Source organism: Phragmites australis, chromosome 1, assembly GCF_958298935.1.
Source record: "Phragmites australis chromosome 1, lpPhrAust1.1, whole genome shotgun sequence".
NCBI classification, from domain to species: Eukaryota; Viridiplantae; Streptophyta; class Magnoliopsida; order Poales; family Poaceae; genus Phragmites; species Phragmites australis.
This window is the reverse complement of record NC_084921.1, coordinates 39150745-39220715: the sequence shown is the minus strand read 5'-3', so window position 1 is coordinate 39220715 and position 69971 is coordinate 39150745. Positions and strand designations below refer to the sequence as shown.

At 45.1% G+C, this 69971-nt stretch overlaps 6 protein-coding genes and 2 pseudogenes across 10 annotated transcripts; 3 read left to right on the top strand and 5 right to left on the bottom strand.

Moving 5' to 3' along the window:
- The first annotated feature begins 14547 nt into the window (after nt 1-14547).
- Nucleotides 14548-15427, top strand: LOC133889309 (serine/arginine-rich splicing factor RSZ22A-like). The gene has a single exon (XM_062329830.1). It carries the CDS (start codon nt 14588-14590, stop codon nt 15137-15139), a length of 552 nt encoding a protein of 183 aa, XP_062185814.1. The 5' UTR covers nt 14548-14587; the 3' UTR covers nt 15140-15427.
- Nucleotides 15428-18307: 2880 nt separating this feature from the next.
- LOC133918446 (phytochrome-associated serine/threonine-protein phosphatase) lies at nt 18308-23313 on the bottom strand. The gene is made up of 10 exons (XM_062362333.1): nt 22993-23313; nt 22600-22746; nt 22430-22497; nt 21555-21612; nt 20924-21034; nt 20790-20840; nt 19709-19852; nt 19531-19626; nt 19331-19402; nt 18308-18674 (listed from the first exon to the last, which is right to left on the bottom strand). The coding sequence occupies exons 1-10, from the start codon at nt 23071-23073 to the stop codon at nt 18591-18593; spliced, it is 912 nt and encodes a 303-aa protein (XP_062218317.1). The 5' UTR covers nt 23074-23313; the 3' UTR covers nt 18308-18590.
- Nucleotides 23314-23826: 513 nt separating this feature from the next.
- Nucleotides 23827-31427, bottom strand: LOC133918435 (general transcription and DNA repair factor IIH helicase subunit XPB1-like). 2 transcript variants are annotated; one of them, XR_009909763.1, is made up of 20 exons: nt 31311-31427; nt 31099-31215; nt 30815-30983; nt 29627-29849; nt 29482-29538; nt 28949-29092; nt 28794-28874; nt 27872-27959; nt 27031-27368; nt 26849-26924; nt 26570-26763; nt 26159-26322; nt 26004-26076; nt 25800-25913; nt 25104-25184; nt 24912-24971; nt 24712-24795; nt 24458-24600; nt 24175-24358; nt 23827-24082 (listed from the first exon to the last, which is right to left on the bottom strand). XR_009909763.1 is itself a non-coding variant. In XM_062362321.1 (19 exons), the coding sequence occupies exons 1-19, from the start codon at nt 31324-31326 to the stop codon at nt 24277-24279; spliced, it is 2304 nt and encodes a 767-aa protein (XP_062218305.1). In that variant the 5' UTR covers nt 31327-31427; the 3' UTR covers nt 23827-24276. The 2 variants fall into 2 exon arrangements, 1 of the variants encoding a protein (XP_062218305.1); XM_062362321.1 differs by having other exon boundaries at nt 23827-24358.
- A 1898-nt stretch (nt 31428-33325) lies between these two features.
- LOC133918405 (uncharacterized) lies at nt 33326-39954 on the top strand. Of its 4 annotated transcripts, none has more exons than XR_009909757.1 (14): nt 33326-33503; nt 33593-33691; nt 33852-33936; nt 34033-34102; nt 34479-34539; nt 34797-34850; nt 35050-35203; nt 35355-35451; nt 35805-35914; nt 36374-36480; nt 38776-38886; nt 38970-39078; nt 39511-39668; nt 39798-39954. XR_009909757.1 is itself a non-coding variant. In XM_062362276.1 (13 exons), the coding sequence occupies exons 1-13, from the start codon at nt 33417-33419 to the stop codon at nt 39525-39527; spliced, it is 1161 nt and encodes a 386-aa protein (XP_062218260.1). In that variant the 5' UTR covers nt 33326-33416; the 3' UTR covers nt 39528-39954. The 4 variants fall into 4 exon arrangements, 1 of the variants encoding a protein (XP_062218260.1); XR_009909756.1 differs by having other exon boundaries at nt 39767-39954; XM_062362276.1 differs by having other exon boundaries at nt 39511-39954.
- Nucleotides 39697-41043, bottom strand: LOC133918426 (reticulon-like protein B9). Its single transcript, XM_062362308.1, has 5 exons — nt 40910-41043; nt 40623-40803; nt 40368-40509; nt 40023-40092; nt 39697-39863 (listed from the first exon to the last, which is right to left on the bottom strand). The coding sequence occupies exons 1-5, from the start codon at nt 41004-41006 to the stop codon at nt 39697-39699; spliced, it is 657 nt and encodes a 218-aa protein (XP_062218292.1). The 5' UTR covers nt 41007-41043.
- A 101-nt stretch (nt 41044-41144) lies between these two features.
- On the top strand, nt 41145-42120 carry LOC133918420 (non-specific lipid-transfer protein 2-like). Its single transcript, XM_062362296.1, has one exon. It carries the CDS (start codon nt 41621-41623, stop codon nt 41930-41932), a length of 312 nt encoding a protein of 103 aa, XP_062218280.1. The 5' UTR covers nt 41145-41620; the 3' UTR covers nt 41933-42120.
- A 1139-nt stretch (nt 42121-43259) lies between these two features.
- On the bottom strand, nt 43260-45290 carry LOC133884726 (PR5-like receptor kinase; annotated as a pseudogene).
- LOC133884721 (acidic endochitinase-like) lies at nt 45288-46501 on the bottom strand (annotated as a pseudogene).
- Between the last annotated feature and the right edge of the window lie 23470 nt (nt 46502-69971).

The window sequence follows — 69971 nt, the reverse complement described above, 5'->3', positions numbered from 1 at the left end:
TCCCCCTATCTTGGCCCTTCGCGGTCTAGGGGCGGGACATCTTGGGTCCATTCCCCCGAGCAATCGGAGGCTATGAGTAACTCTACATCGCCATCGACAAATTCACCAAGTGGCTGGAGGCGGTCCCAGTTGTTAAGGTTACCAAGAACACGGCAATTCAATTCATCCGCGGTATCACAAGCCGCTTCGGCGTCCCAAATAGGATCATCACCGACAACGGCACTCAGTTCACAAGTGCCATGTTCGGGGAATACTGCGAGGACCTCGGGATCAAGCTTTGCTTCGCCTCTGTCGCTCACCCTCGGAGCAATGGGCAAGCCAAGCGTGCAAATGCCAAGATACTGAAGGGCTCAAAACCCGGACCTACGATGTGCTGGCAAAGCATGGGAAAGGGTGGATCGACGAGCTACCTACTGTGTTATGGGCCAACCGAACCACGCCAAGCTGGGCCATAGGGGAGACGCCGTTCTTCCTCGTCTACAGCGCCGAGGCAGTCCTCCCCTCTAAACTCATGCTCGGCTCCCCTCAGGTGAATGCTTACTCAGAAGGCGAACAGGAACATCGAAGACGCGACGACGTCGATCACTTGGAGGAGCGTCGACGACGAGCCGCCGTCCGAGCCGCCAGATATCAGCAGAGCCTGCGGCACTACCATCAGCGTCATGTCCGTGCCCGGTCACTCTAGGTTGGGGATCTAGTTCTCTGACATGCCTAGACGCACGAAGGAAAGAATAAACTTTCCCCCATGTGGGAAGACCCCTTCATCGTGACCGGTGCCCCACGGTAAGGCTCGTTTCGGCTGGCCACAGAGGATGGGCAGCCTCTCCCAAACGCGTGGAACATCGAGTATCTGCACAAGTTTTATCCATAGGTGGGCGTGATTGTGCTCGGGCCAACCAGGACAGGAGCCTTCCCCTGCCCAATTTGGCCGGGGGTTGCCACGAACCATGTAAGTTAGCACTTCTGTATAAATCATCAATATACTTTCTGAGTTTTTCCTCTGGAATCCATATGTTTAATCTGCTTGGTGAGATGCTTGATTTGTGCGAGAAAAACACGCTCTCTCATTTTTCCCGCTAATAAAAAGGGATCCCGGTCGGTATGCGCACAGGCAGTGACTGCTGACATAAGTCTGTCGTGGTAGGCTGTGGTGCCCGGCTGCATGGCAGTACCTCGAGCACTACCGAGCCTCTGGGGTTCTCGGGTAATCCTACCGCTTGAACATGAGTGGTCGGGACCGCCTAGACCCCAGGGGCGGGCTATCGGTGCTCGGCCTGGTCAGTCCTACCCCGGGCACCACCGAACCATTGGACCTCTTGATCATGCCTCTGTCTGTACACTTCGCCGATCCGAGTATTCGAGAGGTCTCAGGTCAAAAACGAGAGCAGACTATAATGAGTACCGCACTAACAGAGCGCACCAAGCAAAGAACCTTTGCCTATTTTCCAATCTTACAGATAAAATGCTCGAGACCCAAGCAGCCCGACCACAAGGGCCTCAGTGCCCAGGGCGCTGCTCGAGCCTTTGGGGTCCTCGGGTAATCCTACCGCTCGGACATGAGTGGTCGGGACCGCCTAGCCCCTGGTTCCGTCACCGGGTTTCCAGTGCTCGGGTGCTAAAAGAATGTCCTGGGAGCTTAGGCGCTCTGCACGAGGGAACCCACGTTCCCGGGTGTCCCGAGCTCAAGACACCTACTCCTTCCTGGCTTGGCCGGCTGGAAGGATGACACGTGCTCGGTGAGTTACTAAAGTCATGTGAATTTCCTTTCATACATATGCAATAAACTGTTGTTCCCGAGTTACCCTCGGGACCTTCGCATGCTAATCTGTTCGGCGAGATACTCTTCTCGCGCGCAAAACCTTGCCCTCGTGCTCACTTTTCTGGAACGACAAAAACAAATAGTAGTCGGTGTACCGTATAGGCGGCGATGGCTGATCTAGGTCATTTATGGTGGCTGTGGTGCCCGGTCGACTTGGCAGTACCCCGAGCACTACCGAGCCTCTGGGGTTCTTGGGTAATCCTACCGCTCGAACATGAGTGGTCGGGACCGCCTAGACCCCAGGGGTGTGCTGTCAGTGCTCGGCCTGGTCAGTTCTACCCTGAACACCACCAAACCGTGGGGACTCTTGGTTGCATTTCCGCCCGCACGCGTCTCCGGTCTATTTGTTTGAGAGGTCGCAGGGAGAAAAGTGTTCACTAGTCGTGGCGTGTACCGTGCCAGATGGATTTGTCTCCCAAGCAAAGAAGTTTGTGTCTATGTCTCTTTGACTCAGCATCCGCGCACTCGCAAGGGCTTGGGGGCTGGACGCTCGGGTGATCCCGCTGCTCGAACATGAGTGGCCGGGGCAACCTAACTTCTCGGGGGAAGACTGCCGGGCTCGGCCCGGCCAGTGCCTCTCGGGACATCAAGGAAAAACAAACAACATAAAGAACAAGCACAGATCGGAGTTCTATTCCAAGGGTGGCTTCTATTACATTAAAAAGAACCATTCAGGAGGGAATCACTCCCATATTTACAACATTCAAACAACAAAAACTCTAACTTTTTACAGGCTAAGGAGGAGGGCACGCTTCGCTACTGCTGTCACTGGTCGGGCCTGACTCCCGCACAAAAAATTCCGCCACCTCGGTGGCGACGTCGCGGACGGCTGCCCGGGCGGTGGCTTCCTCTGCCTTAACCACACCCTGCCGAGCTAGCTCCAGCGGGAAGGTGGGGTCTCGGCTACGGTAGCAGGCGAGAACGTGCTCGGCCATACCTTAGGCCAGCGCATGCCCCTCCCAAGTCGCCATCTCCTAGACAGCTGTAGGAAGGGCCTCGAGGCGCCGGGCGATCTCTGCGAACCCGAGGGCGATGTGGCCTATCGTCTTCGTTTCCAGCGACTAGCATCCCACAAACACACACCCAAGCACGGCTGCCTCCACGGTGTCCCACGCCTACCAAAGGATATCCTGCATCATCAGCTTCACATTCGTCCGCTTTGAGAGGACGACATCAAGCTCCTCCTCAGCGTTCTTCAACCGAGCCTCGAGACTGCTGCCGTTGGCGACGCTGGTAGGGATGTCCCTCACGGTCGGTATCTCCCGGCGTTGGGCGGCCCCCTCGATCCGGGACTGCTCCAGTTGCTCGGCCCGGGCCTTGATGGCTTGCTCTCGGGCGGCTAGGTCGGCCTCCTGGCTGGTGACACGCTCCTCCCGGGCGGCGAGTGCTGACGACGCTGAATCGGCACTCGCCTCGCGCCGTGCGACCTGCTCCTCCTAAGCGGCCAGCACTGGTGACGCCAAGTTGGCATCCGTCTCACGCAGCATGACCTGCTCCTCCCGGCGCAGGACGTCGGCGCAGCCGCGCTCAAGATCGTCGTTCTGGCGGCAGAGGTCCGCCTGTGCAAACCGCACGGTTTCCTCCCTCTTGCTGGCCGCCTCCTCCCGTGAAGCAACCTGCCGCTCATGCCAGGCAAGTTGATCCTCACGAGTGAGCAGCTCTGCGGCGCACCTCCTCGACGCTTGGTCGCGCTCCGCCGCGAGCCACTCTAAGTGGTTGGCTTTCTCCTGTGCGGCGACGGCCTCATCGTGGGCCTCCTCCAGTGCCTCCTGCTCCACGGCCACCTCACGCATGGACTTCTCATAGACCGAGCGAGCCGAGGCCATGCGGGTCTCTAGCAACTTGCGGACCTCTTCCAGCCAGCCCCTTTCGTCGACTAGGGCGGCGCGCTCTTTCTCGAGATCGGCCCGCTCTACCTCAACAGCCGCCTCGAGCCGCCCGATGACCTCGGGTTCCGGGGCCTTGTCATAGCCAGCAGTACCTGCTCACGAACCACTCTCCTCGTGCGTGCTTGACTTCACCTTGATGTCCCTGCTTCCACACTCTCGATGGGGAAAGTAGTCGTAGGAAGTCCCCCTCAAGGTACTCCTATGGTGCTCATAGACACAAGTCAGTGCCTGCCTCACTGCATCTTGGATCCCTGCTTTGAATCTTGCCCGGGCTGTCATTGCATTGTGGATTCCTTGGATCTCATAGCCGTTGTTGCCTTCTGGAGAACCGTAGATGCACACCTCAACAGTCCACTCCTCACGTCCTAGACGAGGCTAACAAAGACCATGGTAGACCGGTGCCTTGGTGTACCCCAGACGTTGTAGCATCTCCACCAGCATCATTGGTGCCTTTCCTGCATCCAATCCCTCAGAGTAGTACAGCTTGTTCTCATCATGCTGGTGAATAGTGACCACACGACTGGGTCCAGCAAAAGCGATAGGCGTGAAGGTGGCCGTGGCACGGTGAGGAACGTAACCGCTGGTGACCTTGCAAGCAGTCTGCCTAGTGCGAGCCATCTACAAGTTGAAAATAGGAGAGTATCAGTAAAATAATTTTTTTATCAAAATAAAGCACAACGGTAAACAAAATTTTTTGCAAACGTAATTTTAATAAAGTAAATCCTTAATATGTGACTATTTCTATCTAGCCTTGCGTCCTACGGTCGATATGGCTTTGACACCACTTCTGTCACACCCGATTTTAAGACCAATCCGAATATAAACTATATGTATGCCAGGATCAAGTTACATACACAAAATAACCTCATAAGTGAGTAGCAGACACAATATCTGTTATTATAATGTTATTGTATTACATCAATGAACCAAGGGTCCCAAAGAAGATTACAAAGCAGTGGAAAATAAACTTAGCACGGAGTCCAACTCCACAGGCAAACGACTGAAGAGTCATCTGCCTAGAAAAATGCTCCATCTTCTGGGAAGCCCTTGAAGTCTTTGCCTTCTGAGAATCAACAAGATTATGGGGGAGAGAGCAAGCATGGGTATATAGAATACTCAGCAAATGTGGAAAAAATATGACATGTGGGACAAAAGTCAAGATATGATTAACTCAAGGGTTTGTTTGCATAAATACCATTTTAGTAATAAAAACAGTGATAAAAACAATCTATTTCTATGTAAATGATTCTTTAAGACATGAGCCAAGGTCCCGACCACCTTGCTCCATAACCAAGGTTTTAACCACCTATAGACAAAGCTAACTTGAATCACAATTCCCACCACTGTGATCCACCAATCCAACTCAAAACCGACCCAACTAATCGTGTGAGGAGTTCATACAGCTCATAACTGTGAGCACGACTGATATATCAGTTTTTACTCTGCATAGGTCGTACACTTTACACACAAGATGTGTCCTCCTTCTTGCCTGTATCGATCAAACACTTACACACTTTCAAGGTGTGCAGCCAAGATTTCACTACAAAGGCTTTCCAATGCCTCTCTTAGCACGTTACGACCCGTTGAGGTTTCACCGCCGTACACAAGTGGAGTACACCCTCCAACCCAGAAACACCCTCTGGTGTCTTACTGTTCTAGGAGGTACACCCTTCCATTCCCATACCACCAAATGACCTCCACAATGCTAAGAGGGTAGCAAATTACTCGGCTAGGCCCGTCCCATACTAAGCTTTTGGTTGTATGTTTTTCATGGGTGGTCGCTCCACAAACCGATCCTTAACACGGTCTGGGCAAGACCGCCAACATCCCACACACGGAGATAACCAATATTCGATAAAGCCAACATTCTTACCTGGAACACATCCACAGGCCAACCAACATGCCATCTTGCCCAGACCATACTTTCCAAGTCTAAGCATTTTACCAAAGTTCAACATTATTAACCAAAACCCATTTTTCTTATTCTATCTATGAGTAAGCACAACTAAGCATTTTCTACGTAGAACATGACAACCAAACTACGGCTACAAGGAAGGTTATAGAAAACTAGTAAACCCTAACAATGGGATATCATGTTTGATGAGCATGCAATTTGTAAAACAAAACTTTATAAAAATAGGCGCAAAATGTTCAAGGACACTTGCCTTCTTCATTGAGTTGCTCGAAATCCTCATAGTCTTGATCCTGGATGTTCTCGAATGACTGGAACTCGATGACGAGCGGTGGAGCATAGCCAGGTGATGATGACAAACTCGTTTGAGGGTTTGGATGGAGTCGGGGAAGACCAGGACGGCTTGGTAGCGTTGTGCTTCAACAGCAAAGGTTTGCGGCCTCAGGAACTCAATGCGGAGGCAAAAACTCAATGACAGGTGGTCAGAGATGATGAGGTGTGGATAGGGAACGATGTCTTAAGCTCGGACGGTGTCTGGGAGGCTTGGAGCGTCACGGCGATGACGGCAGGGTACAACATAGCTTCAGTGATGCCACAAGAGCTCTCTGGTGAGGGGAACTTGATGAGGTTTGAGGGCTTGGGCGCGGTGGTGTGCAAAGAAGCTCGGTCGAGGGGTGAATCGAGGTTTTATAGAGGGAGGAGGGTGAATCGGGGCTGGACAGTGGGAATTGACGGCAGTGGCTGAAGTTTGGGTTCGGTTTCCATACTCTTCGCAATTGATCTAGTCTTGATGGCGGTCTTCAACACGGGCTTCAGTTACCAAACAAATGTAGCATCCTTCCTTAACTCGAGCGTGAATTCAACGGATTTCAAACAGGCGGGGTTGTGAAGATGGAGAGAGAGGATTCGGGAGGAGAGGGAAGGAGCTGATAGGCGGGAGCCACATGGCAAAGAGAGAACAGAGAGAGAGATTAGAGGGAGGGAGAAAATGGGCGTGACAGGTACTTACAGGTCAGTGGGAGCTTTGTAATAGCCTTATAGTGATCTCTCGGCGCACACTTCAGAAGTGTGTAAAGTAACGATGGGTACCAACAAAAAAGTTGATCACGACTCGTGGGTAAAGTGTGCAAACTCTACAGAGTATAAAACTGATCGATCAACCATACTCACGGTCAAGAGTGGCTTGGACTTTTTCTTGATTAGTAGGGATCAGGGTTCTAGGATGGATGGTCGGGTAGCCAGGTAATGGGATTACTTGGTGAGTCTTAGTAATCAGATGGAATCCGATGAGTTGTTCTTCTTGTTTAAGTAGTGTCTTCACACTTAGTAAATGGGATGTCTTTTGTTGGAGTTATAGGTTAAAGTTGTTTAGTGCAGTAAACCAGTGTCTAACCTTTCTTGTCTTAAGCCACATGTCATGCTTTCCTAAATTTGCAGAGTACATTATGTACTCACACCTGTTGTTTCCTCTCTTGCTTTCTACTGCTGACCAGAGGCCAACAATGAAGCTGCACCCTTTGATGTAGATGACTTCAACCCGGAGTTCCTATTCTATGCTGGTGTTTCCATAGTTGACATCTGTGGAAGATAGAAGACCCTCTAGCGCTAGAATTTACTTTTTGTTGTGCTTTTATTTAAGACCTATAGGTCCTTTTGTAATAAATATGACGATAATGTAATTGTAGCACCAGAAAGAGCAGTGTGAGTATGAAGGTACTCACAAGACTTAATCCATAGTGGGCATATCTAAATAACCCGACTCCAAGGATCATGCACTTGGATGTTAGCAAGGAAACTGCCACACAGTTAAGTAAATTTATGCAAAATGCCACTTTGACTTAAGTGTGTAAGCACCTACACCTAACCAACTACACCTCTCTATCTAGAGAGTAATACCATAAACATAATTATGACGAACTCACATAAACATATATGTGAATAGAACCATCTCAACCATAACCCAACATAACATACCATATCATGTCATATTCATGAACCTACGACTGCTGCAAATAGACAGAAGCATGCTCATGGCCGAGAGCGTGGTAATTTAAATTGTTTTTACACCCTACAGGGGTACTCCTTTACCCACGAGACTCGAGGATCATACGGCTTGCGTGACCACACAGGTCTACACAATAGGGTACTCATATCAACCTTTCACAAGTAAGCTCCGACTGATTGGGCATGCACCTCTAGGTGCGGGGATCATCTAGAATTACTCTTAGAGCAAACTAGATACCCCTTACAAACCTACTATGCTGATAACACCCGAGACATTTAAGCCAAAGGATCATAGCTACACAAAATATTTAGCTTATCGTTCCCATATGCGACATGTGGTGAGCACAGAAAGTGCTAAAGCCCATTGCAACAACAGTCGGTGCTTCACCGATTCAAGCAGGCCTATGGAATCCAAGACTCCATTCTCGATCCATCCCTAATAACCACCCAAACCTCGTCTCAACCTCGCAACTCATAAACCCCAACATCAATATCATTTCCTTTGTGAACAAGTAAGTAGGCCCTAAGCTCGCGAATGGGGGTTGAACCACCACTCGACTTCTATCGATGAACTATGCATTGCTAAGCATTCTGGTTAACCTTTGAAGTTAGACGTCAACAATATCATACCGAGGTTATAAGGATAAGGATCAACAACAGTATCAAGGTAGAGGTAATGCAATCAACATAGGTTATGCCCATATAAACCGATATTGAACCCTCTAATCATGCAAACATACATAAAGCATAATTTATCAAATTTGACTCCATATGATACAAAGTAGTAGGTTGAGTATGCTTAGATACTTGCCTTGCTCTTCTGGTGCTTGCCCGATACTGCCTACGCAGCACTTGCAGAACTCCGGGAGTTCGGTGCCGCCTTCGGTCACACCTGCATCACGCTTTGACCCTCCAGTCTCTAAGGAAGGACGCATGCAATGCGATGAACATGAGTGAGGTGCAAGATGCATAACTAACGAGGATGCATCATAATAACAAGCTAAAAGTGCAAGACATGCGAAAAAACAATGAAGTCCACGATCTAAACAACTACAGAAAGTTGATAGAATCCGGAAGTTTCGGGTTGAACTCGGTTCCTCCGAGTTCTGGAACTTCCAGGTATGGGTTTGGGTAGGGGCTCTCAGTTAGCGATTTTCATTTAACTCGGAAGATTCGGGTTGAGTCCAGGACTTCCAGGTTGGGCTGGAAGGTCCGGGTTTTCTTCCGGGTGGGGGTGCTCGACTAATATTAACTCGAGTCAACTCAGAACTTCCAGGCTATACCTGAAACTTATGGGTTGATCGTATTTTTTGGGTGAGGCTCTCAGTGAGGGTGCTCGGTTAGAGCTAAACCAAAATACCCGAAACATCTGGGTCTTAACCTGGAACCTCCGAGTTCTGGCTGATTTGAGTCTCGTGACGTTCCGATGGCTGATTCAACTCGCATGTTAAATCTCTCCCACATAAACCTTTATATGCTCTAGCCCAAGGGTTGTAGACTCAATTTATACTCTAAATCAGCAAGGTGTCCGAGTACAACCCAATTCAGGTAACCTGTAACTTCCGAGTTAAGCCCAGAACTTCTGGGTTGTTCCAGATAAGGTTTTTCGTGGGAAAAACTTGGTTGATTTGATTTATGAGCTTCATCAATCCAAAGAGAAGCATGTTTGAACTAGATCAAGGGTTCTAGACCTCACTCACCAACCTAGCAACTCAATTTTCGAGCTCAAACTCATCCAAATTCCTCTTTTGCTCCAAAACATCAAGAACTCGAGGCACTTTGCAATGAAGCTCCAAAACTCATATTTTGACCAACTAAAATGGGCATTCGAGCTATGGGATCCAAGGGCATTTACCACAGGTGCTTTCCCAAGACCGATGACTGTCAGTTGAAGGAGGAAACGACGAAAAAGCTTGGGGAAGAGGAAAATGCTGATGCTCTTTGTTATTCAACCAAAAACACCAAAAGACGTCAAAATTGGCCCGAATCCTTCGAGAATGCGCAAACAAATTGAATGGATGGGAAGCTTAGGAGCTAAGGATCACACTGTTACCACATACGTACCTCAATTTTGCTTCTAGAGGGAGGACTCCGAGAAGAAAGAGAGAGAGCTAGAGAGGGAAGGAGAGCTCCTTGCTCTTGGCCGGTTAGGAGGAGAGGGAGCACATGAGAGAGTGAGGGAGAGGGAGGGAGTGGGTGGGGCTGCTGCCTCATTGAGAGATGGCGTAGATGGCCCACCCATGTGGGCCCCATTTGCTAGAGAGACAAAATATTTTCAATGCATGTTTTGATTCTTTCACTCCATAATTCCTTTCTCTCATCCTATTGACTCAAAACGAAGTGTTCTAGTGCTCCATAACAAAATGGCTCAAAATTAAGCATGACACCTATGAAACATAATTATGCTTAAATACGTGATTACGGATTTTGGGACGTGACAAACCACCCCCCTTAAAAGAATCTTGTCTCGAGATTCGGTACGAGTTAGGGAGAGTACGGCGAATCTAGGAACCACGCTGTGAGACATGACCCAGAAAAGCGACTTCCTTGAGCCAGAACTCATATTTGTTAAACTTGGCATAGAGTTTGTGGTATCGAAGGCTGTGAAGAAGAACTTGGAGATGCTTTGCATGTTCTTCTTCAGTCTTGAAGTATATAAGAATGTTGTCTCTAAAATCTATGACAAACTTGTCGAGTTCCTCCATGAAGACCGTGTTCATCAGATACATGAAGAATATCGGGGCATTGGTTAGACCGAATGACATAACAATAAACTCATAAAGCCCGTAACGGGTAGAGAAAGCCGTCTTTAGAATATTCTCCGATCGGATCTTTATTTGGTGATAGTCCAATCTCAAGTCAATCTTGAAAAAAACCTGGGCACTGGTCAATTTATCGAATAAAATATCAATCCAATAGAATGGATACTTGTTCTTGATAGTGACCTCATTCAACAGATGGTAATCAACACACATACGTAATGTTTGGTCCTTCTTCTTCACAAAGAGTGCCGGGCATCCCTAGGGCGAGGAGCTTGAACGAATAAAACCCTTTGAGAGTAACTCATGAATCTGTTTATTTAACTCTGCTAATTCATTCGGCGACATCTGATAAGACCTTTTTGAAATCAGGGTCGCACCGGGTAAATGATTAATAGAGAATTTCACTTCTCAGTAAGGTGGAATTTCTGGTAATTCTTCTGGGAAGATATCAAGAGACTCACACACGACGGGAATATTCAAGAGATTCGTAGTTGTGACAATCTTCAGGGCATAAAGACAAGAATCAACTTCTTTAAATTTTAGGTGAATTTGAGTGTCAAACATGTCATCAAGAGTGGTGGTCCTTCGAGCACAATCAATAACGGCCATATTCTTGGCAAGTCAATTCATTCCCATAATGACATCTATCCCTTTGGATTCGATTACCCACAAGTTTGCGAAAAAAGATATCCCATTGATGAGAACCGATGCCTTAGACATAACTTGATCGGTAAGGATGTCAGCTCCAGATGCTTCTATAAGATATGGTGAAGGGGTAGTGCTAACCCTTAACTTGTGATGTTGAGTATAACCTTTCGTGATGAATGAATGAGAAGCTCTGGAGAACAGAGGTAGGATGCGAATTCACAAGTAATGTACCCATCAATATGTTTGCACCCTCGTGAGCTTCTTTAGCAATGGTGTAGTTAACACGACCACACTTAGGAACTTGCGCCGTCTTGAAAGCTTGGGGAGGGGGTTGAACTAACAGTGGAGGCCTTGGAGCGGTCGCCACAGCTCCCGACTTCAGGAAATGACATTCCCGCACATAATGCCTGACATGCCCACAATTATAGCATGGGCCGTCGAGGCCACCTATCACATTTCCTTGCGATCCCGCGAGTCTTTGAGGTTGTCCTTGCGAAGAGGAGAAAGACAGATGTCGCACCATCCACAATGGTCGTGGAGCAGACGAAGTCATCATGTGAGATGGAGTAGGTTGACTCTCCGTACGTGGACGTTGAGAGCTCCTGCCCACAGAAGGTGACAGAGCCCTCTTGCACTTCTTCTCCTCTTGGTGATTCTTCAGCTTGAATTCGACCATGAGGGAGGTGCTCACCAACTTATTAAAGTCGGCGAACTCATGAGCTGATAGCCGGTCTTACATCTTGGAGGAGAGGCCATTCATAAACCGATATTGCTTCTTCTCATCGATGTTGACCTTATCCAACGCATATTGTGTAAGGTCCAGAAACTCCCGTCTTTTGATTTCCATTAACCCCTTGGGGATGTGATAGTCGCGAAAGGCTTGACGGAACTCTGTCCAACACACCCGGTGGTTGGCAGTATGCATGGTGAGGTAGTTGGTTCACCACATGCCAATGGCACCCTAAAGTTGATGGGCGACGAAGAGATCCTTCTCGTGGTTCTCGCATCAGAGAAGCCCAAGCTTCTGCTCAATCGTACGGAGCCAGTGGTCCGCATTGAGTGGGTCCTCCGCACGCGTGAAGGTGGGCGGCTGAGTTCAAAGGAAATCCGCGGAGTCGTCGTGGCGTTCAGCCCTACCTCCTCCATGAGAGGCCATGTTGCGCACGAGATCTTCGAGGAGTGTCGTCTGAGCTTGACGTTTCTACTCAATCTACATGAGCACATCCGTCATGCTCAGTGGTGGAGACGGTACAGGGTTATTCTCATTGGAACTCTCAGGAAGATCACCCAAACTATCACGGCTCCTCATCCTATTGTGACGGTAAGATGAAAGAGAGGTGAATGTCAAATTCCGACATAGCAAAAATAGCGTTAGTCGGATATCACTTGCTTGGATCCATAATATCATATATTGGGGAAAATGAATGCAATATGAGCAATGGAGAAATGAAGGCATGCTCGATCTCTATCTACACGTTTCTTTCTCGAGTACATCACTCCCCACAATCATCACTCTCCGCGCTACTTTTTATTTCTCGCATGAATGGTGCTTGTGCAACTTGCCACATAAACAACAATTCATACGTCGTTGTCAACATATTCACTTCTCGTACCATCCTCTTACGGGACACCCCATGTAATCGCTACATGGGTAGACGACCATAACTACCATCGTATAGTAGATGTTCATATGTTATTGCTAATGTATTCATTTTCCATACCATCGTAGTACGGAACCAGGCCCCTGCCTCGCATTGGTTGAGCCCTCGATATTTACCGCTATCGGGATGCATTGATGCAATATGATTCATAAATGATATCATAAAAAGAACAACATGATACAAAACAAACAATTTAAATGCAGCAACCAACAATATGTTACACTTAGAGGCATAGTATAGCAAGTTCATACATATTAGTAAGAGGAGGTAGGAAAAGAAGCTTTAGTGGGTTATTTGAGTGAAGTTGACACATTTCATTAACCCAAGTCCTAAGCATTTTTAGACTACTTCATTAAACAGAGCTTTGATACCACTCTATGAGGAACCGTCCAAATAGTATTCTAATTATTCATTAAGTCAATCATTTTCTTAATCACGACTATAATGATTAATCAAAATACCATCTCGATAGTCCTGACATGTGTTCTATGCCCAAGGTCAGAACACACGTATTTCTAACATATATCATCACAACAAAGCTTAATAAAGAGCAAGTAATTAACATTATATTACAAGTTTCTTAAGCATTTACTTTCTGACAATTTACAACAAAAGAGAACTAGGAGGACAATAAATAGATCAACTCCTAGACAACAAAAGAAACTATGCAGCGGGAGACAAAATCTATGAACAACGTGGAGTCATATGCCCTTAGACTCCACCCCAAAATAATGTCATCCGAGTAGTTGCCTATTCATGCCCGCCACCAACGTCGGTGGGCGTGAAGTAGCCAAACACTAGCCCCTCCTCGTCGATAGCACCTGAAAGAGCAGCGTGAGTACGAAGGTACTTGCAAGATTTAATCCATAATGGATACATATGAATAACCCGACTCCAAGGATCATGTATTTAGATGTTAGCAAGAAAACAGTCACACGGTTAAGTAAATTTATGCAAAATGCAACTTTAACTCAAGTGTGTAAGCACCTACACCTAACCATCTACACTTTTTTTTTCAGAGAGCAATATCATAAACATAATTGTGATGGAACCCACATAAACAGATATGTGAATAGAATTATCTCAACCACAATCTAACATACCATACCATATCATCCCACATTCGTGATTCTACGACTGCTACAAATGGACAGAAGTATGCTCATGACCGAGAGTGCGGCAATTTGAATTGTTTTTACATTTGCTGGGTGGTACTCCTTTACCCACGAGACTTGAGGACCATACGGTTTGCGTGACCACACAGGTTCACATAAGGGGTACGTATGTCAACCTTTTCCAAATAAGCTCTGATCGATTGGGACATACACCACTAGTTGCGGAGATCGTCTAGAACTACTCTCAGAGCAAACTAGATACTCCTTATAAGCCTATTATACTGATAACACATGAGACGTTAAGCCAAAGGATCACAACTGCACGAGACATTCGGCTTATCATTCCCATATACGATATGTGATGAGCACGAAAAGTAATAAAGTCAACTGTAACAACGGTTGGTGCGTGTTGTGGGATGGAAGGAGAGAGGGGGTGGAGGAGAGGGTCGGCTGATGAGGGTAGATTGGTGGAGGAGATGGTCGAGGGGGAGAGAATTTGAGAAAGAGAGCAGACGCTGAGGAGGATGCAAGCGGGCGATGGATGAGCAGATGGCAGAGGAATCAGGATAATATGACTTATATCTTTTTTAAGTAGGAGAGAAAAACTAACGAAACTTAGAAAAAGAAAAACTAATCAAACTTAGAAAAAGAAGCCACACGAGCGATGTTCCTAATTTAAATGTGAAGCAAGATACAACACAACAGAGTCTCCCTCCCCCTCCCTCCCTCCCACACCCCCACGCCTTCTGCTCGAATCACCCGCATCGAAAGCGAAGCATGCCAAGGGAAGGGAAAGCAAGCAGCAAAGGGCAAGGGCTGGGCATGGACGACACGGCGGCGGCGGCGGCGCGCAGGAAGAAGGCGGCGTCCGCCGACGCCGCGAAGAAGCGGCCGGGAGGGGGAGGGGGAGGGGGAGGGGACCCACGCGGGCGCGGGCCCGGCGTGTCCCCGGCAGCGCCCCCCGCGGACGCCGGCCGGTGCGGGGCAGCGGCGGTGGCGGAGTGCGCGGCCTCGTGCTGCGTGCTCTGCGCGTGCCTGCCCGTGTCCGTGCTCTGCTGCGTGGTGCGCGCGCCGCTCCGGGCCGCGAGGCGGTGCTGCTGCCGGTGGAGGCGGCGGCCGCGGCGGAGGCTCGCGCCGGGGGGATCGTCGTCCTTCTCTGACGCGGAGGTCGGGGAGTTCCTGCAGGGCGGCCGCAGGCGGGCAATGGGGCAGGAGGAGAGCCAGCCTCCGGCGCGGTCGCGGTCGCCGCCGCCACGTGGTGGCCGGACAACCTCACCGCCGGTACCGGCGCCGGCGCGTCAACCGCCGCCTCGGGGTCGGAGGAGATAGCGCCAAGTTACTCAGTTACTGACATTTCCCCTTTTTTTTTCTCTCCAATTTTGTTGTAAGCACAACTGGAGGATCTGCCAAGTTGGATCTGCTGTTTCGATCTGTTCGACCTCTCTCGTTCTCGGCTCTGTATAGCTCATCCGATGATTAGAAAGTGATTTTCGGCGAACCAGCCTCAATCCAATGGTTGTATCACGCCAATCTTACAAGGTCAAGTGCTCGAGTGCATGTTACTTTGTCCTCATTTTTTTCTTCTGTGTACATGGCTCTCGATCGTACGAAGAGCTGCATTATCACCTGCGCTGCGCCTCCCATCATTCCGCCAAAAAAAAAAAAGCAGATTTTTTCTCTCCGTTCGACAGGCTGCATATGAGCTGCTACTGTTGAGAAGTGTTGTAATGAACTACGAATCCGTTACCGGTCAACCATACGTGCATCGTAGGAGTTACAAATACGGCGAGCTTTGAATCCGTTTCTAAACGAAAGGCCACTGCGGATGTTAAATGAGGGGTTGTGAGACTCAGCCAGGACGAAAGGTAAATTAATTTCCTATCGCCGCCCCCAGTTGAATGATCATGAGAATTGGGAAAAGGGTCAAGAGCAGCAGCAGCCTGCCGAAAGATGCCCCTGACTCCACTGATTACTTAGTGTTACGATGACAAATGTGGGGTTCTCCCGGCAATCTTTCCTTATTCTTCCTCATTAAATAAAAAATCTTTAAAATTTAAATATTTTACCTATTTTTCTATTCATCCTCTCATTTCGTAGCCCAATTTTCTTATCGGCTATAGTTATGAGATATGTTTTACTAATAAAAATAAATAAAAATTAAAAAGAAAAATAATAAATAATCTCTTCTTATTTTTTCGAATCACATCTGAAATCAAACTACGATATCGCTCTCATGATGTATCCATATTTTCATATATTTAGTTTGTGATTAATGTTCCTATATTTAATGTTTATGTTTTCATTACAATGCACGAGCACATAAAGCCACATCGGATACGGACTCTGTGCGGCCCGCAAAAGAGCTCCAACAGAGTCTGTTTCAACTGCTACATTATTACGGAGAGAGAAAAAAGTACTCCGTATTTGAGGATTCTCTTCTGTCTGTATCACTGTTTATAGAAGATGATTATAGATTAAAAAAATATAAAAACTAATAGAAGATAAAGATATATGAAAAATATTAAAAGGTACTATAACATTATTATAGTAGAGGGCCTAGTATATTGCTAATTTAGGAGTGCAGTCACTTTGCTGTTTGATTTGACGTGAGGACAACCTGACAGACAGCTGAGACATGCACGTCGAAGAATTTTTTTAAGCGAGTGGAGTTCACTCTGCTGCTCCGCCAGGTGAGCGGGCAGCAGCGAATCACGGATATGCCTAATCGCGAAAGAAAGGGTGGACGGTGATGCAAACCGCGATCGCTGCCGGCTGGACATACATGTAACTGCAAATTTATTAACAGGTACTGGTATATTGTAGTTACTGTTGAGGATCTCTGTGGCTGCTGACTCGGTTAGGTGCGGGTCAGTGGTTCATGTATAGTGCGGCGGTGCCGGTGACGTCTTGGTGAGTGGGCGGGGAACGAGACCGGCCGCGGAGGGTATGTTTTTCTAGAACTAAATTTTAAAAGATTTTATCAAAAAGATTTTCGTGAGATCTCATTTATACTATTTATTTTGTGATTCAATAACTGGATTAAAGAGTAGAAAAAATATGAATATAAGAAAGTGTCTTTTGTAAAACCGGGTTCTATAAAATTTACTTCTATATCTTTCCCCGTTGTCGGAAAAGTGACGGTACGAGGGCGACGTTGTGAGCTCATAACCCCCCATGCGCGCAGCCATCGTCTCCTTGCTGCGACAGTGCAGCAAAACATGTGCGCTTGGCCTGGCCTGGCGAGCAGGCACAACGCTAGCATGCTAACGTACTGATTCAACAGTAGCTTTCATGCGAAACCTGATAGAATCGATTCGTTTAGATCATGATAAATGCTTGCGAATAATAGTGGTCCATCGTACAAATTACAGAACATATACCTGAAACCATTCTTTAGGGGGAATAAAGAACATATACTTGGAACTGCGTACACGAGATGTTTACAAGAAAATATCTTAATATGACGCCCTTTGCAGCTTTAATTGTTGCTCCTCTCCGGTGCCCTATGGGATTGCAGTTGTCAGTTCTCCCCTTCTCGCGGTGCCTACTTTTGGGTCTTCCTTCGTTGCTTGTGCTCCTTCACTTGTTGGATCTATCGACTTTCCCCAAATTCGTCCTGCGGGGAACCCGGTTGCGGGGTGATGGCTCAGGGACGGTGCCTACAGGTGGGAAAGGTGGTTGTTTTCTCGGTGGATGGGTTAGGGAGCTTTGGACGAAAGCCCTACTTGGCTTTATGCCGACGTCGATGACGTCTTTGAGCGTCACTACCCTGCTGGAGGCGTAGTCAAGAACCCCTACCCTCACACGCACACACAAGGGTTTGGCTCCCCGGGTGAAAACCTAACTCCGAGCATCGAGATAGGTGATGGTGGCATCCTTAGATATCGTATCCTCTTTGGAGGCTTTGTTGTGGAGATCCTTTCTTTAGTTTTGAGCAGCAATCGGCTTTGACACGGTCCATGACATTCTCGGCGGTGGACACCTTTTGAGGCTTGGAGTTTTTTCTTCGATGAGTTGTCTCAAATTAAGATGCTCTCTACCTCTCTCGACGCTTAGTAGGTGCACGTTGGGCTAGCTGTGCATTGGTGAAGTCGAAGCTACTGTATCATCGAGGTTCGACGAAGCTCGACAATGATAACACGGTGTCCCTGTGATAGTATCAGTGACAACCTTTAGAATGCAGGTGTGGCAAGTTTAAAATAGTTATGATATTTCATCATAAGAAGTCAAAGTTGTCTTATACTTGGCAACAGCGAACCCAATCAATTTATGGAGTCCAAATAGCTGATGATGTGTCCTTTTTAGTTGTTTTGAAAAGGATGTCTGTTGAGCAAGATTTTTTTGCCAGATTTCCATCCAACTATCCATACAGTTATAAGTTTTTTTTTTTTACCGATTTCCCTTATAAACTGAATTATTTCTCTTCTTTAAAAAAAATCAACAATACTCTTATCGTCCTTTAAAACAATAAAACTGAGACAGATCTCACGTCACAAATAAAAGACAAACCCAACCTTTTTTTTTGTTTGCTGCACAATGCATCTATGGTTCACGATAACAAATAACACGTGAAATAAATCAGAAACAAAACTTGACAGTGTCATAAGGAATACAGGAGTATATGACACTCCCAATGGTCAATTGTACATGTGGTTAAAAGAACGGGTAAATCAAACGCATCAAATTGCACTATGATCTGAGCCTACAACAATAAACACCTCTGGATGATCTTTAGCCCTTACAGATTAAAACACTGACTTCTAAAATTGTACAATTGAAGTCAGAGGAAATATGGGACGGCAGTCCTTGGGCCTCGCATCTGATTGTTCTCCTCTGTCTCAGTGAAGAATTTAACATCTCTTTCCTGGCAATAAAGCAAAGTATAGCATCGATCAACATCAGCTACAGCTCACGAAACACTATTTGGTGTAACTAAAGAGAGCACAGTGGAACAAAACATATCACCACTTTACAGCCATAAAATACGGGGACACACGGTGATGCAAGCTCGGACCGATCAGATATGTCCGCACAAAAAGAATTGCTGGTATTATGGCACTCATTGATGAACTGTAGTTTTTTTTGTCCATGGCAACTTCTACCCCCTTACTCAGGCAAATACACAACAGGTACATGCTGAGTTGTTGCTGATGAACTACTAAACCCCAAAGGGTATACTCAATTCCTCAAAAAGTATGGTCGATGCGGTTAGACAACTATTTGTTTATGTCCTTTGACGGTCCAACTGAAGCCCTCTACCTATTAGTAACTATTACAGTAGCTTTATTCCTTGTTACAGGCCCAACCAAAGTGCTCCGCCTATCACTAGCAAGTATCTCTGTTCATGCCCATCTAAAAACAATTATTTCTGTTCACATACTGCTTGTATATATGCACAATAAAAACTACTTGTATATATGCACAATAAAAACTACTGAAGACTGATTGTATGAATGAACCAAAGTACCAGGTATGCAAAAGACTTCAAGCAAATCCTTCTAGACAAAAGAACTAACATACCATCTTCTCATCGAAGCTTAGTATAGAAGCAACGTTGCCACATCTGTAGCAATAATTAGGTGCAGACCACACCTGAAAAAAAAAGGGAGAAAAACTAATATGAGCGTCATTAACACGGTCACACAGAAATAAAAATGACAATCATAATAAGACACTATGAGTATCTGGAGCGATCAGCCTATATGTGAAAAGGAACTCACAGTTACAAGGCCCTTCTCCTGGAACATGTACTTTAGGCCTTCCTGGACCAGCTGGTGAGCCCGGCAAACTAGCTCAATACCATTAATATGGTTGAACTGGGTAGCACAAAATAGCATTCATAAGGAGACAATGAAAAGGGGATCCAGAATTGAGAGAAGAAAAAGATTCTATGTGCACCTCTGCTGTCACTCGTGATCCGAATAGCCAACCTGCTCCACGAGGACTAACAGCCCATGTCTCTATCTCTTCAGGGTCACTCCACATCAGATCACAGAAAGGACCTTCATGGGGGATTTCACAATTGCGATCAATTGTTCGTATCTGTTGACAAAAAATATAATTAAATATTCAATTTCACTGAAACATTTTTTCATGTGAAAAATCGATCACAGAATCATGTTTTCTACTATTCTTCAAATTATTGGCCAGCAATGGTAAGGAAATACTAATCTCCAATAGTGCATTGGTTTAACCATTTTACTCAAGAAAATTATCTCACAAATGTGTACAAACTAGCATGACACCCGTGCTTTGCTGCGGAATGCTTTAATGATGTTCACTTGCCTAGGAACATTACTAGACTACTTATAGTTTATAAAAGGTGCCATAGAAATGTTGCTTTCAATGATTGGATGTCCATCGAAAACATTAATACAGTTTTACACACCTCTACCATTTCATTAAAAGATGTCTGATCAAAATGTCCCTAAGGGTATTCTAAAAGTCACAATCAAATTGGCATCGGTGGAAGACTCACTAGAAGGCCAATCGCCTGGAGGTGTGTAAGCAGTGGTAATAGTCACCCCCACACCGAGAAAAAAGAAGAAAACGGTGCATTCTCCACTCACGAAGGGACTGCCAGTGAGATAATGGAAAAAGGTGGGGATGACATCAAGTCAGCGTGGCCCTTATGGGCTGGACCAACACATACTACAGACAATGGGAAGCAAGGCTGTAAGGAAGTTTGAGTGAATATCCACTGGTGAGAATTTCAGATATATCCATGGTTAACAGCAGAATCTTCCGTCAACATAATTTTCCAACAGTTGTGAATCTTAAGAGTCCACATCAGATCATTTCGTTTTTTTCTAGAGCAGGTGCGATATGTTTGGATTTTTCTGTATTCACTACATATAGCAAATCTACAAGACAAGAATCCCATAGAAGGGGAAGTATCACATTTAAGTAAATATTCATAAGCAACGTCTATGTCGACTGATCATTATAAGAAAGTTACGAAAAGAAAGGCTGAACCAACCTGGTCAACAGTGCGTACATCGGGAGAAAGACCGCCATGAACACAAAGGACCTGAATTTTCAGCATGTAATTTGAGTATGATTTGACACAAATAAGTGACTAACATGAACAATTCTCTACACAGAGGAACTTACTTGGCCATTAATGATTGCTGAAAGTGTAAGGTAATCAAAAACATCAGTGCAGTACCGCCATGCATTTGCATTCCCATACTTCCTCTGGCACTCATCATAGAAACCATACACCTAAAGATAAGTCACAGTATATTAGTATGCATGCATGTAAGCACTAAGTCAGCATGCCATGTGTACTCAGCTATTTGTGGTAGACTCAAAAACAAGTATATAATGTAGATAAAAAAGTATGGCCATACAAAGTCATCATGAGGGGGAGTCATGTTAATGACAGATTGTTCAACAGAGAAATGGCTAAACAAAACCTAAGCATGACAACACAGTTCCTTATCAGATAATGTTATTCCTGAAACATAAGACTTTAAAGTTCATGTATGTGTGACTTGTATTCGAACATTTTCAGTTCTAATGTGCATTCACTAAAAGAGGAGCAGGCAGCTGAGAGAGAGAGAGAGAGAGAGAGAGAGAGAGAGAGAGAGAGAGAGAGAGAGACGGGTCAAGAGCCAGAAGTAGAACATACAAATCATGAGAACATAGATAGGACTACAGAACACTTAGTTGCAGCAGAAGATTCTTGAATCACAAAATATCACTCTATAACACTATCAGCATTATCCATACCAGGACAAACCTGTGTCAACTGCCTACTTTCATGATTTCCACGGAGAAGGGTTATGTGAGCAGGATACCTAAAGCCAGTCAAAAAATTCAGTGACAAGAATTAGCCATACATTTTAACACTTCAGGGAAATCGGAACAACAAAGACGATGGGAGTCAAAACTATTTCCTCAGAGTGCTTCTAGTTTACTGGGGAAAAAATGGTGACAAGGGATCATACTTTTTACATTTGCAGTTCAAGTTACTTAAAAGTATGAAGGAACTTCAGTTTCAAATTTCATCCAGCAAGGTACACTCATCATTCAGCTACCACTTTTTTTTTGGGGGGGGGGGGGGGTAACTAAAGCTACCAGGTATGATGGCGCACGATATACAAAACATGGTTAAAAATGTGCAGTGACTTGTCATCCTGAACCTATTCAGCTCGACTCCGGGATATTATTTCTATTTCTCATAACTGTACACACTATTTAACTGCATGATTGATTAGAAGTTAGAGCAGACACATAGACTGCTCAAGAATCCAAGAAAGATAATACGAAAAGGCAGTTAAGAAAGAGCAACAGGAACATACATATAATCAAGCAGCAGTCAATCACTATAACTCTATCATTCAGTAGCTTAGTTCTGTCTAAGTAAGGACTATTGCTACTCTGGTTATTTACGAAACATCATAGTGTATCTTTCCTAGAACATTGAGGTTCTATCATACAAAGTTACAAACAAAACTGATCGTGTATCGTTCCTAAAATAATGAGGTTCTATTATTCCAAACAAAGCGAAATAGTGAAGCAGCTGCTACGGCAGAAGCTAGGAACCAGAAAGTTTGAACTTTGCACCTATCGAGTAAGAAATCCACTATACCAAGCAGAAAGCTAACTAAATACCTCGCTTTTAGTAGCAAAAGTATTGTGAAAACCTCCAAGCTGTTGAAGCCACGGTCCACAAAATCGCCCTGCGAGTCAACCACGGCTTGATTGAGGAAAAAATCATCATCCAAAACCGTCTCAACCAACTACAGCTCACAGGAAAAAGAAAAGGGCCCCAGATGTCACACCATGAAAATATAATTCGTCTCGGGGACGTGCCCCCCGGTCGCAAAGAGCTTCATCAGGTCATGGAACTGCCCGTGGATGTCTCCGCACACTGTTACGGGGCTGTTCACCGGCTGCACGTTGGACTCCTCGATGAGGATCTCCTTCACCTGGACGACCAGAGAAACCAACCACGGTTACACACAGACACACATCCACCACCAATACACGCTTCACTCCAATCCCACGGAGATGGGCAACAAATGCGACCATTTTGCCCCTATCCACCTCCAACCACTGAGAACCCTAACACCCTTGCGTGTACGCGGGCGCGTGCCGCCGCTCCAGAGAGCAACGAGGCGAGCAAAACCCTAGGAGCGTGTCAGCGGGAGGGGGGGGGGGCGTAGGAAGCTCACGTATTCGCAGAGGGACTGGAGTTCGTGCTCGGCGAGGTGCTGGCCCTCCTTGACCTTAGAGATCCACAGATCCAAATCCATCGGGAGCACTCGGGATGGCGGCGGCGAATCGGGGTCGGAGGAGGTAGGGAGGAGGAGATCCTCTCTTGGTTTCTAGCGCCGCGAGGAGACGGGCGGCGAGAGAGTAATGAGGAAGGAGGGGAAGGGGAGGGGAGGGGAAACGAGGCTGTGATTTGCGCCGGGCTTTGGCTGCCTCGCTCGGGATGGGAGATGGGGTTGGTGTGCGTGGCTTATTTTTTCTTCTCTCGAATTTCGGTTTGGGCAGCTTGTTTTGTAGTAGTAGTTACGGCTCTATATAATTTATTTCGAAAGCTTTATTATGTGTTTATGTATAACCAGAATAGTTCTATATTTTTTCCGAAAGCTGTATTATGTGTTTATGCATTCGCAGAATAGTACAGCTTTTCTGTAAGATTGTTCTAATAATAAACACTAATCCTTCATCGTTTGAGATATAAGTCATGAGAGTTACAAAGCTGTGAACGATTTGACGGGGCAATTGTAGGCGCTCACTGGTTATCGTTTGATAAGATTATGATGTCCAGAGAAGGATTATTGCGAGTCCAGCGTTGCCGACTTACGTAACCGAGGCTAACGAATGGCATGTATTATATCTGTTTGAATTTGGTCCTAGAGATCATGCTAAGAAACGAAACAGGCTTTAAGCGCATAAAACTCGAAGCTCCTTTGTCAACGAAACATGACTCTAGTTTGGGCTAAACTACTAAAGAAAACTGAGCAAACGACACAATAGTGTCTGCATCACGCACAGCGTACTCGTTAACTTTGCTTTGCTTTGGGGTAGAAATACTGTAACCCAGGAGCCAGTTTGTTCAGCATCGCAAACTAGTCATGATTTTCGCGTGTTAATACAAGTATACAAGCTCAACAACAAATATTTACATTTTCAGGAACAAGACAAATTTCCTGCTGTCCCCATCAATAAATAAACCAGAAGGCCGCCGGGTATGCCAACAGAATGAGAAAGCCAGAGACCAAATTTGTTCCTCGACATAATAGCTCAGTAACCCTGCATAAACCGGTGGCAACTGCTCGGTGGGATTCCCCTAACTGAAAGTAACAACTATTGCATAACTTGGCTTGTGCATTATAAGCAACGACCTTTTTACGCCAAACGAGAAGGTTCCCATGTACGAGATCATATTCAGCAAAGCACAACAGGCTCCCTGGCTTCCTGCAGATGCCACATGCCACTGTAACACCCTACTGGTAGCGTTTCTTAAACAGATGGTGCCTCTTTGATGGATCCTTCTGTTTCTTCGACGCACCCTTCCCCTTCCCAGTGCTGGACGAACAGGTCACAGGGGTGCATTCAGTACAGTAAAAAAGAAGTTGAATATGCCGTGAAATAAAAACATAGAGGTCAAGTGGAGGGAGACAACACCTGTACTCCATGTAGACCATTCCACCCGCTCCAGAAAAGGCACTCATTGATCCAGCAGAGCGTCGTGCTTTCAGGAGAGCCTTGCCGTCAGAATCCATTTCCAAGTGCTCAACACCAATCATGTCATCCCCTGCGTTCAGCACCTGTTTGCGATAGCCAAGAGAGCATCTGCACAATCAGAAACAACCAACAGGAAAACTACAACCAACAGGTAAATCTCAAAAAAGACAAGAATGGGTAGAAGAAACGCCCACCTTGCCCAAAAGGTCAAGCTGTTCATCAAGTGTGTGAAAGCTCAGATTAGGTCCTTCATCAGGTGGCGGCAAACTAGTGATAACCTGGTAAGTCTCATCACAAAACTGAAGTGTCAAATGAACAATCTCGGCAGGTGCATGAAGAGGCTCCAACTCCGTATAGGGTCAACCAACATAATCTAATGCTCCACAAGCCATACCTTGAAGCTATATCCCTGGTCAATAAGAAATTGCTGCCTTTTTGTTGAGTAGTACATCTCCTGTGTCATTGCAAAAAAATGTCATGCTGATATACTGAAGATAATTTACTGGTCTGTTATAATATATCTACATGCTGGTGTTTCCAAAAAGAAGGAAAATATCGAGAAAAGCAGTAAGACAGTGAGATTGACCTGTGTGTCAGTTGATACAAGAGAATAGAAAAAAGCATTGTATTCTTCTTTCCCACCAGCCATTCTATCTTGATGCTTACCCTGATTAGTCACAAAAAATTACAAGAGATTTAAGGAAAATACAATACAGGAGACTTGTTAAAATAGGAATGTTGCATTTTGAGATCCAAGTGCTCCAAATAATTTCTGCATCACTTTTCACCAATCTAATTGGCCACATCGAAGTGATTACTTTCATAACTAGAAGCCAAAACAGAACTCTGGAACCACATACTAGTAAATAACAAGTAATGTGCAAATACTCGAACGCCTTTGTGCAACTACTTCAAATACCAGGTTTAGAGCAGTTACAACTTACAAGGCATGTGCAACAGCAATATATCATACCAATAAAATTGAACAAATATACTCAAATAAACATGGTACACCATTTAAAACATTGAAGCAAATACTATGTTATTTGCTGGCAGAATGTTATGAGAAATTTCATAAGAATATTTTATTAATATCAAGACTTTTCACCATATTGTGTTTATATTCAAGAAAGAGGAACGTAAATGTCCACTTGTCCAGATTTAATTTTGAATGTCAAAGGAACATAAACGTGCACACAGAATTTTGAATGTCAGGATGAAACACAGCAATTGCAATGTCTATGAAATGGACCAAATGGTCAAAAGAATCAGCCAGAAGTACCTTTGCCCTGAGAATTCGTCCCAGCCGCTGAGCTTCTTGACGCCTTGAACCAGCATGAGATGATATTTGGATGATAACATTAGCTTCTGGGATATCAATTGAGTTATCGCCCACCTAACAAGAAATAGCACAAAAATCATCAAGATTGCTGACAGTAAGTTTATTTGGAATATATATTTGATATTAGAAAGTCACTAAGCACACCTTTGAAAGGAAAATAGTATTGACTTCTGGACTGTTCTTGAATTGGTAGAGAATTCTTGTCCTCTCAGCATGGCTGAATGATTCAAAGATAGATAAACACATAATAAGTAAAGAAAAATAGGTAACTTCTGCAGTTCTGAATAAAACGTGAAGACCTTGTGGCACCATAGATCATTGGTTTGCGGAGTTTCATTGCATATGCAGTTAGTGCAAATAGATTATCAGCAAACACAATTATCTTGTCTCCGCGTTGTTGCTCATGGAATCGAATAAGGAACTCACAAGCCCTGAACTTAATTGGATTCATCACATAGAGTACCTGGCATGCAAGAATCAGTGAGATGCAGTCCTCATACGTTTACTTATATCAAAAGTAAAAGAGTGTTTTCTTGTTGGGAGTGAAGAGTCAATCTGGAAATAAATCAAGTTGATCATTGCTTACATTGGGAATAAAATAAAGCAATAGTGGAAATTGGAACACATGGATTTCATCTTGCAAACAGTAAGGACAGAAATGCAACTGAATACTCTGTAAGGATATGTAAGAAACTTCAATAAAGATTCACCTGCTTCTTCTTTGAATTTTCCTTTTTCAAATACTCAGCAAAGAACTCTTTGGTCATGGGACACCATACTTCTGCACACTGCACATTTGCAATAAATCCACCTTTCACTAAATCCAACCAATTCGCTTCATACAGTTTTGGTCCAATTAGAAAATTCAGATCGGTAATACGTTCATCCTCTCTCACAAGTGTAGCTGTGATAATATTAATTTAATGAGTTTAGAACACATTGTAAAAATGAACAGTGAAATCATGAAGGAATATACGATGAAAACAGACCAGTAAGACCAAGCTTGCAGTGAGATTTAGTAATGCTGATGACCTTTCTAAACATCTGTGCAGGGACAACGTGAACCTGAAAACACATGCACAAGAAAAGGAGACAAAAGTGAGTATGCATTTATACTTTATTGACACGTACAAGCATTAACACCAAAATGATCGGATAATAGAGATCCCACCTCATCCATTAGAAGCAAGCCCCACTCTCTGTTTCGAATTTCTTCAATAATCTTCTCAGAGTCTTCAGACCGTTTGCCACCAAATGCAACCATGTTATATGTAGTCACAACCACACCAGCCATCCCTCTAAATTTCTCCTTGTTATCTGATGTAAAACGACTAATATGGTCATCTTTTATAGTTGACCAAAGTTTGAACTGAAATGCCCATTGATCTACGGAGACAGCATTCGTGGCCAAACATAGACAGCTCTTTTTAATACGGCAGGCTGCAGATACACCGACCAAGGACTTGCCAGCACCACAAGGTAGCACAATAATTCCTGACCTTGCACGTCCTGCAAAATCATAAATCAAATCAAATGAGCAAAGGTAGCGTTTACATGCAAGTATCGTAAATTGTTTACTCCATGCAAGTGCCCAAAAATTCTAACAGTGGAAAGTGAATACTATAAATGACCCAAGGGAACAAAATTGCTAGCTAACAAGAGCAAGGAGATTTTCACTAACACCCCTAGGTTTGTCCCTTAGTAAACGCTTTTTTCTTATCACTTCAAAACTTGCATTAGTTCCCTCAGAAGTCACAAGCATTAAACAAAACTGGACACATTTTCAATTAGACATTGCAAGACCATTTGACACACTATGCACCTTTTATTTTCATTTCAAAAGCTGGTTGCGAATCAGCAAGTGCCATCTGATAAGACCAATACTGTACTTTACAGGCTAAGAGTTATTAGGAAATTCTCCAGCCAAAGCTTTGTAGCCAACTATAGCTCTCTACCAGAGTACCAGTTTGAAATTCAATATTACGTGATTTTCACATGATGAACTAACTTACCATTCCCAAACATCTTACTCAGGCTCTTCTCTTGATATGGCCTAGGCCGTGCTTGCGGCTTTAATTCCATGTCCAAATCTGGGTTCACCTACAATTAATAGAAATGGAAAACTCAGTTCAATTCTAAACCATGAAACAAATGTCTGCACATAGACCCTGCCGGTAAATGGTTGCAAAACCATATAATGAACAAGTTATATGCTACATACATGGATAAGAATACTTATAGGTTGACTAGTTGAGAGTGCCTATTTGTCCATATTTACTTTGTAAAGTGCCAGAAATCAGTAAAGTTATTCAAAATAACTTCCTACAGTACTGAAGAAGCGCTCATCTGCACAACAGAAAGTTTGACAAAGCATTTTTCTTGTACATACAATCACACAAGGTTCTGTACAAGGATGAGAATTTCCACGCCATGCACCGTTAAAAAAATCACAAATGTGAATGAAATAATAAATACCCCTCCAATAAAAAAATTAGTGACCTTTTACAATGTGTGCAACCAATTGTTTTAACTTACCAACAATCTTTGTAGGCATTTAGCTTGGCCTATGAAAAATGATCTGTGCAGCATTGTGTTGAAAAATACTTTCGTATACTGTAACTGTATTATATTGATATATTCTAAATTATATTGCAATAAAAATCAGTGGCAAAAGTCGTGCTTTGGAGAGTGGAGACCATCTTCATGTCCAAAATGTCACTTTTCTATGACCAGAGGGAGTAAGGTTTTATTTCTGTTGATGCATATGCCCATCTATTGTATTCCTTTGACAAGGGCCTACCCCACATTTTGCATTCTTTGACAATGAGCTAATGTGGTTTGCAATTTCTCCTATCCTTTTGGTTTGAACTTTCCGGTGTATGATCATCAAATAAAAAGAAGATGCACTGACTGTCTCTTCAGATAAGAACTTACAGTGTCATTTCTGAAATCATACTCCTCTAGCATGGGGAAGTTCAATGCACTTGGCAAGCATCGTTGCTTGACATTCTCAACCTGTATGAGATGCATGGAAGATCAATCTTGATAAACGAAGCGGTTCCCAAACTTTAGTTTAAATGAAGAAATACCTGAGAGGGATCAATCTCGAAAGAATGTGTTTCTTTGTCTTCAGTTGCAGCAGCCAATTCCATTCCATTTAACAAGTCTTCGTGGCCACTAGCTATTTGACCAGCTGTTTTGCTAACAGTAAATGAAGGTACACCAAGGGAATCCTGAAGAAAATAAGAAATAGATTCAGAAAACATTGTAAAGCAAACAGCTAACTTTCATGGGTGCTACATAATGATTTAATGTAGAAAAATTAGCAGTGAAACAACTTGATCTGGCAGAAGCTAGCGAGGTAGTGAGTTACAAAATTTGCTACACTGCAATGGTTTAAAATGACCAAAATGATGACACATCTAAGAAGTTGAGAAACAATATGGAAGTGGAGTGTATGTTACTCAAACAAAAAAAATGCCAAATAGACCAGAAGAGATAAAACAAAGAAACTGATGATATGAACACACTTCCACACATTGCAAAGTTCTTCTACACCTGACACTAATTTGTTTATGCAAGAGATTGTTACATTCATTCAAAGTAAATAAAACAAGAGTACCTCAGGATATATCCTTGCTCTCGATATAACTTCATCCTTCAGAAGGGTCTTCAATACCTGCGCAAGAGGTACCACAGCTCTCTCATTAAAAAAAAAAAGCAATAGAGCAATCAGAAGTCTTCATACACGGGTCAAATGATACAACCTCAGTCAATGGAGACTCGACAAAATATCGATTCTTCTTCAAGACAAGCTTTACTTTGCCGTAGTTAGCAGTTGATCCGTGGATGAAATCAATTATTTCACGGGGCAACTTAGTCTTGGAGAGCTTACTCAATACACTAATGATAGTGCTAGTCTCAAGCCCTACTGAGACCGCAGCATACAATGAGTGGGGTGTTAGATTGTACTCATGCATAGATTCTGGCCTGCACAACAAAGATGGAGGTCAAATATTCAAAAAGAAAAGCTGCAAACCTTTCACTGAATATATTTCAAGCATTCAACAAAAATATATGCATCTTTGAAAGTCTGAAGAAAAAAGTATATTCATTTCAAAATCTCTTAGATTATATAGTACAGCACCGTGCTAGGTCAGATTCAGTTACAATTTAACTTCATCGCTGTTCCAAGAAATAAGGTGAATACAACATTCGACCTAACCAAGTCATAGCACTTAGTTCCTACTTCCTAGGTAAAAATGGTAAACATCCTACATAGTGCAACTTACTCCAGTCAAGTTTTTACCTTTTAGATAGTGATCCACATAACATTGTTTATTTCAAATCCACTTCACAAACAAATTACAATCATAAGCAACTAAATTCTGCTCAGAGAAGAAGAAATCACTCAAAATTCCGTAGCTAAAACCAAAAGATCCAAGTCATCATGGTTCATTTAATTGAGCACATAAATGGCACAAATTCCTAAACATATGGATGGATCATCCCCAACCTGTTCCACATAAATTCCTTCACACAATATCACGCTGCCTCTTATCACATGATCATAAGTTCACATGGAATACTGAAATTGCTGAAAAGCAAACAACATCCTAAATTCATTCCCAAGGCAGGCTGTGAATAAATTGCATCATTGCAACTCCCTAATAACCTAGTCTTGGTAAACCTTGAAATTCAGTTCCCGGTGCAAGACATCATAAACAAGCCTAATTCATCACGGCTGGTGTGTCAACAATGCATTCCGCATTCAGATCAACCCTATACACAGTATGGCCTTCTTACTAAAATTCCAATCCAAGCTATTGACATTTCATGGCGAAATATGCTGCTGCAATTTGGACTGTGTACCACTCGTCAATACAATTCTGACCAGTCCAAGCAAAAAATGCAAAGGTTCGTTGTATTTTAGTCTGCAAGTGGTTTAAGTGGACCTGCACACAGGCTCCGCGATGGCAATGAGGAAATCGTATGCTTGCTTGTAGAGCGGTGAGAAGGTCTCTAGGAAGATACGGCCGTCGGCACACGCCCACAGCGGCCGGTTCGCGTGATCCGGCTTCAACTCGAGCTTGGTGAAGTCCCTCTTCTTCACCTCATTATCCGCTGCAACAGAAAAAAAATCCACCCCCAAATTTCCGATCAATCAAGAGTTCCGCAGAAACCCCTAGAGATTCGAGGAAGGCCGGCGGATTTAGGAGGGATCAAGCGCGCGCGGTACCGTCGCGGGCGTCGTCGTCGAAGTCATCAGCGTAGTCGAACTCAGCGCTCTCGTCCACCAGGGCCGCCTTCGACGGCACCGAGGACTTGTGCCGCTTCGGCGCGCGGGCGCGATCGCCTGCAGGGAGGAAGAGAGGGGAAACGCGTCACGGAGAGAAGCGTGGAGGAGGCGAGTACTGGTGGAGGAGATGGGGACTAGGGTCGCCGCCTCACCGTCGCCGCCGGCCATGGCCGGGACTGAGGAGGTGGTGGTGGTCGGTGCGAGTCGGAGTTAGAGACGGCGGCGTAAGGCTGTGGTGGTGCGCTGCGTGCGAAGGCGATTCCGCGATTACGGGCTACTCCTGCGTGGGCTTTGAGGGGTTGCGTAAATATGGGAGAAGTTGCGGGCCAGGCCCAACTATCGGCGCACCGACATTGTTTGGGTTGGGGCCCGTATTGCGTCGGCATTTACTGATTTTTTATTTTTTATTTTTAAATAAAGGTTACAAATATATGTTGTCGTTTTAAAAAAATTGTAAATCTAGACTCCATCACCGATAATATGTTTAAAAATAAAAAAATATAGTGTTCCAATACTTTAAATTTTAAAATATTATTAAAATAGTCATAAAAAATTCTTTAGAGGATGATAGTATCATCTAGCTTTAAAACAAAATTAGACAGAATATGAATTTATCTTTTTTATTTCTTATCGTACAAATAATTGTTTGTGCTAATTTTTTGGAGAACTAGTTGATAGCACGTCTATACATATAATTTTTTATGATTATTTTTGTAGTGTTTTGGATTTTGAAGCATTGGAACGTAATATTTTTTATTTATAGACATGTTGTCTATTGGAAGAGTGACATATACCGAAGAGTCTTAAATTTTAAATTTTTAAAACGGATATATAAATATATATATATATATATTTATAATTTTTTATTAAAAAATACATAAATAAGAAGATAAAATGTAAAAACTGCTTGTGCATGTTTTAGTCTTATGGCATGCACACATATTTTATTTTTTAAAGTATACAAAATACTTATGAACTTGGATCAATTTATTTTTTTTAATTTACTTGTAGTAAAATTGTTCACAAATTGCACTCATTGTTTATTGAAAATATTTAATAGCTAGTTCAGATGAAAAAAGTCTAAAAATGAAATAAAATACTCATATTTAGATATTTTTTACTAAAAATAATTGTATATGTTATAAGTATAAAGTATGTAAGTATAATTTTTAGATGTCCAAATAAAAAAATTCGGCCTTTACTCTGCGTAAACGAATTTCTAGAGAAAACTCCTTACGCATGTCGCCCTGACACGCGGGGGTTAGAGGTAGAGATGGTTAAATGGGCCACTCGGGCTGGTCTAGCACGGGTCCAGCTCGGTACGGTTCGGCTACGGTATAATCTGATTGGTTCGGCTACTATAACGAGTCGTGCGGTTCTGGCCTATATGCCGTGCCCTTGGCCCACGACACAACTCATCTGTCATCGTGCTGTGCTTGGTCGGTTCGGGTACTGTTGCGGTACGGTCGGCCCGGTGACCCCATGAGCATGGCTAGCGGCGAGGCGGGGTGGCCGGCAGCAGGGCGAGGAGGTCGGGAGCGCGGTGGTAGGGCGGAGCGAGGTGGCCGGGCGGCAGGGCGGAGCGAGGTGGCCGGGCGGCAGGGCGGGGAGGTCGGGGCGAGGCGGTTAGGCGACGGGGTGGGGAGGCTGGGGACGAGGTGGCACAACGGCGGGGTGGTCGGGCGGAGCAGGGCGGCACGACGGTGGGCGGAGCGGGGCGGCGAGGCTAGGAGGACGGGGGCGGGGCGACCTACAGCGGGTGGGGAGGCACGACGGTAGGATGGGACGACCGGCAGCGGAGTGGGGAGGTCGGGGGCGAAACGGTCGGCAGCGAAGTGGGGAGGTTAGGGGCGGTGGCACGACAGTCGAGCGGGGAGGTCAGGGACGGGGCAGGACGAGTCTGTGCTGATCCGTGCCAGACCATGCCCGTGCCGATCTGGCCGTACCGTACCGGCCCGCCGTGCCGAGGCGTCAGCCTAAACACGACCCGGCTAATCATACAGTGCCAACCCGACCCACCTACCATCGGACCGTACTGTGTTTAGATCGTGCCTATAATACCATATCTCAGATCGATCCAATAGACACGATCCAGTTAACCATCTTTAATCAGAGTAATACTGAGACCACGGTTAGGTTCTACGGGTTCAACTCAATCACAGTGCCGTGGGCCTGTGGAGGAGGGGAACAGGACAAATTCTCCCGTAGCAGCTCGCGAGTCGCAACCGCGTCCACCGGGCGAACAACACCGGATCGTGATGGAGAGCTGGGTCCGCGCGGTGGTGGAGGCCATCCATTCCTCTCGCTCCCAGGCCGTCATCTACCTCGCCGGCGGCGCCTCGCAGGTACCACCTCCCCGCGCACTGTAATTTTGCGTCAAATCGGCTGATGCCAACTCTACGGCCCCCGACTAAACGAGGAACACTCGCCACAGGCGCTCGGCTGGCTGCTGTCCGTGCCCGGCGCGTCCGGCACCGTCCTCGAGGTCGTCGTGCCCTACTCCAGGGCCTCCATGGCGCAGCTCCTCGGCAAGGTAAGCGCACCGGCACCCGAGATCCTCGGCGCCTACGCGCGTCCACTTGTGAATTCACACTTGATTTAGTTCATGTTGTGAACACACACTAAATACTCATACTATTTCGTTAGATGGCACATATCTGTGTTCCTCGCACTGATCATGCTCTGATGTTCAGATGCCCTTGCAATTCACCAGCAAGCAGGCCGCAGAGGACATGGCACTGGCCGCGTACAACCGTGCCCTCAAGCTTTCTGGACCAGGTGAATCATAGTGCCGGATCATTCCTCACCATATATGCAGTTTGCACCTAATATCATCTATCCTTGCTATAAGTAATTGAGTGGGTATATGCGTAGGTCTTCAAGTGTTGGGCGTTGGCTTTACTGGGTCACTGGCTAGCTCACGTCCAAAACATGGTGATCACAGGTATATGCCTTCCTCACTAACTCGACCCTTAAACCTCGACTAATAATAAGAGGGAGAGGGAAATTATCATAACTAAATTCGGGAGCCTTTTCAGTTATCTCTTGAGTGTTCCTACTTCCACTTCTCACAATGTTATACCCCAAAGCTTATCAGATTAAGTGGGTACAATAACAAGTGTGGTCATAGTCATACTAGAATGTTGACTTAGCATGTGAATTGTGATACAATCTTAGGAGACCGAGTACATGAAGTATGGCACAAAACTCATCGTTTGAGGAGGCAGGGGATCTTTTCTTTTTTTACTATAATTTATAAGTTTGTTAATCCTCTTTCTTGGTTATGTGCTATATAATATTTGGTTCACATTTTCAAATAGGTTCTATGTGTCAACGCGGACACACAGTTGCCTCAGGACATCACATGTTACTTTGTCAAAGGTAATATTCCTTATAATATGTCAAAGGTAATATTCCTTATAATACTACTATTCCTTTTTTTACTCTTAACAAAGAAATTACTTACAAGAGAGGGTGCCAAAATGTTCAGTAGTCAATTGCATAATTTTGCGGCTCCTCACTTGGTTATTTTCACAAACTTTTCAGCAGTTGCAACAATAGCAATAAACTTAGCAACTTTATGCCATTATTATTTATTAAACCATGTTGTCTCTTGCTAACATAGTCTTTGCACCCAGGGTTTTCGGAGCAGAGAGGAAGAAGACACAGTTTCGAGCTATTTTTTGCTAAAGGTTTGTTAGATCTCACTAGATGCAACACGCTTATATGTTCTCACTGGCAATATCGATCCCAAGTTGGACATCGTAAATTGATAATCAATTAATACAAGCAACCAATCCTGATCATATGATATTTTTAGGATTGGCCAAGTTTTATGATAATTGACATTCCCCCAGTTAACTCTCATTTTAAGAGTACACTGTATTGTAGGCAATAGCAGATACCTGCAGAGTATCTGCAACCATTCAGTCAGACATTCAAGAACCTGAAATTCCAGAAGAAAGCATTGAACAATTCGATGAAGATCAAGAACTCCAGCAAGTTATTAATGGGCAAGTTTGCATGAAAGTCTATCACTTTGCTGGTATAATTAGCACCCAGCGTTGCTATGTTTTTCATGCTAGAATTCTTCCATTTTTCATCCTTGAATCATAGTGTTCTTTGTCATTGTGGATGCTATGTTTTTCTGCAACCCTTTCGTTTTCATTCTTGAATCATACTGTTCTTCAATGTAGATCCGGTGGAAAAGAATTTCAACAGAAAAATAATTCTACCTGGTTCATTCAATCCCTTGCATGATGGCCACCTTAGGCTGTTGGAAGTTGCATCAAGGTGAGATTTTCTCCAGGTGAATCTCTGAATAGATAATGTATTTCTACTCTTGGGTTTTGTCATGCTGAAGACTAGCAAGGAGAAAATAAAAATTAAAAATGGCAAAGAAGTAGTGCAGTGGAAAACTGGAAATGATTTGTCACAGAAAGGTACTGGTCAAAGAGAGGGTTTGCTATATGTTGACAATTGGCATTTGGCAGAACAACACTATTTCCCTATAGCTGTCTTTGTAGCCAAAATTTTAAAATTTAGACCTACCACTTTTTTGCTATAGCTGTCACAGAAACTTTTTTGCTTGTTCTACCTTCAAAAGAGTAAATTGCCTGATATTTTCACGAAACCGCTTATTGTAGCATGTGTGATGATGGGATTCCATTCTTTGAGATATCAGCAATTAATGCCGACAAACCTCCACTATCTATTGCAGAAATTAAGAAACGGGTTGAGCAATTTAGAAACGCAGGTATGACCCAGTGCCATGTATTCTGGTCCATTATGTGCCATGACCTCCATTTTGCTATACTCCTAGCACTCTGATTGGATTGTCATGCCAATCTTGTAAATGCGGTTCAGTTTGTAGTTACAGATAACTAGGGAGTTTTGTTTTACTATTCATTCATGCGGTCATGCATCTTGGTGATACATGGATAAAAATGATTTTGTGGGAGCTCTTTACAGAAGTGTCCAGTCATGTTTTTCCTCAGTTTGTATTTATATGACCATTGTATGAAAGTGGTTGACAAATTGGGAAACCCATCTTTGCTTTTACTGAAAGTCTGTTCAATTTATCACCAGTTATCATTTATGCTTTTGAGGGATTAGCTGCTTTTTATGGGCTTAACATGGTAGGGCAATAATGTATCTATCTGGTGAGGAAAACTCATCCAGTTGTTCAATGACTATGTTATTCTTTCTGCTACAGGGAAGAATGTGATCATATCTAACCAACCGTACTTCTACAAGAAAGCGGAACTTTTCCCAGGCAGTGCTTTTATAATTGGTGCAGACACTGCAGCTAGGCTTGTTAATGTAAGAAGTTTAACCCAAGATTAAATTACCTACCAGTTAGTTTTTTTGCTTCTTGAGAGCATATTTTAGTTTTTGGTGCCAATGGTTTTATTTTCATTAGATAATAATTAATAATGCAATCCAATGTAAGGGTCTTTTTTTTCATCTTCTGGTTTCTTATCAGCATGCATTGTACTTACTTTTGAGTATAAATTGCGGTATTGCCTTCACTGACGAGTTATATGAAAGAAATATTAGATCATGTGATTCCATTTTCAAGTGAAAAGGATCAATTCATTGTTTACGGTATTAATATGTTAACTTAAGTCCAGCCTACATTTTTTTTAATGTGCTTTTCTAGAAATTTACACCCTACCAAACATGTGAGGAAACTGGCATATAGAATGCCAAAAGGAAGGCTTTTTTATGTAAACCAATTCTTTTTGCTGGACATTTTACTGTTATGCAACTTTTAGTTTAGATGTAGCAAGTGAAACTTCATGTGCATCACTTTTTTTTCTCGAACGTGCAGGAAAGCTGCTTGTCATTTCATTAATAGGAGAGGAAAAAGACCGAAGTACAACACACAAAAACATACACACAAAGAGACGAACAACACCCTAAAAACAGGGACGAAAAAACACACACAGAGGAACACAAAGAAAAGGCTCAAAAAGGAACCAAAAGAACACACCCAACGGAACCTAAGAACCAGCCAATAGAGCTTGAAGATCCTTTGCACCAGCAGCGCACCAAAGCAGCCCTTGCACAGCCACAACTTGCTTCACCAAATCAACAGCCGGGGATACCCCATTGAATACACAATCATTTCGACGTTTCCAAATTTCCCAAGCCACAAGAATGGTGAGGGAATTAAGACCCTTCCTGTGTTGCTTATCGACCTGCTTCAACGCGAAGCACCACCAGCTGGAAAACGAAGACCAGCCTGGTTGAGGAGTAATGACTGGCAAACTGACCTGAGAAAGAATTCTGAACCAAACTTGCCTGGAGAACACACAAGAGACTAGAAGGTGTTGTATAGTCTCATCATCTTGATCACAAAGAGGACAAGAAACAGGATGGGGAAGGCCACGTTTGGCCAATCCATCCGCAGTCCAACAACGATTGAGAATCGCAAGCCAAAGGAAGACTTTGCAGCACAGCGGTGCCCAAGACCTCCAAATACACTTCCAGAGAGCGAACCTTATAGATCCCACGAAGAAGGCATTATAAGCCGACTTATTAGAGTAAATTCCTGAACTAGAAAGCCTCCAAACATGCTGATCTTGCACCCCTTGTTGCAGAATAAAACCATCAAGTGAGTCCCAAACTTGGAGATACATTGCAATAGCATGGACCGAGAGAAAACCTTTGATATCCGATACCCAAGTGAGGCTGATCAAAGCCTCGGCCATAGTCCTTTGTTTAACAATTTTGCGTGGTATTAAAGCAAAGAGGTGTGGAGCAATCTCACCAAGGGACCGACCATTAAGCCAACGATCTAGCCAAAAGCAAGTGTTAGAGCCATCTCCAATTAAGGTTACCATGGCAACAGAAAATAAGGCTCTAGAGTTTGGATGAACTTGAACCTGTAGTCCAGCCCAAGATCTAGAGGGATCCGTTTTCTGAAGCCAAAGCCATCTCATGCGAAGAGCCCAACCAAGAGTCGAAAGGTCCTGAATGCCAAGGCCACCATACGAGGCCGACAAACTCGTTTCCAAGAGACTAAATAATTTCCACCATTAGCATGTTCTTGACCCTTCCAAAGAAAACCTCGTCGCAACTTATCAATTGCCTTAAGAACCCATTTAGGCAAGTCCATAGCAATCATCTGATAAATAGGAGTAGCCGACAAAACCGTGCGAACCATAGTTAAGCGTCCAGCACGGTTCATCAAAGAAGCTTTCCAGCTTGGAAGATGGTCAGCCACTTTATCAACAAGAGGATGAAGCTCAGCTTTAGACAACTTTCAGACTGACAGGGGAAGACCTAAGTAAGGACAAAGGGAACTCTTTAACCTGACAAGGGAAGAAATCCTGAACAGTAGCCAGCTCCAAATCCTTGCAATGAATAGGAGTTACAAAACATTTGAGAAGGTTAGTCTTAAGACCCGAGGCATCCCCAAAAATCTGAAGAATTCCCTTGATTAACTCCAAGTCCTCAGCGACCGGATGTGCAGCACTTTTAGAAACAAAAACGTTATCTAGCATATATTTGGCTAGTTACTATATTTTAAGTTCAACTACTAGATTCTCGAAGTAAGTTTGACAATTTGATATTTTGTTGTCCATACTGAATGAAGTTTACTCATTGCAGCCTAAGTATTATGGAGGAGATTACAATAGAATGCTGGAGATACTTCTCGAATGTAAAAGCACAGGTACCACTTTTCTTGTTGGTGGCCGAAAGATTGAAGGAGTTTTCATGGTATGCATTCACCTTGATGTTTTCTTTTACGCGCATTTGAAAAAAGATATCATCTGATTCTGTATACACTACTTGCTTTGAAGGTCCTCGAAGATTTAGACATTCCAGGAGAGCTGAGAGACATGTTTATCTCCATACCAGAGGAAACGTTTCGCATGGATATTTCATCTACTGAAATAAGAAAAAGCCAAGGTCTCTGATGTATCAAACGCATGGTCATATTCTACAGCAGATTCTTTATAAATATAGAAGGTTCAAATTCTTGGGCAGATCTTTGCAAATAACACATGCAATGTCTGATGCCCTGCTTTCTGATCCTGTAAATAATAACTCTTGTGTGTATGTTAGTAAAACACATAGCACTAGCATTTTACATGTCAGAAGACAATAAATGTCATATTAATCTTCCGCTTTTTTCTTAGACAATCAGGCAATCTTAGATATTTGTCAATATTGGATGCTCATTTATGTGCCACACTTATATAAACCCCATGGTGTCAGAATTAAAAGAGAAAACACCACTGAATTCTTTGTAATGACATGCTTTTTTGAGATTACAGCATTAGAGTTCATTTCGTATTGATTGCTTAGTTGATGAAAATATGCTTGTATCCATGCTGATAGGTACATTTGGATGCTAGCAGTCGGGTCTGAATTCTCAAGGCTCAATTGGAGTTACTTCTTCTCTTATCTGGGAGCATCCTTTTGCCAATTATAATAAGCCCATTTTCCTTGAAATCTAATCAGATGACAAGTCATTCCCTTTCAAGGGAATTATTGATGTATGCTGACATCTTCATGGACTATATTTTATTTAACTTTTGACTTTACAGGGCCTTTTGGTATTTTGTTGAGCAAATTGGAATCGATCTTCTTGTAGAACTTCTTGATGTCTTCGCTACCCTTCGCAGCTAGATGGTCCACCTCTGTCTCATATCTTTGGTACAATGCTGGCAAAGTGTGGGCGCACAAAAATCCTGTGGAAGTAAGAAATGTAGACTTGTTAAATGTATTAGTGACAGTTGGTTTAGATGATTTTATCAGAGTGAATTGATAATGTTCCTCGTATCATTTCTGCCCTTTTTCTTTTGTGTGTGTTTATCATGTTAAAAATTACTGTTTTCTGGTATACTCACCAAGATATAGTAGAGTTGTGAAGCTGTAAGAACTTCCAATCTCTGACAATATTAGCAGAGACCCTACCACCTTAATATTAGAAACAGCATAGTGTTAGTCCAAGATTTAAGTATTGAGCATCGACCCCAAAAATAATGGCCTGAGGATTATTGGATAAGCATTGCAATTCAGCAATACGAGATGTCTAAGTTGGTCAATTTTAGCCCTCAAAATATTTTGCTTAGAATTCCAAAAATCACTCAGGTTGGATTGTTGCATTATTATATTTCTATATCTAGGCACTGGAATTGTCACATGATTTTTCTTTTCTTATAAAGGTAGCAAAATAACTGATTAATATGTACCAAGAGAAATTTCTTCAGATCCTTGCCGCATGCAATGTCATAAAGATGAGCCACAATGTATGCCAATTTGTAATGGATGGTCCTTGCTGTTTCTCGGAAGGCATGTTCAGAGATGATGACTTCTGGGATTCTTGGTGGGGCTCTGCAATGCAAAACTGGTTAGTTGAGTTTTGCTTCCTCTGCCTTGTCATATTTGAAACTTCTATAAGCAAAGCACTCTGCGATGTTCTCTCCAGAAAAAAAAGGAAGTCATACATGTTCAAGAGCAGCGCAGCGTTCGACCAAATGAAGATCACGAGCATGGCAAAGATGACAACCTGGCAAAGGAGCGGGATTATGTTGTATTCAGCCACATCGAACATGTACCACATCAATGAGGCACCGGCAAGGACACCTGCAGATAAGTTCCTGTCCTTCCAGAGCAGAATGTCCTCAACTGCAAGGCGCCAAATTGAATCCATGGCCACATCAACTCCGAGAGGAACCGTGGCAATACAAATGATGCGGGCTATTTGTCCAGAAAGAAAAGAAGAGCAGCATACCTTTCCCCCCACCAGGAAGCTTATGAATCGACCTGTGCCTATGAAATGGACCGCCCACTCGTCCATCGCCATGATCGCTTGCAAAATGAGGACGCATGGCTTTATGAATTTGCGACGGTCAAAGCTGTTATTTTGGTTTGTCTGATCGGTCTGTTACAGAACCACGCCTTTATAAGCACTCGAAATGCTCGTATAATTATCTCAGGGAGCCTACGTTCAGAAGAAAAGGATAGCGTGATCTGTAGGGTTTGAACCATCTGGGGGAATTAACGAATGCGCGGCAAGTGTTGATTCAACCAGATGCTTGCCACGAGACGGGGAACACGAAGCAAGTTTAGCTGTTTGACCCTTGGTTTCTGTTGGAACCTTGCCAGATTTATCTTGTCGATCGATATCCAAAGGTTGCATGACCATATATACTTCAATCTACGATCCGTTCGATTCGTCAGTACACGATGACTACATTACCTTTGCCCAATAATCTGCTGAGTGGTGACATCAAAAGGACCTAAAACGTGCTTCACCTAACGAACACTGGCGTCGGTCGCTCACGCTTACACCGTGGCTCATCTGCTGTAATGTAAGTATGTAACACGGCTCCTACAAAAGCTGCACGCCGACTACAGCCACTGGACACCGCAGCACACCTAGGCCTAGCTCGTACGTCCGTGGTCTCCCAGTCCAGCGAGAACCCGTCGGATCGCCGCGGGAATGAGGCCGCCGCCTCCGTTCTTCCTCCTTGCGGCGCTCGCCTCGGCTGCGGTGCTGACTTGCCTCCTCGCCAGCCCGGCCGCGGCCGACTTCTCGGCGCTCGCGCCGTGCGACGTGATGCAGCTGAGCCCGTGCGCGAGCGCGTTCGCGGGGAAGGCGTCGCCGACGGCGGCCTGCTGCGGCAAGCTCAAGTCCCACGGGCCCAACTGCCTGTGCCGGTACAAGGACGACGCCAACCTGAAGCGCCTCGTCGACACCAGGCACAAGAGGAAGGTGTTCACCGCGTGCAAGGTGCCCGTCCCGAGCTGCTAGCTCTGTCACGCTTACCTGCCAGAGTCTTGAATAAATCGAGATATACGAAGAGCCAGTTCGAAGTTAGGATTCGAGATCGAGTGAAGGTATCTTGCTACATTTGTTTACTTGTTAACTATTTCGTACTCTTACACAATGTGGACGAAGCATTAGGAACTGTTGTCAGTAATGTTCGATGTGAAATAAAGCACGACTACTTTGTAACACCAAATTCGTCGACATGTTTCTTTGTTCCTTTTCGAAACCATCGACACGTGATTAAGGGAGTCATGAACTCAAGGAAAACGAATCCTCGAGGTGCCTAGGATGATTATGCTGGAAGCCTGGAACACGCCATTGGTCCGATATTAGATTTAGAATTAAATCATGTTGACGGAAATAATCCATTCCCAGAGACACGTTCAGATGACTGAACACTTGGTGTGTCTTAGCATGGTATTTGCAACATTTCGCTAAAAGAATCTCCACCGTGCCTCGACAAATAAAACGAGGCGGTTTGCTATGGCCTTGCGCCTGTCTGTGCACGCTCACCGTCTCACGTTTACACGCAAGTGACGGAACGGCCGCACCTCACCTACTACATATGTACACTACCCGCCCGGCGCCTGCAATGACCGCACACAAGACGCGCATCCCACGCCGCTAGATTCGTGGCCTCCTAGTCCAATGTTACGGGGTAATTTTTCGAGTTGCATCCGAAAAAGTGGGTAATCGAATTTATACTGCAGAGAAAAAAAATTGCTCTACTGCCTGCCCAACAAAAACGTTGCGGCAAAGCCAGCTCTGTTCCTTCTTCCTCGGCTCGGCGGTGATGGCGCGGGGACGCGATGCGGCGGGCGTGGCAGTGCGGTGCGCCAGCCGCGGTCGCCGGGAAGGGCGACGCCGAAGCCCGCCTGTTGCGCCAAGCTCGTCATCACTGCTCAATAATATAACAGTCTGTTCAACAAACACTAGACTCTGCTCGCTGTGAAGAACCTCTTAATTTTTATCGTTGTGCTACTCCACAGCATTTACAGTAATAAACTCAGTAGAGTACGCAGCAATCTTTCGGCATGTCTCGGTAGCTAGCTAGCTAGTTGCTGCAAGTGGAAGTCTACCTCGCGCCACCTCCACCCGATCTCTGAACCAGCGCGCTGCCTTCCATTGCGGTAGCAAGTTGTTCAGAAAAAATCCCATGCAGGCATGTGAACGACCGCGCTCCGCCGTTCACGCGACGGCGAACCAAAAGCGGCAACACTTCCCGGGACGATCCCAGAGCACGGATGTGCCATTCTCCGCCTCAGTACACTCAACACGCACTCTCAACTCTCTACAAATACCAACGCTCTCATCCGCTCCCAAAGCAGTTCAGTCTTGCTCGCCACAGCACGTAGAAGCAAGTAGCACCGCACGCGACGAACAATGAAGCTTCATGCGGTGCAGCTGCTCTTTCTTGTACTTGTGTTCGCCTCTCCCTGCACGATGATGGTGTGCCGGGCGTCCAGGACTGCGCCGCCGAAGTGCGACCCGCATCTGGGGCGCGGTGCCGTCCGCCGCGTGCTGCGCCAAGCTCAGGGAGCAGAAGCCGTGCCTGTGCAAGTACAGTAAGAACCTCAATCTGGGAAGATACATCAGCTCCCAGGACGGCAAGAAGATTGCAGCCGCTTGTCGTGTCCGAGGCCTTAGGTGCTAGGTTTTGTGCGTCGTGTGCACGAACTCCATGCAACGGTCCTGCCATGCGTAGCTTCCTCTCGACTCTCTCGACTTCTGTCCGGGCCAGTGCATTGCTTTTGATTAGTTGCCAGTGTTGTGTGGTTGTCTCTGCAGTTGCTGTCTTACAGTGGCATAATCTGAAGTTGTTCTGCGTCTTCTTGCTTATGCTGAACCTTATGTTCTCTTAACGAGTCCAGAAGGTCTTGTCGACAGTATAAAGGTATTGAGGATGAAATGTTCAGATTAGAGTTCGTCTTCTTGCTTATGCTGAACCTTTTATTCTCTTAACGAGTTTAAAAGATCTTGTCAATGGTATCAAGGTATTGAGGATGAAATGTTCAGATCAGATCATACAAATAGTTACTCAAACAGAGTTATGAGGCAATGTATGATTGGAGGATTGGGTAACTGAAAGCAATTCAATTCTGTTGGTAGCACCACTTGAGATTTTTTAGAAAAAAAAATGTACAAATTAAATCCACAAGCATATTTATCTTAAGGCATAGAAACACTACCTCTCATGATACGAACAATGTTTACAACCCTATTTTTTATCCCTCAGGAGATCCTTACCGGCAATTTTAAGTCTATGCTGTTACTTTCCAACATCTCAACAACTCTGCTCATTGAAGGCCGATTCGTTTGCGCTGTTTGTATGCACCACAATCCAACTATAATCATCTTCTTTACAAGATCTCTTGCCTCACTGCTTATGTCAGAAATACTGTTGCAGAACTGATCCAAGTGTTCATATAGCCACTGAGCAAAATACTTGCTGGTAGTATCGGTACCAACACTGATGTTCCTTTTTGCCCCAACCATCTCAAGAACCATAACGCCATAGCTGTAGACATCAGATTCACTGCTGAATGCTCCAAATTTCCCGGACTTCAGGTGCCTCATAGACATCTCTTCCCCTCGCATTGCAAGTGGATCTTTTGATCTCCTTGCTAAGGCATAAGTTTGCTACACTCACATCAGATATCTTGGGACATAACTCCTGATCAGCAGGATGTTGCGGGGCTTGACATTCAGATGCACAATGTTAGCATTGCCCTCTCCATGGAGATACTCTAGCTCCCGCGCGACGCTGATTGCAATGTCAAACAATTTCTCCCAGTATAGCCATAGGGAATAATTCTCTTCTACAGTGTCATCGTTGCTGAAAGCATAGCTTTCAAGCGAACCATTCGGCATATACTCGTAGATAAGCGCTCTTGTCGGGCCGGGCAAGCAAAAACCTAGCAGAGGAACAACATTGACATGAAAAATTCTGCCGATGCTCGCAACCTCGCTCATGAACTCCTTGTCACCATCTTTGCGGTTCTTCAACACTTTCACCGCTACCTGACGGCCATCTCCGAGGAACCTCTGTAAACAGTCGCACAGCTACCATGGCCCAGCTCGTGAGCGAAAGTTTTGGTCATTCTCTCAACTTCTGAGTAAGTGTATCTTTTCAGATGCTGATGTCTTTGTTTTGGTTGAGATAGTTCTGTCTTTGGAAGGGTCGTCGATTCCTCTTCAGGAGGCGGCAAGCCTCGATACTTCTTATGGCAGAGGAAGCAAGTAGAAATGAGCAGGAACAGCAGTAGTATGCCAGCGACAGCAATTCCTACTATTATATCTGCACAGATAACAGGGAATTAAGAAGGCGTGGAAATGAAGTGTCAAGGAAATCAGTGTCTTGCAATTGCTTGAGTTAGGCTGCATATCTACTGCCACTCTATGGTAGCATAGTAAAATTGCAGTTGGCTGGATAATACAACATAGCCTGTGGGAAAGAAAATGACCGGAATGGACAAAGAGTGACCACTTACAGATTCTCTTTTTCGAGGGTGTGCCGACACCTGAAATTTGTCAAGTAAACGATCTTAGGTAGTTGAAAGATGAACATTTATATTCGAAATTGGTGACGTTATTATCAGCAGATCGTATAATGCAATTAGGATGAGTACCTTGATTCTTCCGGTTTTGCAAGATGCCCTGCAGCTTTTCGCTAAATCTAGAGTCCTTGTCGTAGGAGCGGCTCCACAGCATATGATGCCGCCGTAATTGGCCGCAACTTCCTCCACCGGCAGCACCTGCGACGTGAGCGTATCCGCGTCCACGAACCCGCTGCCCGCAGCGTCCAGCGACGCCGGCAGCCCCAAGAACACGGTCGCGGACGGCAGGCCCTCCGTCCACTGCTGCCACGCGCTCTGCAGCGCGCCGACGTCCCCGGGCGCGTACTGGCACGGCGGATTGTTGTAGAACTGCACCCACACGCGGTCGAACAGTCCCGCGCTGAGCGCCGCGGTGAGCATGTACGTCCTGCCCCCGTGTCGCCCTTGTACAGCGACGTCAGGTTCCTGGCGAGGTCGTCGTAGTACTGGGACGGGGCCTCTATGTCGAAGTCGATGCCATGGAGCACCGCGTCGCCGAGTGGGCGGGGCGCGCCGGCGCCGCCGAGGAAGTTGTCCCAGAGGTACACGGCCACGCCCAGCGCGTCCGATGGCAAGGACAGGTTGTAGCAGCCGAGCTCGCCGCCGCCGATGCTGAGGAGCACCTTGACGCCGGCGGACTGGCAGGACGCGATGTCAGCGGCGAGAGGCGCGCAGGATGCCAACGGGGCGTAGCAGTGGCCGGCCAGGTTGAGGACCGGGGCACGGTCGCCGCTGGACGTGGAGAGGAAGGCGAGGTTGTCGTAGGTGTAGAGGCCGGTGCTGCATGTGTCCTTGAGCGTGCCCTCGCTGGCGCTCTGGCCCAGTACACGGCGATATTGACTGCGTCGGAGGCAGCCTCGTGGAGGACGGACGCTGCTAAGAGCTGCGGAGAAGTAGAGCTTGCGAGACATCGTGGAATTGAAGGTGGCACACGGCTTGCACAGCAATGTGGCATATGCGCTTATATTGTTAGGCTGATGGACTGTTTGTTTGGCTTGTGTTTTTAACTTTTACGAAAAACTATATTTTTAGTTTTCTGAAAAGCTATTTTTAGAAATAATTTGTTGGCTTCTACAATAAATTTTTAGATTTTTAACATATAGCTTCTAAAAAAATGTCTCTCAGTGAGTTTTTAATTTTAGTTCATTTTTTTAGAAGTAGATTTCTAATTTCTATAAAAACCACTTTTTCAGAACCTATTTGTTTTGGCTTCTAACTTTTGATAACAGCAGAAGCAGAATCAGAAATAGAAAATAAACAGATCTGAGCTCTGTAGTAGTCAGGAGACAAGCGAACATATGGAAGGTGCTGGGTTGTCTTGAGCTCAAGCGCGCGATAATTTTTATGAATAATTTCTTATGTGGCATTTAAAATGTCCCTAATATGCCACGGAAAACACATTTATCCTGTCAATATTGTTGTAATAATGATGTTATCATATACTAATCAAACAAAAAATTAAAGGAACAAAACAGAAGACAAAAGATACAGTTCGATATGGTCCCATTTTATTGATGAGAATGGGTACAATCTTTAAACCCTTCTTCTCTATATGGGTGAGGGGTGGGGGAAGGGGACTGGATAAGCAAATGCGAGAATCACTAATGGGCCTGAAGACTCGTGCACCCATAAGCCTAGTTTAGTTAGGGATGAAAACGAACGGGAACGATCGGAAAAACTCCCTAACCGTTTTCATTTTCATATTTTCTCTCGAAAACGGAATCGAAAATAGGAAAGCCGGAAACGGGTACGAATTCGGGAATGTCGAGATATCAAAAACAAATCAATCCGAACATAAATATGCGCGTATCAGTCAGGAACTGATAATTTAAAATGAGAATACCGATCCGTAGAACAATGATTTCAAGCATCGGCGCGACACATAATTAATTCATACCAACAAAAGTAATTTATATCATACACAGATGAATCACGTAATGACATAAGTATCAACTGAAAAATAACTATCATGTCGTAACTCGAGTACTCGACATAACATACAATCACACAAAGACTAGGATTGGAGATAGCGCAAGAGCTTGAACAACATCGGTAGGTCAACAGCCGATTAAGACTGGACCACTGGGATCTAGTTGAACTTTGGGATAGGGGTTATGTTTGGACTGGTCGGCCGGGCTTGGTATGTGGGCTACATTGTGATTTTTGAAGTTTAGTCTCAATTAGAAAAACGGAAAATTCTAGATTAAAAACGAAAAATCCGAAAACGGCCGGAAAACCCTATAACCGTTTTTATTTTCACATTTTCTTTAGAAAACGGAATCGAAAACGGATGAGAAAATATAGAAAACGGATCGGAACAGAACGGAATTTATTCCGTCCGTTTTCATCCTAAGTTTAGTCAATAATCGGCACTCATCAGGTGTTATGTGATAGTGCTGGCACCCACAACCATCTCAAAAGAATCAAGATAGTGCTGATCCAAATTCTCATATACCGAGGAAGATAGAGCTCATCACTGCTCTCCGTGCTACTTATGTTTGCCTTTCGCGTCGATCCGACCATCTCAAGAATCATCGTCCCATAGCTATAGACATCAAACTTGCTGGTAACAAATTTTTAGGTATGTTTGGTTTAGGGGATTAAGTGAGATGGAAGGAGATGATTTCTATTTTTATGGTGTTTAGTTTAGAGACAGTAGGGATAAGATCATCGTTACTAAGTAATATTCTCTCAATATGTTAGATAAAGTTATCCCTCCAAATCGGTGAGATGAAGTCATCCACCTTTACTAATCATACTTATTAGTAAAATAATCAATGATATTAGTATGTTTGTATTACTTATTAGTATATATTACTATGAGATTAGAATTTGTAAGGATTAATATGCTAATTAGTGATAATTAATGAGCTAATTAGAGTCTGATTAGGGTTAATTAGCATATTTTATTATTAATTAATAATAACTATGATAAAGTTTTATAGGGAAAAGCCCAAAACCCGAGTGCGACGCCATGTGACCCAAGGTTCGTTAAGCCCAGCCCTCTAGGCCCTTGTAGTTTTTTATTTTTATATTTTTTGAGTTAAATTTAAATAAATAGATTTTCGACGAAAATATTTGCAAAACTAGACGCCCGCAGCCCTCTGAGAGGGCGGTTACGGGTCCTAACCGCCCCCTGAGAGAGCGGTAGGTCTAACCGCCCCCTCAGAGGGCGGGTGGGGCCTTCCCGCCCGGCCCACAACCTTACCGCCCCCTGAGGGGGCGGGTAGAGCTCCTTATCGCCCTCTCAGGGGGCGGTAAGGGCTCCTCCCGCCCGCCGCGCAGCGTCGGCCCCCCGCGCCCTGCAGTCTATAAAAAGCCCGAAAAATAGGCAAAAAACCATAAAATTCGGAAAAAAGGAAAAGTTGAGAAGAGGGAGGAGAAGAGAGGAGAGGAGAGGGGAGGAAGAGAGGTCGGCGAAGTCCTGCTGCATTTGGGCCGCGGATTTGAAGAAATTTTTTGGGTAAATCTTTTTATCCTTTTTATTGTTGTTAATTAGTGCAGTAGTAGTATATGACATAGATTTTAGATATTTATGACCTAGGGTTTAGAAAATTGTCAAATTTAGAAAATGGTACGATAGCAGTTCAATATAGAATATTATTTTTAGTATATTATTTTCAGTTTGTTATCTGTAGTATATTATTTTTAGTATATTATTTTCAGTATGTTATTTGTAGTATATAGTTTATAGTATATTATTTGTACATGCGGACGTATGAGGCAACAGTAGATGATAATTTGCGAACCTAGGGTAGCATTTAAAAACTATTTTATCCGATAATCAGAAATATAGTTTGTTGTCTTAACATGGGTTATATTTGCGGGTGTTTCCAGGAATAGCAGATAAATTAATTTTTCAGATATATTATGTTGAGGGTGAAATTAGGTACGGTCCCAACGGTGTAGATCTCTCTGGATTTCGTCATGTCATGAAGGAGCTTAGTAAGGGTAATGAGAGGACTATTGTGGGTGTGTGCAAATGGCTCATGCAGTTTTTCCAACTGGATCCACAACAATATGAGCTGAAGTTGAAAGCTGTTCTGAGCCGTGCTAGTCATGGATACTTTGGTGAGCTTGTTCCCATCGAAGCCACATCAACTTGGAGGCAGTATGTAGATATATGCTGTGAACGTGGCATGCCGCTTGTTTTGTTAGCTGAGGCATACCTAAAAGATCAAAATGAGGTGAACTCTGCAGAAGCAGTAGCAGGACCAAGTGAGGCAGTGGAAGATGAGTCAGAGGCGGCTAATGTAGGGTCCAGGGAGGAGGTTGGTGATGTTCCAGAGCTGCAGCCCATTGGTGTAGCTGATGAAGGGGAGCACATCCCTAGAATCATTGAAGATATGGATTTGGAGGATGAAGAGTTGGAGGAAGGCCTTGCCGATGGGGATTCTTCTGATGAGGAGGGTAATGCTCCAGTTCCTGCAGAGTGACGGGATCAAGAATTTTTGAAGTTTGTGGTTAGCGAGGCTGACCAGACACCGTGGTAGTACCATGAGAACGAGGTGTCACAGGGTGCTATGTACCCTACAAAAGAGGCAGTTATTGATACAGTGAAATTCTGATCGTTGTCTCTTCGTAGGCAATTCAAGGTTGTTAAATCAAGTAAAAGAGAGTATGATGTGAAGTACTTGGTTCCTCAGTGCCCTTGGCGGGTGCACGCATTCAGAGGAAAATGGGCAGACTACTGGTAATGCTCAATAGTTAAGGAACATAATTGTCACATTGAGGAAATAGAGTTTGCCCACCGGAACCTGTCTTCTGCTTTCATTGCAAATGTTATGTACGGAGAGATTGTGGACAACCTAAGGTATGAGCCACGATCAATAATCCGTGCTATTGAGCAAAGGTTCCAGTACACAATAAACTATGCGAAGGCATGGAGGGCGAAACAAAAGGCTATTGAGATGAGGTTCGGTACATATGAAGATTCGTATCACAATCTACCTCGTCAATTAGCCACAATTTGTGCAAGAAATCCAGGCAGCTACTATGATATCAAGCATTACCCCTCTACTGATGTGGAGTACAGCGGAAAAAGAGTGTTGCAGCGTGCTTTCTTTGCATTCGGTACAACTATCAAAGCAGGTGGTGCATGCGCCATATGGGTGTCTCATTCATGATAGACATGCAGGATTGTTGCAGGCTTTGCTGGATATGCAACATGGTAGCGTGCGACGGGGTGTACCAGTACAGTGGCCAGATCTCAAAAGCAGGTAGTGCATGCGCCATATGGGTGCGAACTTCTATAGACAGTTTAAAAACAAAGAATTAATGAAGCTCTTCAAAAAGTTGTGCAGTCAGAACCAGCAACGTAAGTTCAATGCATTATGGGAAAGACTTGATGAACTGACTCTTAAACAAACTGCGGAGGCTGCACCTAACGGTGAGGAACCAATAGCTCCCGGTCCTCTCCCAACCGATACTTCGCAGATTGTAAGGAGATCGGGCTCATCTATTAGGAGCTTTTCACAGTGGATATGCAATGAGCCAAATGAAAAATAGGCTCTACTGTACGACAGTGGTGGTGCCAGATTTGGAGTAATGACTACAAACCTTGCAGAGGTTTATAACTGGGTCATGCGAGGAATGAGGTCCCTACCACTAGTTGGAATTGTAGAAGGCATTTTGCATGGGACCTGCAAGTACTTCATTGATCGGTATGCAGCTGCTAAGGTTGTAATGGAAGACAATCGAATTCGCAACGATATGGATGAATCCGAGGCTGGCCTTAGGATTAAGCGATGCAGTCAGTGCAATGAAGTAGGTCACACTTACAAATATTGTCCCAAAACTGCAGGCGGTGATGCACCTGTTGTCTAGGTGAGCTTCATGTGTGTTCAGCTAGTTTTGTACCATTTTAATATGTGTTAATTTCGCATATAGTTAATTTTCATTCAAAGTATATTATTGTTGTATTTATTTACCAATGTATTAATGTACATGTCTTTCAAATGCAGAGATGGCTCACCCTTCGACCCCGGAGCTTTTGGACCCTGCCGTGGACAAGAAGCATCGCAGCTTCTTATCCGCCGAGCACTAGACGGAACTAGGAGTGTTTCGCCCACGAGGCCCCGGAGAGCTGCTGACGGTAGACGAGCGATGGAGCCACAGGTACTTAGAAAATTTGATACAAAATTGTCATATCACTGCTGTTGTTACATATTATTGATGTACTGCAATACTTATAGGTTGGCAGCGGCCGGACTCCTACCGCTTTGCCGGTTGGTCGAGGCCCGATCGACGGAGAACCCCGAGGTTGCAGCCCGTCGTTTCTACTTCGATCGGTCGCTGATAGCAGCACTGGTCGACCGTTGGAGGCCGGAGACACATACATTCCACCTACCGTGCGGAGAGATGGCCCTGACCCTGCAGGACGTCTCCTACCTCTTAGGCCTTCCTTGCGCGGGAGCTGCGGTTGGGGTCATCGATATGCAGGCTGACTGGATGAACGACATGCATCAGCGATTTGGGCCGGTGGATCGAAAGGCGGACGCACCCCCCTACGTGCCTGAGTTCTTATCCGATGCACGAGGGCCAACGAAGAAGTGGATCCTACAGTTCCAGGTACGGTAACATGCAACCTATCGAATACTAACAAAGTATGTCGTAATGATCCTTTCTGACACCAGTCATATGTGCAGTCGGCGTACATCCACCCACACGCCAACGCATACGCGGTCTCGAGACATTTGGAGGCCTACCTCCTTTGGTTGTTTGGGTGGGTGATGTTCACTAGTGGCCAAGGCCACCTGGTTACGAGGACACTTGTGCCGTACGCCCGGTCGATAGCGGACGCTGAAGCGGAGGACGTATCGCAGTTCAGCTGGGCATCCGCTGTTCTTGCTGCGACGTATCGGGCGCTCTGCGACGCATGCAGGAAGAAGGCACTAGCCACTTTCGCCGGGTGTCCACTTCTTCTTCAGCTATGGTCGTACGAGCATTTCGTCATAGGCAGGCCGGTGGTCGATCGCTCCCCGTACCCAGAGGAATGGTACGGCGAGACGGACGAGGACGTGCCCACAATGGCCTCGCTGTGGTGTCGTCGACGGGTACGTATTTTACATTAACAGTTTCGTTCGTACTATGTTAGTCTCTGAATATTTGTATTGATGTTTGTCACTCAGCTACACTGAGCCCACGAGCAGCCTCGTAGCGTGTACGAGCATTTTCGTACCCAGTTTGACAGGCTACATCCTAACGATGTGGTATGGGAGCCATACAGCGTTTGGTCTGTGCATACATGGGCAGGGTTGGGTTTGTCACCCTTGTGCACCCGCGACGAGGAGTACTGGCTCACCAAGGCGCCCCTTGTCTTCGACATCTACGTCGAAGAGTACTCACCGCACCGCGTCATGCGACAGTTTGGCCATCACCAGGCATTCCCGCTCGTCCTCATCCATACCGTCCCCTTGCAAGTCCACAGGTACATTTGCAAAATTATAGTTTGAGCAACCTTCGTTTCAGTTTGGCTTACATTTGCCGTAGTATGAATGCAGGTACACGCGGAAAGGCCAGCCAGCTGGCAATCTCTGGGCGGACCGCTTGGCCCCTTACGTGGCAACATGGGTCCAAGCGCTACAGGACGTCGTTGATGAGGCGCGTCCCCACACCGAGGAGAACTTCAGGAAGTACCTACGGTGGTATGTACCACGTACGCGGACCCGTGTCACCTACACCCCTGAGGATGTCCGGGCCCACGTCGCATCGACAACGGAGACATACCCGGTGCATTGGGACGAAGACGCCGCTTTAGCAGTAAGTAACTTTTTGAAGTCCGTACTCCATATTGAATGAACATAACCGTATACTTTAATTGTTCACTTTTGTTCGTATCCGCAGATAGATATCATTTATGACGTAAATAGGGATGTAGCTGCTGCCATGGACCGCGTCCGGCAAGGGCATCACCTAAGTGCGTCGGATGTTGCGAGCTTCGTTAGACGGGTTTTCGACAAGACGACGCGCGCCTTGAAGCTCACCTCCTGCCGATCTACCACAGATGTAGCAGGGCCGCCTCCCAGGACGAGTGGTGTACACGCTGAGTCGTCTCGGTCGTCAGACGTGCACCGACGTTCTTCAGTGTCGGCACCCACACGACCCTTTCTATCACGTCTTGGAGGGTCCGAGCAACAAGGTACGAATTATACTTTTGAATAATATTGACCAATATCCTTTTCTTATTGTTATTAAACATTCATTAGGTCCGTCTGCACAAGTCTCGACATAGCCTCGCAGATCAAGCCCTGTGCGTCCACAGTCAGGTACTCCGGGAACCCTTTTTCCTAATTTCTAATACTTTCAGCAAAATAAGTTAGTACTGTGCTCAGGTTACTTCGGTGACGAGGCCGGTCCGTCTTCGGTGGCCCCACGCCCTACCCCCCAGATACAATTATACATTTTTTACTACTACTTTCAAAACCATATTGTTCGTATCTAACGTGATTATTTGTTCACAGGCCCCTCCAGCCAGTACACATGGACACCTGCCGAGCCTTCACAGTCCTCCTACCCTAGTCAGGAGGATGAGGCTGGCCCCGACACCGCATACGACATCGTCCGTGACTTCTTCGGGGGCACACCTGACTACGACGTCCTTCAGCGGTCCCAGGTTTCCAGTGCACCGCTTCGAACACAGCCCACGCACGACGAGCCCTCGACATCGGTGGTCCCTACTAGGCCTACCAGACACGTCGGCCCACCCGACCCCCTCACCTACTCCAGGGGTCACGTGAGGGTTAACCAGCGGCATCGGGACCACGATGGGGCGCACGGGCGACGGCAACGAGGGAGGCATGAGTAGCATTTTACATTTTATGCAACTAACATATGCATATTCGCTTCGTGATGTACTCCTATGTATTAAGACACGTTCACTTTGTATGGTCGACTTAGCATTTCGTAAATGCATTTCATATTCAGACACGTTCAATGAAGAAGTGACCACAGCACTAAACTTTAACCATGACTTGACAACACATGCCTCCTGCCGCATGCTTTAAACAAGATGTGACAACACTACCCAGCTTTTTCAAATCAGTAAATGACAACACGGGTACCAATAAACATGGAATCTCTGACCATGGGCAATGACAAAACTTTCCCATTCTTCAAGATGGAATCCGATGCTCCTCCCACCAGCTACGCCCATACCCTCACTCCTTTCTTCAAGAGCGAATCCAATGCTCCTGCCTCCCCCAACTATAAATAGTCAAACCTCCTTATGGTCATTTCTCATATCTCTTAAAGTGCAATGTCTTCCTCAGCTCCATCGAGCCCACCAAAGAAACATTGGGGGACTACCATACCTGAAGGTCTCGAACCACCAATGTGCTTCTGTGGTGACATTTGTAAGCTCCGCGAGTCACAAGACATCTCATACACCTATGGACTGCGCTTCTTCATGTGTGCCAACTACGAGTATGACAAGCCTTGCCATGCAACAACTGTTTATCGACCGGTACGGTAACAGATATCCGCCTCATCTCTTCCGATTACGCACCCTCTTTTACTAACCGCTCATCTTGTTCCATTTGTTCAGTCCCCTCCACCGCTCTGTGATTTTATTCAGTGGCTCGACAATGAGCAAAATGACTCACAGAAGCTGTGGGTCGACATGAACATGAGGTGGAGAAGGGAAGCCTACGCACGTCGGGAGTACGAACAACAGTAAGAGGAACTTCGCCTCAAGCGGGAGGAAGAAGAGCGTATGAGGAAGGCGGTGCACGACCGTACCGTGGCTCAGGCTCGAGAGGCTGAGAGGGAAAGGAAGCGGGAGAGAGCAACACGTGCTAAGGCAGCAGGTCCCGATGCCCTCCAAAAGGGAAAGTATCCTAGATGCACGCAGTAGAGAGTACCTAATGTAACTCGACATACTTACCCTCCCTAAGGCATGTTATGATTAGGATCGACGCACTAATAAGTAGGTCTTAGTGCGAACCGTACATGCCACCTTTGTTTCCTCATCGTGTCGTCGCGGTTACAGTGTATTGTAATGTTTTCACCATGTGTTTAATACTATGTTTGTCCTCGTTCGCACCCTATACCCACGTAAAATGCTGCAACTACTAATTATTGATTTTTTTCTCCTGTTATTACATAACCTACTCCAAATTTAATTTCTTAATTTCCTTACACCCCTTCCTTTTTTATTTCTTTAATTATAAAAATAATACATTTTTAGAGGATAAAATGGAAAAAAAAATTAATTTTATAGGAAAAAATACCCATAACCGCCCTCTGAGAGGGCGGCTAGGGGCTAACCGCCCCCTGAGAGGGCGGTTAGCCCCTAGCCGCCCTCTCAGGGGGCGGTTAGCCCCTTTTGCCGCCCTCTGAGGGGGTAGTTAGGCCTACCGCCCTCTCAGGGGGCGGTTAGGACTCGTAGCCGCTCTCTCAGAGGGCTGCGGACGCCTACTTTTGTAAATTTTTTCACTGAAAATCTATTTATTTAAATTTTAATTAAAAAATATAAAAATAAAAAAACTTCGCTCAAAGAGTTGATTCGAAAGTGAGCAGTTGTGGGCTAGAAGAGAGCTCATCATCTGACATGATGAGCTTGCTTATCGGTGGACTAACATTTTCGTTTCATAAGCTCTGGGAGATAGTTATCAGTGTAAACGATCACTAGAAACGTGCACAAGGTAACATGTTGCTACGTGCAACATTTCAACGATGTCATTGTTACAACTTGCACATTTCACGATCTTTAGCAACGGGGTAAAGTACTAAAGTTTCGGAGTTCCAACCAATCATACATGGATCGATCATATACTTCCAGTCCAGCCAGTGTAATGCCTGGTCAGCGCGTTCTTTGCCTCTTGGTCAACCTGCCACTTCAATTATGTACACGTAGCAGTACTGACCGAGTGTGGTGTAGTTCTAGAAACGAAGCGCCCTTTTCAAAAAAGAAGAGTTGCTACAGCAGGAAGGAATATCTGCATCTTCTATCCAACATTTGCAACCATTTTTACGAGGTATAAAAATTATTTCTCGATAACATGCCGGAGAACTTGTACCGTTTGGTGCCATTGCATTGCATTGCATTGATTAAGATTTAAGACACATAAATCCACAGTTTTTTTTTGGGTGGGTATAAATCCACGGTTGAGAACTTGAGATACAGGGCCTTTTTTGTTTCTCGCAGTCAAGCCAAAATTTGGTCATGTCAAAACTAGAATCATACTAAAATTTGGTTATGCCAAGTACTCATAGTTTGAGGTTGAGCTAAAATTTTATCCCGCTAAAAATCGAGTTGTCATTTTAGATGCTAAAATCTTACATAGCTTTGCTATAGAAAATATTTAGACGGCTACATTTTTCAGGTAGAACTAAATTTTGATCTTAATACAAACGGAAACTAAATATCCTAAACGTGATCAAATTTTAACTTAGTTTATTGAATGCAAGAACCAAACAGCCCCCACAACACCTCTCATCCATTCACAAACAGCAGCTCGAGTAAGGAGATGGGAAATGGGCCAGCCTACCAGCGAAAAGGAAAAAAACGGTCATATGCTCGATACCTGAATTTTTTATTTATATATTTTGTTTCTCCGGACTTTGTAAAAATATAAGTTTATTTTGAAAATTTAGATATCTATACACATGTCGCCGAGCATGTCTTGTTCAACGTATACCTGTCAATGGACGACAGGTTCCAACGGGCAAAAGATGTATAAATCTGTAATTTTTTTAAAATAGATACACATTTTTGTAAATTCCAAAAAATATATAAATAAAAAATCATCGATAAAAGAATAGAAGGATAAGAAAGGCAAGTCCAAATCGATGCCTCGTCTAGCAGACTCGTTCTCTCACGATTTTTTTAATATTATTATTTTATATGTAAATTTTAAAAATAATACGCAAATTATGAAATTTATAAAAATAATAACTATTCGCATCCTGGTCCTGCAAGAAATGGATTTTCATGCCCACAAAAGAAGTTTTTGCATCATGAGGACTTGAAAGAATCATTTTCGAGTTTTGATAGTGGGAAAACATATTTTTGCATACTGAAAGCTCAAAAATAGAGTTTTCGCACCTTGATCGAACGAAAAAAATATTTTCACATCCTGAGCACACAAAAGAATTTTTTTGAGTCTTGACCACGCAAAAATATGATTTGCGTGCTAGAAAATATTTTAATTCAAAAAATATTTTGCTTTTGCATTATGCGAATTAACTTATTTGTTGTACGAAAAATTGGAAAATGTATTTAAATTTTATTGTATGCATGCAAAAACTATTCAGCAAAAATTTTATTTCTATCTCCAGAAAAGATATTTAGCGCGAAAATATTATGTCGCTTGTTTATTTTGCGAGTCAACTTATTTTTTTACACGGAATGGAAAAATGGGAAAAAAATTGTAGAGTCATTTTTCCGAAAATAGGACGTAGCTGATAAACATTATATAGGACGTAGTGGTTTTTATCGTACTGCGAATAGACCTTAATCATACAGAGATGATGAAAACAAATGTTGGCATATACGATACGACTAAATACTAACCTAATAAACTACTGATGCTAAACTTAACATGCGTTAGTGAATGAAAATAGCCCGAGTTACAATAGATGCTCTACTGAAGGCACCTAGAATATTTGCCATTTCTCTGGGCATCAGGGCCTACCGCCTTGGCACGACGGGTCCTCTCTCGCTTCCTTCTCTCTCTGTCTCGCGTGCTTCAGCCACGGCACGGTCCTACGCTCCCTTCCTTATGCGCTCCTCCTCTTACCGCTTGAGACGTAGTTCCTCCTATTGTTCTTCGTACTCCCGGCGTTCGTAAGCTTGCCTCCTCCACTGTATGATCATTTTGACCTAATACTTTTGGTGCTTATTTTGCTCCATATACAACCATTTTATAAAGTCACAGATAAGTGGATGAGACTGACAAATGAAAGAAGATGGAAGATTAGTAATAAAGTGCAAAAATTGTATTTAAAGTGGCACCAGAGTGATTTATGTCGCTATACTGGTAGGTATCCATATGGTTCATGTTAAGGCGGGTCTTACTAGTAGTTGGCACACATAAAGAAGTATCTGTCATAGGTGTAGAAGATATCCTAGGACTCGCTAAGCCTACATGGGTCGTTACATAAGTACATCAGCGGTTCGACCCCATGGGGGATGGAAGTCTCCCAATGCTTTTTGGGTGGGTTTGGCGAAGCTAAGGAAGACATTGCAATTGAGAAAGCTGAGGAAGAAGTGGTCTATCCATGGTTCAGGGTGCGGTTATTTATGGTCGTTGGGGGCTGGCACATGAATCGAGTGCATGGGCATGGCTTGGAGCTGGAGGACAGAAAAACAGTGTGCAAGGACAAATGAGTAGGGATTCCCTGTAACAGCTGAAAAAGTTGTGTCTTTGATGATTGACATAGATTTTCTGTGTAAGTTGTTGCTCTGTGTGGTCATCTCGTTCTACAAAAGTTTAGCAAAGAGTTAATGTTGCGTCTGCATGGAAGGCAGGAAATCCTATGAGAGCATTGTGCTCGGAAAAAACGTATTGGTGAAATGGTAAATCCTGATCATTTTATTGATGAAAAGTAAAGTATATCATATATATGACTCATCGTAAGCATTCGTTGCTTGCCTATGGCTACGGTATATAAGGCAACATGCACCAATTCATACCCTATTTCTACACAATCTATGATAAATTACAATAACATATAGTACCCTATCGCTAAATGAAGCATGACTTATGGCAAGATAGATTGCCAGGGGCAAGAAATCATCTACTAGGTTGATGGAAAGTATGGAGGCTTCTTATCCAGATATTCCTAGCGGATCTCCTAGAAGTTACATCCATGGGGATAGGGTTTGTTGCACATGTACCGTTGTGCCAGTCCTCGTGCCACAGGCCTCAGCACAGCCGGTAAGCCACACACGTATTTTGGAGGAATCTTCATGCTACCGCATGTAGTGAGGTACTTGTCCCACCACTCTTCATTAAGTTTCTATAGCCTCATCTTCGGTCTTTCAACATCCGTGCGCTGCATTGGCTCAGTCTCGTTGTAGCCGTAGTTGATGTTCGTGTACTCTTCTTTGTTCGTGTACCATTCGTACCCGCACCTAGGCTTCTTGTACTGTTGGAGGAAAATAGCTAAATTAGATGAATTTTATAGCACGGTAGGATGTCAAGAACACTTACCCCACGACGGTACCAAGCAACCATGGCAAGAGGGAACCGTTTCTGGCTTGCTATTATACCACAGTCACACCATGGCATGCGTGCCTCGTGCGCTTCTATCTCCAACTCCAGCTCCCTCTTCTTTTGCTTTGGGTCTTCATTTCTCTTTCGCTCTTCGTACTCATGCTTGCATCTATCAAGGATGTCATGTCGTAGCTCGTAATGGCTCGTGTTGCCCTTACCCTTGTCGGACTCGGACCCGGAAGCCATGGATGTAATTGTGTTGGAGATGTAATAGTTGGTTAGTATGCATTGGAGCGTATTCATCCTTAGGTAACCCTTATATAGAGTATGTGCTCGTGGCCTGTTTTAGAGATCAATGACATAAGGAGGGAGTACTGCCAACAGCTATGTGTGAGAAAGAGTTATTGCGATGGCAGGGTGGGTCCTCAACTATTTTCTCTACCTACATAATACCACTGGTTGTTACTACCAATAAGAAATAGACAAACCACTTGCAATATGAAATTAACGAAGCAATTAAAAATTATTACTAACCTTGAACTGCTCCAGCCACTGCTCCTTTGGCGTGTGCTTCTGATTCGCAGCAATTGGTAACACATCCCCATTCAATGGCTTAGGTAGAACTCACTGGAACCTCTCGAACAAGTCCTTTTACCAAGTGGAGTGATCGAGGGGCTGATTGCTTCACTAGAAATTGGTAACCCAATGTCATCATCAGTAGGCGGATTCTTATTCCTCTCCTGGACATACGTCCTTGTGCACTTATCCAATTCCTTTCACAAAGCATCAAACTTGCGACATTGGTTCTAACTGCACAACCTCTTAAACATGTCTATGAGTGCCTTGTTCTTAAATTGCTTGTAGAAATTTTCTCCCATGTAATGCATATACCATCAGTTCTGCAAGTCAAACAATGGGAAAGGCTCACTTGAATTCTCTTGCAGTATCTTTATAGCAGATTAGATCCTAGCATGCCGGTCATGTATAGTGCAAACATTAGGTCGATCATGGACAATCCCAGCCTTAAGATGCCTAAATTACCAAATCTAGCTCAACCTGATCTCACCCTCCACAAACGCAAATGATAAAGGAAGTATCTGATTATTCGCATCAATATCAATTGTAGTGAGAATATGGCCTTGGTACTTTCGAGTCAAGAATGTGCCATCCACATAAAGCAAAGGATGACAATGCTAGAAGGACTAAATATACTGACCCAAAGAAAAGAAAGCACATCAAAAAATACTGGGTTAGTTTTCATCAATTTCAGTCTCCTTGAAAGCGGTGTATGTGCTAGGGTTCCATTCCTTCAGAATTTCAAGGACACGAGGAAGGTTGAAATAAGACTATTCTGGAGTCGACACAACAACCCATACCTCCCTATGTGATGTCATTGCCCACCGTGCCACTGCATCCTTCATTTCAGACCGATTGGGAAGGACTTGATTTAGGTGAATCATACTTGATCTATACTCCCAAGGGGAATCATGGTTTTCCATAACTTACATCTTCGCTTTCTCATGCAAGTTCCATTGATCTAGGATGACAATTTTAGAGGACTCATCTTCATCATTGTCGGTGTAAAGAATAGTGGGGTCCCCTCGCGGGCGGACCCACTCCGGTAAGATATCAGCAGGTGCTGCATGCCACGTTTATCTGGAACCATGGCCACCCTGCCCGACCAGCTAGCGATCTCACGACCAGCTAGCGACCATGCAACTAGGCTCTCCGACTAAGCTCCGCGACCAGTCCCCAGGTCACAGGAGCAAACCCCGCGACCAGTCTCCTCTGGTCGCGGGGCAGGTATGTGTCCAAACAGTCTAAATCATAATAAATACCTTTTCACTCGAGTATTTCCCTTCCCTAGGTCCTCTTTTTGGTCGTCCAAAGCATGGCCGGCGCAGAGCTACCGTGCCTCATCCCGTAGCATTAAATGCTACAGGATGGCTTGACGGACTTGGCAGGCGGTCTTTTGCAGGTGCGCAAGCAGCGCGTGGGGACGAGAGAGGGCAGTCTAGGCAACCGGAATGACGCAGGCGGTGGAGCGATATGACAGGCTCTGTAGCGTCGTAGAGCAAATGGATATGACTGCTCTTAGTAATGATGGGCCTAGGTGGGAAGCTCTAGCTAGGCCTGAGTCTATGTGTTGACTCATGTGTAAATCCTCTCTCCCTCAGATATATAAAGGGAGGAGTACCAGGCTTATAGAGGGGGGATCAAGAAAAAGAGAGGCCTAGAAGGTGAAAGAGGCCGAGAAGAAGGCTTGGCAAGAACATCATCTATAACCGGCTTAGAACACAAGAAAAAGAATACACAAGATGTAGGGCTATTACCCTGAGGGGGGCCTGAACCTGGATAAACCTTGGTGTTCTTGAGTTGCACATACACAGCCAGATTCAGCAGACGCATTCTGAACAAAGACCACACACCCACTATCCAACATACCCCGGAATCACTGTCAGAGATTACCCTCGACCTTTGGTGCGCCAGGTAGGGGGCGCGTTTCCGAGTTCGGGATTCAAGTTGCTGCAAGGTGTTCTTCGTTGGGTACGACCCAGATGGAGCCCAAATGTCCCAAACTCAGGACATCGGATCAGGATCCGAAGGCTCCAGGAGGCAGTTGAGGCATCCATGCTCCCGACGCCAAGGAGAGCTCACGAACCGCAAGCTCTGGGGTAACGAGTTTCTTTGGTGGCAGCTCCACCCGGAGGATTTCTCACCGCTCAAGGACTACCACCCGCAGCCCCGTGACGTGAACCAAAACCATCGAGCAGGTATGATTCGATCCGGCAAAAGAATATCGAAGAACTAATCGCGTGTGTTGTTTCTCCGAGCACGTTCAACCCCAGGACGAACAGAAGGGTCTACACCTCAAACTTTGGGCACGAGTAACGACCACTCCCCACAGGGTACTAGTAAGGAAGGCAGCCTACCAGAGTCTCAGAAAGGTAACCCTTTCCCTTTCCTGATACTGATCACCCTTCGATCAGAAGGGAAAATCCTTGTTCTACCTTGCAGGATTTCAAAGCGTCGCGGATGCGGTACTGGTCGCTAAGTGGGTCATGCTTCCCCCCGACCAGGAAGGAGCAAGCACAGGACCATGCATCGTCAGGTACATGGTTCATTTCTGTTTTTTCCAGTTATTAAATATGAAGCAGAGTATGAGGGCCTCTTAACCGGAACATGAGCATCACCCGCGCGGGGAAAATCACCTACTAGCGTTGAGGGACTCGCTACAAGGTGTAACCCCATAGCCAAGGGTTTTTCAATACTCGGACTGGACGATGGCGACATACCTCTCCGAAGTGAGAAAGCTAGAGCAACGCTCCATCAACCGGGAAGTCACACACGTCCCTCGCAAGGATTTCTTCCCTGGCCGATGGGCTGGCCCGTCTAACCTTTTCTTGCGAACCTGTCCCAGTTGGAGTCTTTGAGAAAAAGACTCACACGGCACCCGCTGCGGTCTCAGGCTGAAGCGGAAGGGATGCTCCGCTTAGAAACGGAACACCAGAGGCAACACCTTTGGAGGCAATGCCTCCCTCGGTGCCGTCGACCTCGAGTGGCCATTATGTGGTCGCCCTGCTCGATTTGGGTACAACCTAGATGGATCAGATCTCGGACTACCTTTAGAATCAAGCAACCCTTGACGACGATGTGTCAGCAAAAATGGTCACACTGGCTAACCGCGAGAATCCTCCTTAGTAGAGGGATGCCTCTATCACTAAGGGAGCAACGACCCTTTACTGAAGTACATTACTCAGGATGGGGGGAGCACAATGCTCCCTAACATCCTCGGAGGTAAACATGGAAGCTGGACCTCCCACCGCCCTCTAGGATGCTCGCAAGCAGGTGAAAAGGAGCGAGTCATGCCAGCACCACGACTAGAATACCAACCTACCAGCCCGGGCATTGCAAACCATACCGCTCTCTCGGCTTTTCATTGTCTGGGGGCTGGACGTCGTGGTACCATTCTCTAAAGCCCTAGGAAGCTCTAAATTCCTAACCTCAGGCACGACCGTGACTGCCACACGCAAAACTGGTCGCAGGTCACTGACGACCTCCAGTTTCACGGCCTCAGGTGGTCGGGTTGGCCAGGTGCACCAGCTCTATGTATGAGGCTGCTCGGAGACGAGCCTGTTTGACTATTTTGCATGACCTTCCGGACGAGCGTGAACATGACTTGTAAGTTTTTCCAAATTAAAGTAATTAAGCTCTTTATGTTGCAGGACTCCATGGACAAACACGGTTTCACGTCAAGTTCCAAGATTTGTTTAGCCTGCTCACTCGTATTGATGGGACGAGATCCGAAGCTAACCCGCTCGCGCGATGACAGGGTAAAGGCGCCCAAGGGTTAACGACCACATTCCTGCAAGTCCTAAATCGGGTCGAGCGATGGTCGCCACTGAAAGGCTCGTCGTGCTAAGGGTCTCCCTCATCACCAGGAATGTTGCTCGCGAGCAGCTTAATGCGATCCTACCTAAGCGATACAGGCACTCCAAAGGCCATTCATCATCCAAACACGGAGAAGACCCACATAAGGGCCAAATGCTTGTCATTACAAAGCCCAGGGGCTACTTCCAGACAAACCTACGACATTTCTCCTAGGACCCAAAAATACCCCTGAGAGGGTCGAACCGGACGGTCCAAAGACAAGAACGAACGACATACAAAAATGAATCAGCCCGGGCGTCGAGTTCCTCCGTAGTCATCCGAGTACCTTCAAAACCGGCACCGACTACCAGCAAGAGGTCCAAGTCAGGGAAGTGGTCGCTGACGCAGGCGCTAGAGACTCCGACCTCAAAAAGATGGTCTCCGACGGTCTCGCAAATCCTCTGCTCAAGGCCACCTACCTCCTCGGAGGCCTCCAGAAACCACTCGACATGACCGATCACGGTGTTCCCAGGGGTCGAACGGACCTGGACGCCGGCGGACCGAAGCAACGAGTCGAAAGGGGTAAAAGCTTGGTTGAGTTGGTTGTAGAACACCACTCACCGCTCGTCGCTCTCCTTGGTCAGCCGCTCGAGTTTCTTTCGCACCGCATAAAAATCATTCCGGTAGCGGCGAAGGCGGCCATATAACTCCTCCCTCTTGTGGGCGCTTTCCCTGGTCGCCCGTTCCAGATCCCTCTTCACCCCGAGTAACTCCACCCAGCAGGCTAGTCAAAAAATAGAGCGTAAGCCACATTGGTGTCAGCCGGTCGAATCCTACTTGTGTAACCTAGGACCATCACGCGGTGCGAGTGGTCGGTGCAACACACCTTGAAGGTCGCTCGAAGTACTCGCCCGCTCAGCCACAGACCCCCGCACACGTCTAGCTGCCACTTCTAAGGATTGTCGGTTGGAAGGGTGGTTGACGGATATGGTCGAGGATTCGATGAGGGTTGGGGGGTCAATCAGCGTGGGCGGCGGGTCGGTTCGGGTTGAAGGCTCGGAGACTCCGGGAACTCTACGACCACAACGATACAATCTTGTCAGGAAACAAAGGCGTGGGGCTCCATTCAAACAATGTTACATAACAAAGGTTACAATCAAGTTTTTTACTCCTCGGCGGCCTCCACCCGGAAGATGGATGTCATGTAGTCCACCGCCCCCTGGCACTCCCGCTGAAATCTCTCCTCGGCTTTTGGTCTGGCAACCGCGACCCCTTCCCGAACCTAGTCCAGGTTGAAGTTAGGGTCACGACTGTGGTAGTACCAGAAGATATACTCTGTGATCGCCCTCACCGCCTGTGAAACATCCTCCGCACCCCTCAATGCCAGGGTGGCAGGGAGCTCAGAGAAGTGCTCCGCGAGGACCCAGAAGGTGTAGGCCCAGGCTCGGGCGGTGCGATCGTCCTTCGGCTTGATCACCCACAACCCGAGGCTACCTAGGGGATTTGCTAGCGCTCCAAAGGCTTCCCAGAGAATGTTGAGGGTAGTGCGCTCATCCTCCTTGAGCTGGGAGCGCTCGGCGGCCAGTGCAGCTTTCTCTTGGGAGAACTCGCCACACCTCCTCTACATCTCAGCCAGCTGCTTCTCCAGCTCGGAGTATCTGCTGGTCGCCGTCTCCTTCTCTTCAACCAACTTGCGGACGGCGGCCGGGAAATGGCTGACCCACGAGAGCAAGTTAGGAGTCGAAATAGACCCCTCGATAGAGCCCGTGGGGCCTAGAGCTGCCGTCAATACACCGAGGGGCAAAGCCAATGCTGGCAGAGGTGCCGGGGTATCAGGCCGGGGAATCATCAGGGAGGCGACCGTGGTGATAGTGGTGGCGCGGCGCGGGGTGGTCGTGTCGCAGCCAAGAGCGGGGGCTGTTTCCACACCGCTGACAAGGACATGTGTCGATTACTTTGGAATCAAAATCATGGGAAAGAAACAGATGGATATTTAATGAGCTTGTTAAATTGCACAAGCAATCCTTGATCGGAAGACTGCCTGTTTGTGATGGAAGAAAGAGCTTGTTCAGAGCTGGTCCACTCCCATTCAAGGAGAAAGAGGGAATGAGACCCACCAAGAAAAGTGAAGCGAAGATTATGATCTCCCCCTGACGGGGAGTAGGAACATCTCCCCCAGGGCGGTATCCAGAGGACAGACGATGTGGAAGCAGTCAATTCTTATACATCTGCTTCAGCTTCGCGGCAGTGCACTTGAACTTGGGGGAAGTCAGCCTCCTTTCCGGTGCGTGGCGCCATGGGGAGGCAATGGTGGTTGTTTGGAAGACTCTGGTGGGGCCTGGAGGCGGAGGTCTCTAGCACAAGAAATCGGGTGCCAGAGAGATTTCTGGGGCCTTCCGTCCTCCCATTTATAGGACCGACTCGGTTCCGCCGTCCAGACTCCCGACGATCCATCTGGGGAACCCAAATTCCCTCAAAATCCAGCGTCCATTAAATTTTTTCTCTCTCCCACGATCCTCTCCCTTGCACATGCTTCCCTAATTTCTCTCTCCCACTATCCTTTTTCTACGGACGATTAACTTCCCCTCGGGATGCGGTTTTCTGGGCTAAACCATAAAAGTGGACCATATCGCTGACCACTCCCTGGGTGAAATCATGTTCGCATAGGGCTCAAGTGGCTCGACTGGGTCCAACCACGACCATCTGACAAACTGCTCAGTCTACCGCATCCGCGAAGGAGCTTGGGGACTACTGTCGGTGTAAAGAATAGTGGGGTCCTCTCGCGGGCGGACCCACTCCGGTAAGATATCAGCAGGTGCTGCATGCCACGTTTATCCAGAACCGTGGCCACCCCGTGAGACCAGCTAGTAACCGCGCGACGAGCCAGCGACCATGCAACCAGGCTCTCCAACCAAGCTCCGCGACCAGTCCCCAGGTCACAGGAGCAAACCCCGCGACCAGTCTCCTCTGGTCGTGAGGCAGGTATGTGTCCAAACAGTCTAAATCACAATAAATACCTTTTCACTCAAGTATTTCCCTTCCCCAGATCCTCTTTTTGGCCGTCCAAAGAGTGGTTGGCATAGAGCTGTTGTATTCCATCCCGTAGCATTCAATGCTATGGGACAGCCTGACGGGCGTGGCAGGAGGTCTTTTGCAGGTGCGCAGGCGGCGCGTGGGGATGGGACAGGGCAGTCTAGGAGACCAGGATGACGCAGGTAGTGGAGCGATGTGACAAGCTCTGTAGCGCCTAGAGGAAATGGATATGACTGCTCTTAGTAATGATGGACCTAGGTGGGAAGCTCTAGCCAGGCCTGAGTCTATGTCTTGACTCACGTGTAAATCTCTATCCCTCTGATATATAAAGGAAGGAGTACCAGGCTTGTAGAGGGGGGATCAGAAAAAAGAGAGGCCAAGAAGGCGAAAGAGGCCGAGAAGAAGGCTTGGTAATAACATCATCTGTAACCAGCTTAGACCACAAAAAAAGAATACACAGGATGTAGGGCTATTACCCTGAGGGGGGCCTAAACCTGGATAAACCCCGGTGTTCTTGAGTTGCACATACATAGTTAGATTCAGCAAACGCATTCCGAACAAAGATCACGCACCCACTGTCCAACATACCCCGGAATCACTGTCAGGGATTACCCTCGACAATCATCATTATAATTGTCGTCGTCATCATCATCCTCCATATTTGCAAATTGCAATAATGATTCTTCCTCGTGTATTACGTTATGGTCCACGTTCTCAAGATCAACAACAATTTGTTCAATTTCCTCCCCTGTATCAGCCTGACCCTCAACCTCTGTCGCCTGCCTATGCACAATAACCTCTGCCTCAACCGTATGCCGTTGCTCAACTTCTTCCCTCAACACTGCATGCCCTCGCCTATCCTCTTTTTCTACAGGTGTCGCTGCACTGCTACCATCGTACACTTCTCTTGGACAAGCCTACACCAGCATATTAAACTTAGCCCCACAACGTCTGTACCACTCCAACTATTTCAACCACTTGTCCATCCGATACACCGATTTGAACTCCCAACAAACTGGATCTAACGTATGAGTCCACATGAAATGCACTATAACAGAATAAATGTCAGGGTCCAACTGAAAATATTAGGCGAACCACATTCTCGTCTCCTTCATCCTTATACCCTCAGGGTTTGGATGCTCAATGGTAGTAAACGGAAATTGCTCAAATCAACACCCAATGAACTGTTACGGATTTTACCATTTCCATAGAAAACTCTGATATTTATAGTATTTGACATAACTGCTACTTAAAAAATATCGAATAAATTACCAAGTTAATTTCATGTGACTAACTTCAAATGTAGCAAACAATTACTATATTTCTCTAAATTGCTTAATCTAACACTCAATATCAAATTTTGTGAAGCCTACATGTACCCTAATATAATTCCTCATAACCTAAAATGTAAATAATTCCTTTTACCTCTAATTAAACTTACGTAGATCTAAAACAATATTACAAAGAAAAAAATTACCTACAAAATATTTACTTTATTCTAAGACCTATAGTGCTCAAGACATATCTGTGAAATGATATAATTTTTAACAAAATAGAATTATTCTCAGTGTAAATAAAAAATTGTATCGTCTAGGATTATAACAGTACAAATATTATAAAATTATATAATTTACTGTATATTCAAAAACTGTATAAAACCTAACTAAACTTAGAACAAATGTCTCAAATAAAATTATATGTTACATTTGTCTAATATGTACAACATACAACAAATACCTCAAATTAAATTGCACATCTATGATACCATTATTAAATCTATAATTAATTTTCTGACTCGTATATCCTAAAGTAAATATTGCATACATATAATAATTATAACCTAATTTTTATTATTTCTATGGATATCTACAACTACCAAATACCTCAAATTAAATTGTACACCTATGATAACATTACAAAATCTATATTTTATTCCCCGACTCATTTATCCTACAGTAACCATTGCATGTGTCTAATAATTATAACATAATATTAATTATTTTTGCGGATATCTACAACTACCATAAACTTTAAATTAAATTCTACATCTATGAAAACATTATTAAATCTATAATTTATTTCCATACTCATTAATTATTTCTACCAGTATCTACAACTATCAAATATCTAATTATAACAAAAAACAATAGTAACAAAAATACATAATTTTTTTACCTTATTTCTTCTGGTCGTGCTCCTCTTCCTCCTCCTCCCTCCTTTTTCTTCTCCTTTCTTCTTCCTTCTCTCCATCTTCTTCCTTGCTTTTTTCTCTCGCTCTCTTGAACCGAGCGCTCAGCCGAACTCGCAAATAGCACCGATGGGAGGAGGGGCCACATGACTAGGATAGGGCCGATAGTTTTTGCACCCCAAAACGTGATAACATGCCACGTGTCCGGTTATCACTGCCTGAGGCCGCGACTACTAACATGTCAATAGTTTTCGAGCGCCCAGTTTTTTGAGCCCTCAAAGCACGCTAATTCCTTTTTTCGTGCCACCATACCGTGAAATCTTGCTTACTGTGCACACGCGGGAATTTCATAGGTGTTTTCATTTTTTCAGAATGTGAAAATTAATTTTTCGTATCCTTAAGACTCGAAAATCCCTTTCTCGTGGGACCAAGACTTGAATAGGTATTATTTTTGTAATTTGTATATTATTTTTGAAATTTATGTATAACATAATAATATTAAAAAAATCCCTCTCTCGCCCCTCCTCACATCGCACTCGCGCATCCGCACCACTCTCGCCGCATCCCCTTCGCTCTGAGAGCCACGCTCGTGCGGGGATGTGGTGGGTCCAACGACAGCGTGCGGGGTGATTTCAGTGAGAGATCTCTGAGCTTCGATTCAGGCGGATGCAATG

What these genes read in the sequence shown, in the direction of transcription:
- LOC133889309 (XM_062329830.1), top strand. Translation starts at nt 14,588, where the DNA reads ATGCCAAGGGAAGGGAAAGCAAGCAGCAAAGGGCAAGGGCTGGGCATG.
- LOC133918446 (XM_062362333.1), bottom strand. Translation starts at nt 23,073, where the DNA reads ATGGATTTGGATCTGTGGATCTCTAAGGTCAAGGAGGGCCAGCACCTC. An exon ending in AAAGTAGGCAGTTGACACAG is followed by an intron (nt 21,035 to 21,554) that starts GTTTGTCCTGGT and finishes ACTTATCTTTAG; the next exon opens with GTGTATGGTTTCTATGATGA. An exon ending in ATGTACGCACTGTTGACCAG is followed by an intron (nt 19,853 to 20,789) that starts GTTGGTTCAGCC and finishes TTTTGTCAACAG; the next exon opens with ATACGAACAATTGATCGCAA.
- LOC133918435 (XM_062362321.1), bottom strand. An exon ending in GCTTGCTTCTAATGGATGAG is followed by an intron (nt 26,925 to 27,030) that starts GTGGGATCTCTA and finishes ATGTGTTTTCAG; the next exon opens with GTTCACGTTGTCCCTGCACA. An exon ending in CTGCAAGCTTGGTCTTACTG is followed by an intron (nt 26,764 to 26,848) that starts GTCTGTTTTCAT and finishes ATATTATCACAG; the next exon opens with CTACACTTGTGAGAGAGGAT.
- LOC133918405 (XM_062362276.1), top strand. Translation starts at nt 33,417, where the DNA reads ATGGAGAGCTGGGTCCGCGCGGTGGTGGAGGCCATCCATTCCTCTCGC. An exon ending in CCTCAAGCTTTCTGGACCAG is followed by an intron (nt 33,937 to 34,032) that starts GTGAATCATAGT and finishes GTATATGCGTAG; the next exon opens with GTCTTCAAGTGTTGGGCGTT. An exon ending in CACATGTTACTTTGTCAAAG is followed by an intron (nt 34,540 to 34,796) that starts GTAATATTCCTT and finishes CTTTGCACCCAG; the next exon opens with GGTTTTCGGAGCAGAGAGGA.
- LOC133918426 (XM_062362308.1), bottom strand. Translation starts at nt 41,006, where the DNA reads ATGCGTCCTCATTTTGCAAGCGATCATGGCGATGGACGAGTGGGCGGT. An exon ending in GCTTCCTGGTGGGGGGAAAG is followed by an intron (nt 40,804 to 40,909) that starts GTATGCTGCTCT and finishes GGCGCCTTGCAG; the next exon opens with TTGAGGACATTCTGCTCTGG. An exon ending in ATCTGAAGAAATTTCTCTTG is followed by an intron (nt 40,093 to 40,367) that starts GTACATATTAAT and finishes TCTAATATTAAG; the next exon opens with GTGGTAGGGTCTCTGCTAAT.
- LOC133918420 (XM_062362296.1), top strand. Translation starts at nt 41,621, where the DNA reads ATGAGGCCGCCGCCTCCGTTCTTCCTCCTTGCGGCGCTCGCCTCGGCT.